The 71923-nt window shown below is 41.3% G+C and overlaps 5 protein-coding genes, 1 non-coding gene and 1 pseudogene across 7 annotated transcripts in view; 3 read left to right on the top strand and 4 right to left on the bottom strand.

Moving 5' to 3' along the window:
* The window catches only part of SOCS5 (suppressor of cytokine signaling 5), an 18110-nt gene extending 11038 nt beyond the window's left edge, over positions 1-7072 (bottom strand). The window contains exons 1-2 of one of the 2 annotated variants that reach the window (XM_053458953.1): positions 6814-7072; positions 1569-1726 (exon numbers count right to left, since the gene is read on the bottom strand). The gene's annotated coding sequence lies outside the window, so the exon portion shown is untranslated. Of the gene's footprint in view, positions 1-1568; positions 1727-4781; positions 4889-6813 lie in introns of those variants that run through there. The other variant, XM_053458954.1, reaches the window with a different exon arrangement.
* Positions 7073-29431: 22359 nt separating this feature from the next.
* LOC128482901 (GTP cyclohydrolase 1-like) lies at positions 29432-33117 on the top strand. Its single transcript, XM_053458881.1, has 6 exons — positions 29432-29775; positions 31175-31284; positions 31842-31897; positions 32069-32100; positions 32282-32366; positions 32848-33117. The coding sequence occupies exons 1-6, from the start codon at positions 29499-29501 to the stop codon at positions 32972-32974; spliced, it is 687 nt and encodes a 228-aa protein (XP_053314856.1). The 5' UTR covers positions 29432-29498; the 3' UTR covers positions 32975-33117.
* A 760-nt stretch (positions 33118-33877) lies between these two features.
* On the bottom strand, positions 33878-37546 carry CRIPT (CXXC repeat containing interactor of PDZ3 domain). Its single transcript, XM_053458865.1, has 5 exons — positions 37429-37546; positions 36882-36947; positions 36422-36476; positions 35271-35374; positions 33878-34616 (listed from the first exon to the last, which is right to left on the bottom strand). Exons 1-5 carry the CDS (start codon positions 37442-37444, stop codon positions 34552-34554), a joined length of 306 nt encoding a protein of 101 aa, XP_053314840.1. The 5' UTR covers positions 37445-37546; the 3' UTR covers positions 33878-34551.
* On the bottom strand, positions 35941-36071 carry LOC128488303 (small Cajal body-specific RNA 14). Its single transcript, XR_008353724.1, has one exon. It is a non-coding gene; the product is annotated as a small Cajal body-specific RNA 14 (non-coding RNA).
* A 58-nt stretch (positions 37547-37604) lies between the features above and the next one.
* Positions 37605-45966, top strand: PIGF (phosphatidylinositol glycan anchor biosynthesis class F). The gene is made up of 7 exons (XM_053458862.1): positions 37605-37687; positions 38454-38519; positions 39416-39662; positions 40829-40920; positions 41361-41477; positions 42092-42200; positions 45600-45966. The coding sequence occupies exons 3-7, from the start codon at positions 39435-39437 to the stop codon at positions 45711-45713; spliced, it is 660 nt and encodes a 219-aa protein (XP_053314837.1). The 5' UTR covers positions 37605-37687; positions 38454-38519; positions 39416-39434; the 3' UTR covers positions 45714-45966.
* On the bottom strand, positions 45646-57617 carry RHOQ (ras homolog family member Q). Its single transcript, XM_053458863.1, has 5 exons — positions 57146-57617; positions 55498-55556; positions 50246-50410; positions 47565-47660; positions 45646-46193 (listed from the first exon to the last, which is right to left on the bottom strand). Exons 1-5 carry the CDS (start codon positions 57285-57287, stop codon positions 46038-46040), a joined length of 618 nt encoding a protein of 205 aa, XP_053314838.1. The 5' UTR covers positions 57288-57617; the 3' UTR covers positions 45646-46037.
* Positions 57618-65307: 7690 nt separating this feature from the next.
* On the top strand, positions 65308-65487 carry LOC128487852 (uncharacterized; annotated as a pseudogene).
* Positions 65488-71923: the final 6436 nt, after the last annotated feature.

The following is a 71923-nucleotide window of genomic DNA, read 5'->3' as shown; positions in this document are numbered from 1 at the left end:
AAATGGCTGATCTTACAGCAAGTAGCTATAGAGACGAAGCAGAATTTGGCGTTGGAAAAGACGACTTTCAATATTATATAGTATGTATAAAAAAGACACTATTCTTACAAAGATCATTACAGATCAAAATCACTAGCCCTTAATTATGGCGTTTGCTCACTAAAGCAGGAGGCTTTCAGGAGAGCTGCAGTTTCATGAATTTAGCATTATGATGGGCCTGGATAACACATTGCTTAAAATGGAGCATGATTTTATACACTGTACAAAGCCAAGCCAACCTCTTCATACAGCAGCACATTGCAGGGGGTGGTCATTCATAATTTACAGCAATGTTGGGGGAACTAAAAATCACAACTCCCTGGTGGACTCCAACAAGAATCCCTTTCCCATTGTGGATCTCTCTGGTCTGTTTAAGAATCACCTTCCCGCCTTTTTATTAGACTCTCAGCCAATGCTCAGAGCTTCAAACGCTCTTGGAAAACCGTAAGTAATCTCTGGAGACAAGCATCCCAATATACCTTGGCTTCTTTCATGCAAAACTCATCAGCAACAGGCAGACTTGTTTCAGCTGCAATACACGGCTCAGGGACGGGGATCTCCGCTTGTCTGCCATGCATGTAGTGGATTTAAGGACTATGCAGATTGTAGCACTATTGTGCAAAATTCTGTTTTTGCATGAATGGATATTTTCTCTTTGGCTTATTGTATTAGTGTATATTTATATCTGCTGGGCACAAGGTCTGAGTGTAGCACCATTCGGTCCCTTTTCATATATCTCTACAAGAGAACGGTTTATCAGGCCTCAGATGGAGCCGACGGCCCCCCCAATAGCAGAGCTGATCCACCTGTCCTCCACTGAAGAGAATGTCTTGAATGGTTAAAGATTTACTCCTATTCCAACATGCACTCAAGCCGGTCTATGCAACCCCTCTAGTTTAAGAAAAAGCATCTAAGGCAGCTGAATGTAGCAGTAAATTGGAGAAACAACCTGTGTCAGTCTCATATTATATAATACACACACACACACACAATGAAAAACCCCACATACTGATATCATAGGAGGTATGATAGTTTGAAATGAAGGCGGTATTTCTGATTGAAGTTAAGAGTCAGGCTTTCTGCTATAAATCAAAAGCGAATAAAAACCATTAATAAACATTCATATCTAAACCTTTTTAAATGTGATCCAGGCACACGGATCACTTTATTAGGAACCTGTATTACGATGGGCTCAGCAACAGTTTTCCAGGAGCTGGGCACAATGTATCCTACTACAGGCAAGAGTTACTGCGACAGGGTGAAGTCTGTCACCGATTGTCGACATGTTTACATGGTAACCATCACACAGCTGGTACACCCATATAACACGCATGCATTCATATTTCTATACTATTCACAGGGGACGGTAACATTCAGGCTACGATGTGCCGAAACATCAATAAAACGAGGGGGGGGGGGAAATAGACATTACATAACGGTTCACCACTTGCTACATATCCACAAATTACATTTTACAGAAGTTGCAAAATGTAACAATGAAAGGAATAAAATAGAAAAATGCCCGTTACCTTAATTATTTCTCGATGACATCATTATCTGAAGAAATGCAGATATTAAAATGTGTGTGCGATCTTCTTCCCTTGTAGAGTACAAGTCTGAACCGCAAGCGATGCAAGCCTCCAGTGCAAATGCGGCCCCTGCACAGACAGCCACAATCAACTACGACCTATAAGGGGGGAAAAAAATGAGCCCAATGAGGAATAGACGTGGTCAGGTCTGAAGACCTTGCTAAACAAACAGGCCTGATTGAGGCCAGCTCTGCCCTTGCCATCAGTTTGAAGTTGGCACACAGTCCAAAAGGGGGATTTACAATCTATACGTTTACCACACACGGTAATATACTGTCCTGTCTCAGCTCATGGATCAGACACCGGAGAGACGGACTCAAGGCAGCATAGTCTCCCAAAAAGCACACGAACGCTTATTAAGAGATCAGATGTGAAGAACCTCATACCAACAGTCAAGCCCGATGGTGGCAATGTTAAAGCATGGTGACAATGGATAGGCATAAAGCTATCCTGAATTTAAGACAAGGACTGATTATGGTTTGAGTCTTTAAAGCAGGACGAAGCTGGCAGAAGTTGGGCTGAATGATTCTTATTTGCCTTCAAATTCTATGTTTCTAAATTATTTCAAAGTTAGTTTTTGGCCAGAAGATCCAATAATTACCTTCGGAGCCAAGAAATGCAGAAAATCACATAAGAGGACAATACTTTTTTTTTCCATAACACTGTACCTGCATATTATAAGAACCATTCAAACAGTAGCATCACTTGTAAATCTGTAGAGCAGCAGATATATAGTGCAGGATTACAATGCATTTTGGGAATTTTAGCTCTCTAAACCTCAGACACAGCTTTCAAGCTGACTGCTTCCCAAATAAGCTCTGGAACCACCTCTAGTTGACCCGAAGCGCAATGCCCCTTCCCTAAGCCAGGCAGCTTGTTTTACGCGTACGTGAATTTTTTTACGCGTCTCTTGTAGTTATAGAGGAAAGTGTTGCAATCGCTGCCATTCACACATTCCTTTAACAAGAAACTCAAACGCAGATTCGGAATGATTAGACTACATAGAACAGAGAATAAAGGAGTCATTGGAAAGCTCAGTCTAAATATTTGGATGACTGGATACTTTCAAGGTGAAAAGATATAGAATATCCTAAAACATAGAAGTCTGTAGAACGCAAGTCCAGAAGACAGTAACAATGTTGTGCCAGAACCCACCCAGCCTGTAGCAAGACATGACAAGCAGGCGATCTAGTAAAACGGACAGCAAGTCAGATTTTTTTTGGATGTTAGGTGGCACAAAATGGAACAAGTCCATCCATTCCCCTTTTCGAAACATGTAAAAATTTTGTGAAGCTTATGTCTCATTAAGGAGCGTTTAGTAGCCCACCACCTGAAAATACCCCACAAAAGTATATTTTGGAAGAGGAGACATCCCAGGGCATTTCACTAGGAGAATTTGGACACTTTTCAGGCAGCCATCTCTGGCAAAAGGAGCCGTAGAATTAATTTTCGTTGCACCCCCACCACCACCAACCTTTACAAGTTTGTTAGGATTGTTTGCACAGATTACTGTATTTGCTCAATTATAAGATGCACCCCCCCCAAAAAAAATTTGAATAAAGCCTGAATATAAGACTACCCTATAGGAAAGCCGTTTTAATACTAAATATTAATTTAACAAAAACTATTTGCCCCCCCGATATGCCACTCTGCAGCCCCCCCCAGACTTGCCACCCATGCTCCAGACTCTCGTGTCTAGCCAGGGCTTCTATAACAGAGCGCCAGAAGGTCATGTAAGCCCTCGTGGAAGTGCTGGGCAGCAGCAGAGGTTCTCTGAGTGCATCGCACCGGACGCTCACCGGCTGCCGGAGAGGGGGATCCAGGTCTCGTGCAGCACTGAGGGGGATCTGGATCCAAGTCTTATAATCATACCTCTATTTGAGGTCGGATAATTAAATTACCTCGAATATAAGACGAGGGGTATTATTTTTCAGCAAATACGTTATATGGAGCCGCAGACAAACCAACCAAAATGTTTTCAGCGGCACCTCAAGAATACAGAGGTATCCCACATGCATTGGGTTTTGTATAGTTTATGTAAATCTGCAGGACATGCTACATAACATGTCCATTTCACTGAGCAGGGGGCAAACACAGCCCAAATAAAAAATGGCATGGTAGTCATAGTACCCGCTCCATTAAATGATCATTACCTTTAGCACAGGGGGTCGACAAATCTGGTTTGGATCAAGGAGCCAGTCAAAAACACTGACTCTAGCACTACACACACTACAGTATACACATACATACACTGGCCCTCCCTCACTTTTCAGAGCTGCCACGCTGTTGCCTATGTTATCCCATTGTGAAGCTCTATGCTTTCCTACCGGGGTGCGGCGACACAAGAAACCCGCCGGGGTCATTTAGTGTCCATTGCACCCCCTGCAGGAAAGTATAGGGTGCCGGATTCGCAATGGTAGCCCTGACCAGTTTGTATCACCTCGTCTCCCAAAACTCTGGTGCCGGGGTTTTCTCGAACCCTACTTAGCAGACTTTTTTTAGCTTGCTGATCACTCTGACTGATCAGCAGCACTCATTACCTGTGAAGGTAGCACCACATTCATTGTAAACATGGAAGTCATCGTGTGAAGCTTCCGTCATGGGGAGGGGTGAAGGATCGTCACCTGCACCAGGAGCTGTCGGGTAGCAGCACAAATCACAGCATTCCATGCCGTCACAATAGGTTTTCTGATACATTTTTTCGAGACAGCCGCAAACGTCATGAATGTTTCAACAGGTTACTGCATGGTTAAGACTGGTAATTTGTATCAGTCATGAAACCGAGTACTTGCCGGAACCACAGATGCGTTTTACTATTTTTGAGACAATATGTCCGATGCCCTTTGCAGCCTCAATTTTTGCACTAGCTTCTCAAGTGAGAGTCACCGGTAAGCAAACACTCAAGTAAGAGCAGATGTTATAAAGCTACCATGTGAGAAATATTACTTATACCATCTTTCCAACTATAGCACAATAACAAAAGGACACAGTCAACTTTTTGGTGTAGCGCTTTCTTATTAGGATTTAATAATTATTACAACAGATATAGCAGCAGAGGGGACAAACCGGAAACAGTGGTGGAACACAAGTTAATGGTTTGAAAGGACCAGAGTTCTAGGCAGAAGTAGTAGAACACAGAGAATATTCAATCACCTGCAGAGTCACATCTGGACATGCCTGTTCTCCGTCTTTGCTGGCCCTGTAACTCATCCCTCTATTCCAGTTTCACAAGACAGCAGATTTACCGCCGATCAAGAACCAGTGATCTTTAAAAGCACTTCTGCCTCCGTACAGCATGTTCCCATACACAAGGAACGCATCCACGCCGAGGCCGCCACTGTTCAGTTACAGAAAAAGTTATTAAGGACTCCATAACCGGGCAGAGTTGTTTTCGGAAGTTACATCAACTCCAAAACATTACACTAGAGCCAAAAATGTTATGGTTCCTGGTAATTGTTCAGTTCTGTCTATATAATATAAATACCCATGCCAGGTTCAATCAGTAATTTCTTCATCTTCAAGGTTTGTGCTGTTTAAGGTTAAATATCGTAAGGTTTGCTTTGTAATAGAATGTTTAAGAGGACATTCCGGCAGGGCAAATCCAACCGGCCACCCCCCAAAGTGCCAGAGCTGACCGGAGGTAAATAACACATGCAAGAAGGGTATGTTCATTAAAACACATAAAGAGGGAATCCTGCAGAAAATCCTGTGCGTTTACACAAAGTGACAACACGAACACGCAAAGTGCATTCGATGTCCCTTTAAAAACTTGGCGCATGCAAAGCACACAGGTTCATGGAAAAGCGCATTTGTGACATTTTTATCTGACAATAACTGCAACAAAGCAGAGATTTCACTGGCAAAGCAGATCATGCATTCCACAGACACACAACGCATGAATATTACATTAAGAAATCTATCAATAGTGGCAGAAAATTATCACAAAATAACTTATTTTACCTAAGAGGAGAGAACTTTGTCCTTTCCCCGCACAGACGTCATATACTATCATAAAACGCTGCTTCATGAGACACACACACATATATAGATATATATGACACGTTTGGCACGCCTACCTTGCTTATTAAAATAACTACACAAAAGCTGTATTTTAATACATAATATATCACATCCACCGAGATCACTGCACACGAATCCAGATCCGTAACCCTACACAAAACTGGTTTGAAACAATGCTACAGATAACAATAGTTACCAAATTAAAATTTCAAACAATCCGTCTGAGAACATACTGTTTAAAATAATATCTCATTTGCGTATCGTGAAGGATCATATAGCCGGGTCGTACGGGTGACAATGCTTTGGCCTGGAAAGCTCTGCATTGTCAGGAGGCTGCTGGAAATCGCACCGGCAGGTAACCTCGGTGATGTCATCGGCGAACGGGGAACAAAGAGAACCCAGAAATCGCTCTACAATACTAGTTTATGCATCGCTTTCTCATATCAGAAAAACAGGCTTCCCCGAGATGCATTCCTAATGCCAAATACCTTCAGAGGGCAGGAAGATTTATTTCCATTACCCCCCATCATATGATTGCAGGATAACAATGAATGCCCAAAAAAAGATGCAACATTCCTAAACCTGAACTCTAACAGGGGATCCTGAAGAAATCAGGATTTCATTTCTCAGAAATAATAAAAAAAAGGACACAAAGCAGACAGAAAACCACGGGGCTTATTCACTAAACGGAGAGTTCACACAAGAGTTGCTTCTAACACCTTCTATTCACTATTCATTAAAGGGCCACCGCTATTACATTTCTCCAGAGGAAGGGGAGATTTATTAAGGTGTAATCCAACATGTGAGCCTGAAGAAGCCTCACCAAAAGAAAATACAGCATTAACTCACCAGGGCTGCCCCTGCATGATGTATAATAAAGTGAACTCTGCAAACTCTCTCTTTAGTGAACAGATCCAGTGACAGCCAAAAGGCTAATTTACATGCAAAATGCGTAACTTTACTACACAGTTACATTACATGGGTGTGTGACATATATATATATTATATATATATATACACACACATACATAAATAAATATGTATGTATGTATGTATGTATATGAGATAGATATATAGGGAATACGTGGCTGCAGGTTTAGTGAAGCCTCTGAGGGCCAGAACCCGAATAGTTAGAGCCCGCGCTGGACACGTTACTCTTACGTACCGTGGATGTGCTGAGCTCTGTGTCTGCCCACCTCCTGGTCCTGAAGCACTGGGCGGCCTGGACACTCCGGCCTTCACCGCCCTCAAGGGTTTAACCGGTCAGATTCCGGAATGCCGCTTAACAAAGGCGTCTGACAAGCCCCGAGCGGCTCCCATAGCCTTCCAATGTCCGACAAGCGCCGGCCGTCAGCTCTAGGAAGCAGCTCTGGCTGTTGCGGTTCCTCCGCAGACACTATGGAGGATGCACAGCATCCCCCAACCTGACCGCGACGGAAAATAACGAAGGGGACTAGACAGCTACGACTGACAGCGCCTAGCAGCCAATCACAAGTAAGAAGAAAAACTTTCTCCAATAAGAATCCGTGAAACCCAAGACAGCGTGGCTCGGGTTGCTCCGAACAGCCAATGGGCGGGCTGTTGGCTGCCAACCATGCTCAGGGTGGGCGGGAACTATACTAAGCTCGGTGGAGAAGGGGGAGGGGGCCCTGCTGTAACCCGGTAGCATTAATCCCAGGGCTGGCAGACGGTTCATGTCTGTGTAACGGCAGAAAGGCCGCTGTAACCCGCCAATTACACAGCCCGGTTATGCATTGGCTGCTGGTGAATTTTTACACCCTGGATTTTGGATTAAAAAAATAATACATTCTGTGTAATTGGTGGAGCGTATTAAGTGTCACTGTCGGGGCAATGTGCATAAAGCACAGCAACGCGGCCTTCTACGCTGCCCCTCAGTGCAGCCGCCACAACAGATTGTGTCATGGCAGTTACATTCGGGTCTGGGTTGGGATAACACCATGTTGCACACAGCCAGGGCGGATGGGGTTGATGTGGTGATTCTGTCACTTTAAGGCCAGCTGCACGTTGGGAATATCCAGACGGCCTAAAAGTGCCAGGACTGCCTCATCAACCCCATTCCAGCCCGGTGCGCCAGATTGTCAGTCAGTGGCCTCTTAGTGGCCTTTTTTGTGTAAATAATATTAGTTTTCCAATATTTTTAAGGGCAGCCATTGGGTTTAGCAGGTTGGAGCACGAGACAACACAGTAAACCCCGCACCAAATCTTATTAAAATCCAATTAAAAAACCTGAGGCATTGAGACCCCCAAAGAAACCTCCATATATCCCGACTGTTGGAATAGGCAGTAGGTGTCATTACAGCGAGTTCGGCCGGTGAAAAGAATTACAAACAAGTTTATCTGTTGTTGGCGTTAAGTAAAATACATACCAATTTATTACAAACTATAGCTGCATTGCCTCCTCATATGAAAAAGCACATTCCTTTCCCAACATGACCAAAGTGGGACAGTTGGCAGATATGGCACAGCTTAAATTCACCACTAAACATGCCTTTTGTGTCATTCATGGTGCTTTGGAGAGCTCCAAACTACATCCTACATCAAAGGTCTATTTCAAGTCAGCATTAGACACACAGCATGTTATTATTTTTATTATTATTTTTAGACTTAGGCGTGTTCGTCTTCGTGTTTGTCTCCGTAGGGGAAAAAATCTTCTTATTCCATGAAGAGTCTTCGTGTTGTGTGTCTTTGTCTTCGTGTACGTTTTGCCGCTGGCATGTTCGTTTCGTCGGTATTCTGGCTGAACAACGAAAACGCACCCTTCGTGTTCGTTTTCATGTTCGCCCGAATACAAATGCACAAGTCTAGTTATTTATATTATTTGTATAATAATTGGTACGTTTGATATGGAGAGATAGTGATATGGGTCTGGAGTGCTTTTTGTATAAAAAAGAAGACAAATGGAAGTTCAGTTAGGTGTGTAGAAGTCATGAAACTTGACCGTGCATTAACCGCTATAACCGGACCTTCACGTTAAGCAACACCCAGCGTGACGGACAATTCCCAAGTAGCATGGCTTTTACATAGCGCGGTATCGGGGTTATATTGCATACAGTGTTATCACTGTATATGGTTTGTCCTGAGTAAAAAGGAGGGAACCAAATGGCTAACTAGGATGAGAAAGAACTAGGTACAGCCGCATATTCTGACCTAAGCTGCCTAGGTCCAGGGGCAGTCAGGCTCCCTGTAACACCGCTACTCAATGCGCTGGTCCTGCGACAGCAGGCTCGAAAATCAGGACTGTCCCATGAAAACCTGGGACTGCTGGGAGTATGATATTCTTTTTTGACACAATAAAGCAGTGCACTTTATAGGTTAGTGTCTTTGGAAAATGGATTGTAAGTAAACTCTAGTGACATATGAAGGATTTACTATGCAGGAGGACCATTCCAAAATCTACATGTTGGTGACGCCTTCAGTAGCTGTAACACAAGTAGGAAGTTTGCTATAAAAGGAATGTTAGGGTTAATTCACCTAAATATGAGTTTTTGGAAAAAAATCAAACATTCCTTATCACTGACTCTGCAATGCCTCATGAAGAACCAATGTGTAAATATAAATATTAAATAGATTTAATATATTCAATAAATTTTGCTTTCTAAAATGCCAAGGATCATTGAGAAATAAAATCTAGATACTAGCGGCACTTTGTTCTTGCGAGCTACTAAGAAGATGATCTCTTGATTTTTGGATACCTGTAACACTACACTGAGTACGTTCTTAGAAAGGCAGTGGTACGAGTACACGCTGTGACCCGTGTCTACAGGCATGCAGACCGAATGGAAGTGAGAGCTTATACAGACACTTCCTACCGCTGCTTTCATTCCTGCAGCTTGGTTTAATATCCTCTTTAATGCTAATCACATTACTGAGACATATACAAGGGGTATCAGAATTTCATATGTCAGTCTGGCATATTTCACAGCATCACCAAGAGCAGCCTCTGTGCTGTTATTTATTGATTTATGTAGCGCCATCATATTTCACAGCACTGTACAAAGTGCTGTGCTACTGCCAAGCTCAACCTTTGGTTGGCAACTTTTAGTAATCACATTCTATGGTTAGATGGGCAACGATATAACAAAATCTGCCTCTCGCTTAATCATTAGCCCGCCCCATATCCATCCTGTTGTCTGGCCCATCGCTGCTGTCGTACGATCTTCCCATAAGCACACCTTATGCTTCTGTTGCCAATGACAGGGCTGGAACAGAGGATATATGGCCTTTTCAGCCAATTAGGGACCCGTGAGAGAGGAAGGGCACTGGGTTAGGCCGGTACACCAGTATTGGTTGTACGCACCTGATGGAAGCCCTGCACATAATGATAGCCCTTGGCATCCAAAGCCTGCGGTGACCCCAAACACAAAATGTGGAAGTGCTCATGAACACAATTAATGGTCATACCTTCTTTCATTCCTATTCCATTTTTATTACTTTCTAAATGTAACAGAATACCAGTGAAACTGCGCATGTTCCTGTCAATGGACAAAAGTTCACACCTTACAAGATCTCACCTGATCTGGAACCTGGCACTCGTTGGCCAGAAGGAGAGATGTGTAACTGGGTTTTAGGTTACTGTGTATATGTACACATGTGAAATCTTTCCATATTGAGTCAGTTGTGTTTAAAATCAAACTTCATATCATATATTTGAGGCTTATAGAGAATGCCTGGAATGTAAACTTTCAAGTACTGGAGCTTGTGGTGTTATCTAATCGGCAACCGTAAACAAGTTTGGTATACAAAGTCTGAGGGGCTGCATTGAAACGCTAATCGGTTTTCATGGTGACAGCTTTGCTTGACAACAGTTCCATGGGTTCCAGGCAATATATTGGATTTTGGGTATAAGGTTTATGGTCCTAAATAAACTCCAGCTGTCTAATATAAGATAGTTTGATTCGTTTACTATCTCTGATGTCACGATAACTGCACTACTCTGATTTTTCATTGTTATTTTAATCGTTGTGACTATTTAACTTGTTGTATAAAAGAGATGGCTACAACATGTTTGCAACAACGTAGCCCCTTCTGTTATTGAACTCTAATCTGTACTTTTAATTACGGCTTCATTTCTTAACCCCCATCACCATACCTGTGAACTCTCTGGCTTCGGCTACCTGAAGCCCCCCTTGTGGGATGCGAGTAGAGGTCCTGCTGACATTTTGTTTTGTCCTGTCCACCCATTGTACAGCGCTACAGAATTTGATGGCGCTATATAAAACAATAAATAATAATAATCAGCGGGTGATCTTGTTGATGTCGCAAGACCAGGGGTAGAGACCAGGGTGTGGGGCATGCTTCAACCATGCTCCCACAACGCGGAGTTTCCCCATGATGACCAGGAGACCCAGAGAAATGACGCTTCACTTGGAGTCTCTGGGCGAAACCCAGACAGGCCATCGGGCAAACCAGGCAACTGCAATGGGGGCTTATGGTGGCCACACTTACAGGTGCTTTAGCATGCAGCCACTGGCTGGATACACACGTGTAAGAGCACGTATATCATTTAGCGGCCTCTAACCTTAAAGTGGCCGGGATACTTTTCTACCCCAGTCCGGTACTGACCGGTGGTATTTTACAACATAGACTGGAATTTGCAATTTTGACCGTATGTTTGTTTAACAATTATAACCTTAACCTTTTTGTACTTAGTGTAAACACAATTATATATTGCTTTTATAAGAACAAGTGGGGCTTTCTAAGCAATATTTGTATAGATGTACAACATAACCTAACACAATATATATTACCACTTATATTTAAAACATGGATGAAATTCAGAAAAAAAAGTCAGTTTAGTAATTTGGTTTAAAAATTTTTAACCCAGAATACATATGTGACAGAAGAATTTTTGTTCAGCAACACCCCTTCGTATAGTACTGCTATATATATATATATATATATATATATATATATATATATATATATATATATATATATATATGCCAGTTTAGCACATAAAAAAGGCTGGCTGAGAATTGTAGTTGTAGGTAAACAGTGCACAGAGAGCACCCTGTCTGGCTGAACCTGTTCTCTGAGAAGAGCCACGTGTCTGTTTGATGATAAAACAATATGTAACAAAAAGGAACACACCTTTTTGTTTGCCCCAACATAATGGAATAGGGTGCACTGAGCATTAGGGTATTTAGGGTAAAGGCATAACATGAATATACTGACTATCTAGGGATTAGGGAGAAGCGGAGGAGACATCACATTTTTTCAAGGGAAATATTATATTGCCAAAAAAGGTTGTCCCTAATTGGTGATTATGTGTATATAGATAGATGGATGGATGGATGGCTCTGGAGCTGGATGAGCTGGCATGGGCTTGAGGCAAACTCCTAGTTTTATCTGACTCGTGAAGCAGAGTATCTGGAACTGATCTGGTTCAAACTCCCCCTCTGGCTCTTCTATACTGCGTGCAAATCTGGTTTAACATGTGAGCCCTGGGTCTTGTCTGCCATGCTCTGCATTAATTACGCGCTGGGATATGATGTCATTCTGCATTATCACAACTTAACCTTGGTGGTCCCTGTAGACAGCAGCTTGGCCGGCTCCCAAAACAAAGAAGGCCTGCTGGGGGTCATTCAAACTCTAGAAAGGGTGATATCTGCCTTTTGAACTTTATATACTACAAAAAGGAGATGGAAATAACTGTATAATATTCTACAAAATTACACATGCTAGCTGGAAATGATTTGCCGCCTTGCCCTTCCTAGAACTAGACTTTTGAGGTCCATTTGTAAAATTCATAAAAACAAAGATACCAGTGGTGGTTTTACTTTAAGAGGTAAGTATAGGCGATCACTATATACATTGACTGTACATTTCTGGTACAAAGTAGTAAAAGAGATTCCATAAGCAGAAGTATTAGTACACTCCATGCAAATATGCCAATATAATAAAAACATATATATATATATATATATATATATATATAGTAGTGGCCCTTGAGAACTGTAGTTCAACACCCATGATGTAAGACATAATCATGTGCAAATTAGCCCCAATAAGAAATTTAAGCCTCTTAAAATGACTGTGTTTAAACAAAAAAGGGTCATAAATAAAATAAGAATTCTTTAACAAATTGGTCGCATTATTCCGTTTTACAAGCAGTGTATGTGAAGCTGGTTTTATGAGACGCAAGTTGTTTTTCACTAGTTACAAAATGAACTGTTTATGTCAGGTAAGGAGTGAAAGCTAACTGAACCCTATCATCTCTGTGTGTCACCTCTGTCTCATTTCATAAGGGCCTTTCAACTAATTGCTGGTTGTCATTAAAAGGGTATTGTCTTTTGTCGTTGTAAACACCCTGTGATGCTTATTATTTCTGTCCTGGTGACAAACAGCTTTGTTTGCTGTGTCTTTCCCCGTGACTAGTAACAAATACTGAAGATCTCTGTGGTCAAATACGACATTTCAGTTTATTTAACAGTGAAGACAATGGACACATTGCTTAGGGCTTTTGTGAAAAAGAAGCTGGTGGGTTCTATTATTGCATCAGTCAGAGAGAACACTAGTAATATTTTTTTAGTAAGAGTCTTATTGGTATAAGTGCATCTTTTTTAAGTAAGGACTGATTTTTAGGTACCCCAAGCACAATTTTATAGACATTCAGGTGCCAAATTGGCATGGATACATACACAATGGATAAATAATACCATTAACTGAACCCAAAAGGAACTTATCAGGAACCATGTCTAGTTGAATTAAATCCTACTAATAAATGCTCCGAATGGCTGTTGATATGTAGGTTCTTTCTTGTACAGCCGCCAAGCTCCCATCAAAGCTACAGAGGGACTCAACTAGAATGGCCATGGCCATGTTGTCACCAGTGCACAAATGCCCATAGCCAAATCCACTTATGTTTCGTTCACAACGCCAGTGCCATGTACTTTACCCACCTGGTTTATGGAATAGTGAGCCTCACCTTTCTTACTACCATTACTGCTGGTGTGGCCATCTTCATAGGTGCCCATGGAAAATATTTGACGGTGTATATCAGGATTGTCTAAGAATTGTATTCTTGTAACCCAAAACAAGACAATCTCAAACAATTTCTCTCACTTCCCATAGACACCCTTTAAAACCATCAAGGTTCATTTTTTCTATCAGCTCATGGAAACAAAATTAGCAGAGGCTCAAATCCAAACGAGATACACAAAATGTCAAATTTTCCTTAAAAGAATGTAAAAGCACAATAATTACGAAGTCTACCCTTATAATTTCTAGACTTCATTTAATTTTCCTATCTTCATTGAAATTTATTTTCTGCCTTCTTCATTTATTGCAACATCTGAAGTTGTGGGAGGCCATAATTACAGTCGCTGCTTCACTGGACAATTGGTGAGCTCCAGCCAAGAAAAGCAAACAAAGTGGACACTGGGTAAGACAACTAGCCCCCAAATTCCCTCAACTGACCCTGTCCTCTGACTAGTTATGTTTCCAAGAAATGAAAATGACCAGCATGGGAAGGAGCTGATATGAGACACACAAGCTAAACCAAAACAAACAAGTCTTTATACTTGACACTGAATTGGAAGTCTGATAACCGTATCCGTGCACTCTGGTTACTTTTTAGTAGCTTTCAGAACAATGTCTTTCTTTCAAAATATATTTGAGTTAGATATTCTGTGGATTTCTGTTATTTTCCATCTCCGACCCCCACCAAAGGCGTTAGTAGCCAGACCATTTCCTCCAAATTACCTATCACTTCCCATAAGACACCAGTGAGGTTTTTCATTGAAATCCTACCATCGGGCCAAGTAGCCTGAAATTTGACTATTCTCCTCAAAAGGCTGCTGATAATGTAAACAATAGGAAAAAATGCTAAGGAAATATTTTGTTTGATGACACGTTTGATATTCTTTCAACAAAACCTTGAAGCAAAAATAAATTTCTTATGTTTCATGAGAACCAACAAACCTTATGGATCTACACATATACCTGGGATATTTAATAAGCTGTCCATGGGCCTGATAAAAACAATTATCATTAAAATCCAATCAAAAAGGTAAGAACCCCATTATCTGTGTAATTGATTGAGTCACCCGATAGCTGCTCATTACGGGTAAGTGGAGTAGTCAGTGTTTGGCTCTTTCTCTGAACTGACTTCTTTATAGTCCACTCTGATTTAAAGAGGAACCCCTACCAACCTGCCCTTTTGTAATAATATACGCATATGTGTTTTTTAGGGAGAACTCTCCCTGTAGTACAAACATTCGCACCTCTGATTGGCTGCCTTAAACATTTGCAAGGGGGACACCACATAAAGGGACCCCTCAGCCATCGGATGCTGTAAAGCGCATTTTAATTACCTGTAGCTATAACCAGGGTAGTCACCTACTCATGATCCTCTGGCTCTTCATTCAAGACCTGGAAGACTCCTGGTACGCGTAACACTACAGTTACGATGTTACATAGCATAGTACATCATGTTTTGCGTCATTCAAGGGGTTTCTGACATAAGAGGTCTTTGGTTCGGCCAGGTAAGGGGACGCTGGATCGCTGTAAAGACCGAGGGAACCTAACACTTGGAACGCACAACACTAGGTACTTTATTGACTACACAACCACACCACCAAGAGAAAAAACTGTAGGAGCCCCTTTAATGATGCTTGGGCATAGTAATGATTTCTCATTGATATAGCACACCTGAAATCCCTGCTTGAATGCAGGTCCGTGGCTTTATGTGTGTACATCAATGAAGTTCTTAGCCTTTGGCAAATTGAATTCGGTTGTCTGTTGACTTTTTTTAAAAAAAAATCTAGTTAAAGATCAGACTTAGTTTTATGTGCAATGCAAAGTAAACATTACAGCCCAAAACCAGAGCGTTTTTAGCTTAGACGAAGTCTTTTTGGTTGGTATTATTCGAAACTACAAAAAAATGCAACAACATTTATTTTGGCCCATTCTTCTGGTTAGAAGAACTCGCTAATAATTACATCAGGTCTATTTTTAAATTCACTGGGAATGGCTACTTTTTTCAGTAAAAGGTCATTTCTGACCTAATGGAACCCCCTCTTATTTCCCATTATATTATCATAGAAACACATTTCCAGTTTTGTCGCTTTGTTTAGATTTACACAATCCTGCAAAAAAAAAAAGACAAATTTTCAAGGAAACGGCACAGTACTTACCTGTTACTTGTAAGTATAAATAATCGGAATAGCCACATCAAATCCAGTGAAATGTTATTTAAAGATAAATTGCACCAAACACATGATGTCACTACCCATGTGCGCACGTAATTAAGGGTCATAAATATTCCTAATCAACAGTAGACTTCATATGTCATTACAGCATTTGATCAACACTGATTGCATAAAATCAAACCACAAATATCAGCGTTCACCTTTACGCTGTGTTGATATATTAGACACGTGAAAACAAGAGGAGCAAACTTTCCATGACATAGATCATATTAAAAGAGCAATTATGCGGTTTTCTTTTCTGGGGCAAGAGCATTGCCAGTATTTATTCCTCAAAATTCTAACCTTACCTGCCAGCCCGATAGAGATATTATGCAATGCTTTTAGAACCCCTCTATAGTAGTTTCTATGAAGAATGAGCCAAACTCCATGATGTAGAAAATAGAATATCACACACGGAGTTATCTTCTTCTTCAAAAATATATATAAAAAATATATATATAATAGAGGCTTACCTGGGGTATGCAGAAGCCCCAATTTGTAGGAGACATTATCTGGATCGAGACACCTTTGCCTCTGAAAGCCACGTTAAGCGTAAGGGAAAGTATATTACACAGTTATCTTTTTTCAGGGGCATTGATGAGTCCAAAAAAAAATCTGCGGCGTAAGCCAACTAGGAGCTACGACTTTCTATCTACCCTTTTCTGCAAATCCTTTTTTATATTAATGTGTACATATTATTTATATTCATTTTTAAAATCGTATTAATATGTAAAATGTAAAAATGAAAGCATAAGGAATGTTTCCCAAACCCTATGTACCTTTACCCGCTTACTTGTGTCCTCCTGGTATCAGAGCGGTGCCATGTGTATCACGGGCAGCCTACAGGAGTACCCAGGTGTCCCTGTCCCTGTCCGGCGCAACTGGAAGGAGGGCAGCAAAATATGCCCCCCCCACATATTGGTGCCCTTAAAAAGCTCTTATAATTAGCTCTCTTAATTGTATATGCCTTCTACTATTTACGTAGATAATATCAACACAAATTTTATTTTAGATCGTTATGTGATGTACTGCTACTATAGCCATTATACACCGCTCTGGAATATGATGGTGCTATATGCATCAATAAATAATAATTCTGAAGAGGTGGAAAATGTCTGAAATAATTTTATCTTGGTCTAGACAAGTAGGGTCTGCTTTCTTGTTTCCAGAAGTCTTTTTAGTGAATAAATGGTAGAATTAAACATAGAACTTTTCTCTGCAGCTGGTTTTGGGTTGTGAACATGACCCTTGGAGGTTATTACATGTGTGGGCTCGTGATATTGTTATTCTTTCAACTGTACAATTCAGATGTTGACAGCTTTCTTGTTAAGATTGTATTTTGTGCGGCTTAACAATGCCAGACACACATCAATTGTCTCTCGCTCATCGCGGGCAAAGGTGAAATGATGTATCATTGTCCTCCGTGTCAGCGTTTCTTTTTTACATTTGTCAATATTTTTGCGTTTGTTTTTCCACGGTCTGTTTCCCGGTTTTGTGTTTCCATTTTTAATATGTCATTAACCAGCCTTCCTTCACTTGTGAATAAGAGCTTCAGTTATTGGATTGTTAATAAATTAAAGGGATGCTTCATCCATCACATGCACTTTAATGCATATGATAGGTGCATGGTCGCTTTAAATCTTCGTGTTGTGTGTTTTGCAAATTGATGGGGGGATTTTGCCCCCCCCAGCTTAATGCCCTGCAGGAGGTGCATTCGGCCGAATGCATCTCCCTGCACACGATACACTCACCTCCAGTGAGCTCCAGCGCTGGCTCTGTTGAACGCTACGTGCCGGGGTGTGTTTAGATCCCAGTGAACACGTGTAAAGTCTCCCCATTGATTGCACTTTCCTGATAATGATTGACAGCTTCAATCAGCCAATCAGTGGCAAGAATTGTCGACTCGTGGAGGAGGAAAAAGAAGGTTTCGCAGTAGGGGTGTCAGGGAGATTAGACTGTGCCTTTAAGGTTTTATGCCTGTGATTTTAACTGAGTTATGGAAATATAAGGCTCTAACAAGATTATTTTTAATTAGCAGAATTGATGTTCACAAAATATTTCCAATGCAACTAGACTTTGAGGACGCAGCGAATGCTCAGCATCTCCAGAGTCTAAGTTACAGTTTCCTGTTTGATTTGCAATTGGGAGGTAAAATAGCAGAATAAACCAGATCGAGAGTAAGACTCCACAGAGCCCCAGGCAAGATACACCCCACACACACCAGTATCGCTGGCCAGTGATCCCAGCTGTTGCTGGCCCACTCCTGTTGGGTTAGGACACTGGTTTAAGCAGGGCCCTCCTCACCCTTTGTTTCTGTAAATCCAAATTGTTATGTTATATATTACAGCGCTGGGAAATATGGTGGCGCTATATATGTAATAATTTCATGGGAGGTGGGTGAAGCCTGTGCCAGAATGTACTGAACAGGGGATAATACTTTAGGAGCGGTGCCTGGGATTAGTGGGGTGCTTGCAGCTTTGAGGGTGTGTAGAGGGTGCACCCCAATCCCAGACAAAGGTTACAATAAGCAGAAGCCGCAGAACACGATTCCACCAGACACGATTCTCCCCCATCTCTACTGCTCCCCGTGTCCTGGAAAACCACGGACTGACACTTTCCTGCGACAGGGGTATGGAGAGGCTCATGGGCACAACATCGCCATTGACCACAAGGGACACGGGCAGTATTCGGGCTACCGGTCCCACAGACTGAAGATCGCCCATACCTGGCCCAGCAGGAACACCTACCTGGACTACTGGAGGATAGGTGTGTAAATTTAGAAATGAAATACATGAACAAGGATAGTTCTTCAGTTTCTGTGCATGCATTATTTTCTATCATTAAAAATGCACAGATTTTCTGAAGAGGACCACTTGAAGGTGCCATGGACCGATGGTGGCTTGCAGCTAGCCAAGACTCATAGTCAGCCTTGCAAATATATACATAGAAGCCTCATATGTTTTGGGTATATTCAGGAGCTTTTAATTACTCTGGTTGAAAAACAAACACGGAACGGTAATTATATGTTCAAATCCAATCTGTTATAAAACACTTTAATTATAAAGCCTCCCTGTCAATACGTAGCCTAAATAAAGATCGCATCAAATAATACGCTTTCTGACTTTTAACCTTCTGAGCGCTGGAGAGTTTCATAAAACTTTGTGAGCATTACCCATTATAAAATATCTGTTTTTGGGGCGTGTTACAAGAGGCAGGGGAGGAGCCGGTGCTGGAAGTAGGCGGGGATACTGTCAGAAGGGGGTTCTCTTAAAGAGGGGGTCACCTGCCCACTAAGAGGTGGGCGCTAAAATAGACCTCTTTTGATTATATAGCTCCCTAGGCCAGTCCATGATCGCCGCTGCCTCGAACAGTGGTACAGGACCGAAAAATCAGGACTGTCCACACAAAAACCAGGGCTGTTGGGAGGCGCTCTTCTAAGCTGTTTTATATACCGAGTAAAAATTTTTTTTTTTAATTAAAAAGTTCGAAATAAAGACAATTAGTACATGTCATAGTTACCTTTTGTCCTAGTTTAGCAGGGGCAGCTCCAAGATTAGGATTTGCATTTTGCTAGCTACTTGCTCCAACTGAAAGGCTCTGGTTTATGCCTCTGCGCATGCACAGTTGCCATTTTAAGTCCCAAGAGTGTTGTAGATAAGTGCAGCCTTCCAGCAACATTGATACAGATTAACATTTAACCATTTAAGGATGAATTTTTGAAGAAGGAAATAATAGGCAGGTTAGATTGTTAGATCTATGGTTCTGTGTTTCATTGACTGTTATTAGGGTGACATGCGACACAATGTTAGGTATTGATTAAGTCACACGTGCAGACAATGACATTCCATTTGGCTTTGTTTTACTGTCATTATTGATGCCTTCAGGCTGGTTAATAGTAACAGTATTGGTGGTAATGGCCACAGGGACGGGCTAATCCAGAAGGGATTATACATTCTTCCTGGATTCTTACAGAAACACTCAGAGACACGAGGAGACAATCAGCATCTCTCTTACCCTCAAATTCCAACTATATTAGCGAGTTATTCCTGCCTCAGGCTATAGCTTATCTGCCATGGGATCTCATCATTTCAGATGATAGCATGGCTATTATTAAATACAGCAACACATCCAGGTAACCACATCAAGTAGAATCCAGAAAATAACGGCATTCCCTGGGGAAACCCTAGAAGCCCCCAACTCCTATTCTCAGGTTTCTGCTTCCCTTGGGCGGAAAAAGAGGTGGCACAGACAGGCTGCTAAAGGGGCAGAGGTGGCACAGGCAGGCTGCAAAAGGCCAGGGTGGCACAGGCAGGCTGCTAAAGGGGCAGAGGTGGTACAGGCAGGCTGCTAAAAGGCCGGGGTGGCACAGGCAGGCTGCTAAAGGGGCAGAGGTGGCACAGGCAGGCTGCTAAAGGGGCAGCGGTGGCACAGGCAGGCCTACTATGTGAATGTCTGACTTAGTGTATAGTGATAGGGGTTGTGCTGCACTACCGTCAATGTCTGGCTCAGTTTTTTCCAGTTGACATACAGTTTACAAAAGTGGGAAATAAATATTCTTGCCAATATTAAATTGTTTGTGTGTGGGGTGCCACATACGGGATCCACCCCTGGGTGCCAAATACTCAAGGCACGTCCCGTGCTCCACTAACAGCTACTGCTGTCTAAACCCATGAGTTTCAGTCACAGTGATGCATACCAGCCGATCCACATCAGCAAGCACATAAATTCTGGGTAAAAATCAGCAACATGTATATATGACATGAAATCATTTTTAAAACTCAGGCAATAATTATTGGGGATTCCGTGACACTCTGTCCATATATTGCTTAGCCTGCCACTACGTCAAAGTAACCCTGTTCTGGGAAGTCTTATCTAATTCTAACTTGGAATAACCAACATGTGCACACAACAAAAAAAAGGAAATCAGTAACACGGTCTGGACATGGAGTCCACTGACTACTAGGATGTTGGGATTAGATAGAACCATACCTGGGAACTTTCTCCGGAGACTCCCGATGAAGTGCCACTTCTTCGGGTCACTACGGGGAAACTCCCTGCCCACTTCCCCTCCAACAATGGCGTGTGACACTGGAAAAGGTTGGACGATGAGGCAAACATTTAATTGTAACTGGAGATAAGTTTTTCAACAGATTTGAAGGTAATTCCCAGTATATTGTACTGAACGGTACAGCTGGGGTTAAGCCATTCTGAACTTATATATAGCTGCTGTCGGTACCGAGGTTCATGGCATTGCAGGCTTTGTAGTATATAGAATTACCTAGTACATCTGTTAGAATAGCTGCCATACTGAATGAATTACTTGAAATTGTTGGCCATGTTCAAAAAGTTGGCAAGTTAACTCTTTGTTAATTCAGCAAACTATTTTGAGTCATTACATTTGAATGGACACACTAGTGCAGCCTCGCTTTCTTTTATGTTTCTGATTATACTGACATCTAGTGACCTATTTGTGTATTGCACTTTTTACGATGGGTACAATGGGTAAACAGGACATAACAAATATATAACATAACAATTCGACTTATAGATCAACAGGTGAGGGGGACACGGGTCTAACAAGCTTACATATCTTATGGGCCTGTTAGGTATACTTGAAACATCTCAGTTTCAGAACACCTACGTTTCAAAAGATAAAATAAAAAATGCTTTCAAATTATCAACCATTGCCTATGGTTTGGAAGCTCAATTGGAAGCTAGATTGTAAGCTTGCGGGGCCCTCTTCTCCTTTTGTACCAGTTTGTTATTGTGCGTGATTTTAAATTATCCCACTGATTGTAACAGGGCTACGGAATCTGCTGGCGCTATATAAATAAATGTAATGTAATATGGAGGTACAGTGCAGATCTTGATTAGTTATTAGTATTAGTTATTTTACATTTCCAACACTAGGTGGCAGTAGAAATTCATAAAATCAGTGGCGTATTAATCTTCAGCGCAGCTCTAGGCCAAAACCAGGGCAGCACCTCCAGCCATCCCCACCGCGCCACAATCCTTTTTCTGAGTGCCGGGATATGATTATATCCTGGCCCTCCTCCTTTTAAGAAGTCAACTATGGAGGCTGCGTAGACTTTGTGTTAAAGGGCCAGTTGATGAGATCAATTGTCTTGCTTTAAACCTGGCCACTACGCAGTGGCCCAACAGGGAGCCTGATCACCCAATAGGGAGTTTGGTTCCCTGCTATGCAGCAAAGGAGCTATGGCCCCTCTGGGCCTAGGCTTAGTCAGTCTAAGACAGAATACGCCGCTGTCAAAAATAAACCAGCATTGCACTTGTATTGCTTATCATCTATTATCAGCAAACACACCGTTTATGCATAAGCTGGTGTAGTTACTAAAATGTAATTCGACCATATCTGTATTTTATGAATCCCCGCAGTCTCACTTAATGTGCAATTTGCAAGCTTGTTTTGTTTTATCTGAAAATGCGTAGTCTTTCATTTATCTGTGTTGAATCTTATTTGCCGCTTACTCACCCTATCAAAAGAAGTCATAGAAGTTTTTGTCTTATCCCAAATAGCAAACATAACATAGAGTGGTAAATGTTGCTTTAAAATTTCTTTATGCGTGAGCAAGTCTCTTCTAACCTGAGTAATCACACTTATTATCTCCTTAGTGTTGCTTAAATGAAGTGATCTTAAGCATTTCATGTATCGCATCATTTACAGCTGCACCCATTCTCAGTGGTCTTTCTGCACATTTGCATCCTACTTAATTGGCTCTAAACATGCCCTTAGTGACCCTTATACAATGTTACAAGAAGGATATTTACGAACAACACACTAATGAACATTTTCAGATCACTTGCTTGAAATCCCATGATTTATACTGCCTAGTTGACTTTATTTGCATCACTTTTTAATATTTATTTCTAATAGAACGACTTTAACCAAAAAATACCCCAGATCTACCCAGATCCCTTTCCAACAGACTGTTCTGCCATTGGTGTTTGAGGTTATGGCATAAAACACAGAAGCTGCAACTAGCCATCAAGCCCTCTTCTGCTCTCCTCTATGAGATACTAGAAAGAGTTGGTTGGGAAGAAATGTAGCGTAGGAGATGACAACGTGCATCCATGACTGGTCGCTTTGGTAGATTTTATTCTAAGAACTTCTTTCTAAATTGTTAACTTCCTAGCAAACCATCATAATTATTTTAATAGAACATTCTCATTATGTCTTTAATAGTTTAAAATATATATATATCAACAGAAGGGTGCAGAAGGGTGGCCTGATACAGAATAAACCTAATGGCTTTTTAGTGTTGCTATGCCAGATTCTTTATACAAATGTAGGCTTTATAGCACCGTGGAAATGCCGATTGACACATCCATTCCAGTTTATTGATAATTGAAGCTCCATGTGATAGGTGCATGTGCTTCCTGTAATGCACACTTTGGACTTGTGCCTTAATTTTTTTTTACAACTTTCAGAAATTCTTTGATTAGTTCTACAAATATTGGCTGGATGTTCTAAGTAAACGGACGTTCCTGCGCTTAATCAGTTGTTGAGCTTTTTTTTTACTGAACTGAATGCTAGAATTGTCAAGACACATTATATAAGAGCCCGACATGAAAGGTGAATAAATAACTCAAAATTTGGAAGCTGCGATTTGCCAAGTGGTGGGGCCAATACGATTCAGTTTGTAAGTTGTGGTTTACTTTGAGTAAGTGAGTTTTGCGTTGATGACGTAGGGCCTGTTGGGGAAGACATTCAAGGTCTTGACTCCCCACACTTTTTGGGGTGATTTATCATTGGAAGTGCCTGGGTCAGACTTTCATCTATATAAGATAAAACTGGACAGTGAATTGTCCGGTAGATAATCGGGAGATCAGGATTTTAAAAGTCTGCACGAGCGACTCCATTGGCCTCCAGCAGGGGGCTCATCTGACATCAACCAAGGAAGAGCAGCTGCACTTCATTGGTTGATGGCAGAGGAGCTACCTGCCAGCGACCAATAGAGTCGCTCGTACGGACCTTTGACTCCTGACGGCGGAACTTGGCCTGGGGGCCGCTCCAAGAGTTAAAGGTCCGTACGAGCGACTCTATTGGTTGCTTGTACGGAACTTTCGCTCCTGGAGGAGGGAGACCAATACAAAGATTTTTTTCCCCATGAAGGCGAACACGAAGAGTTGGCCGATGCCCAAGTCTAGTAGAAATGCTTTGTGTGAATTTACCAAGGCATAAATTGTCACATTCTATGCTGCAAATGTATGGTTGCTATCCTACCTACTCCACAAAGTAAACCATGTATACTGTATACATATATATATGTAACTGAGTAAAGTATTTTGCTGTTTCATCCTTTTCTGTTTGAGCTTCCAACTTGGCTTTATGAGGAATTCTATAAATAAGCATTTTATTAATATGTTCACCCAGATACATTTAAACCCAGGGCCATCACTATGGAGGCAAGGATTCCATGCAGTCAAGCAGTGACACAACTAAATGTGTGCGGCTCAATCATTTTCAGGAACTGGCCTCACGAATGGATATCTACCCCAGTGCTCTCTGAGCATTGATGAAGTGTCTGCATGCAACAGCAATGCACGGAAGCAATCAGATCATCCCCGTAGCTGGAAAGGGTGTAGTTCTACCCCTTCCCCAGTATGTGGAGCTTGTTTCTACACTCCTCAACAAAACTGAGTGATTTGCACAAGCGTTAGTGAGTACTTGAGATAAATACGCCTTGAAATGCAGGGGATATGCTTCTCATGCTACAAGTGCTTAAAGGCACAGTTTACAAATGGGGACACCATGGAAATTAAAAAGGAACCCTGTGGCATTATATGCATTAAAGTGAATATGATGGCTGGAGTGTCATTTTACTTATAGATGTAGGTCATAACCATATTGATAGAGCAGAAGAAGAGATCCTCATGTTCGTCAACACCATCAGAACCAGGGCTTTTTTGGAGTGAAACGCTCTTTCATTACAGCTGTTACTTGGCTGCCATTGGGATGGAATGTGGCAATGATGTCATGAGTCACACATTACCCACTTTATCTTAAGTCACCACCGTGACTCTGGGTCCATCCACAGTGCACACGTGCTTAGCATGTTCGCCCTGATAAGGACATTGTGCATGCACAGCAGCGGACTTTCTGTACACTACAATAAGTGCTAAGTGCTTTTACTATTGCTGTACTCAGTTCAATATTCGCTTATTGCCATAACCCATTGCACACCAGAGAAATGTGTAACAACAACCTTGAAAGGGTTAAAAGAAAAATCTGGTATTCAACCTTTTGTACAACAATTAAAAAAAATGTTTCATTTCACATTGCGGATGGCAAAGCGGGATATATGATTAAGGGACTGGCGCAGAGAAAATTGAATGAGCATTTGGACTGAGATTCCACGAGACAACTCGTTTGCAAATGTCACAAGGTATGCAATTAAGCGGCTTTTGATACACAATCATAGTTTAATTACACCCAGCACTTACAATTTAAATGGCAACGCAAAGCCCTGTAGCTTTAATTGTAGGTTTTGACCACGGTTGCTGACGCGCTTTTACCTACCAGCTCTGAGTCATAACTCGTTTTTTTTCGAATCACTTGTAGACATGGCGTTCATCGCGTACACTCAGGGTCTGCGCATTATTGCATTATTACTTTACAGATACAATCTGCTGATCTCTCTGTTCCCGAAAGCAGTGTAAGTAATTATGAGATAAATGGTCTTGGTAGAACCAGGCATGGCGATAACAACATTCATCTCATGTATTTTATATTTAATGAAATCTATTTACTAGTTTAAGATCCAGTATATTTATCCAGAGACTTCTGGAAGAGTGATTCAAGATGGCTGCGTGCTTCACTTGCACTTGGCAGAATCCATCAACATGCATGTGTTCTTACACAACATTCTACTTACTGTTTATTGCATGTAATTGTAATGTCGACTTACCACTGCGAAGCTTGCACAGTGTGCAAGGAAACTCTTGCGGTAAGCTGTGAGCCCGTGTTAGACAGCTGTCGGATCGCATAGAGGACTCCGCGGCACCAGGGATGCACCGTCCCCGGACCCATGAAAAATGCAAGAAAGGTAGGTGGATGCGGGAGAATGAATGAGTGAATGAACGGGTGAATGAATAAGTGTTTAGGGGCAGAAATGGGACAGGCAGGCTGTTCCTGGGGCAGAGGTGGCACAGGCAGGCTATTTCAGGGGGTGAGGTGGCCCAGGCATGCTAGTTCAGGAACAGAGGTGGCACAGGTAGGCGATTTCAGGGGCAGAGTTGGCACAGGCAGGCTGTTTTACGGGCAGAGACCTACCACATCAATGTCTGTCTTTGTGTATAATGATAGGGGTTATGCAGCAATACCATCAATGTCTGGCTCCGTATATAGTAATAGGAGTTATGCTGTATCATATCTGTACATGTTATTTATTTCAACGTATTTAATTAATTTATAAGTCAATAATTTATTGAGGTTTCTAGTTTTTTCCAGTTGACATACAGTTTACAAATTTGTGAAATTAAAAATTCTTGCGAACATTGTTTTTTTGTGTATGTGGTGGTGGTGGGGGGGGGGAGGCTGCCACATACAGGCTCTGCCCCAGGTGCCAAATCCTCTACGTACGCCCCTGTTGTCTTCTCCTTAGCTTCGTTTCCAACCAACCAACTCTTTCTAGTATCTCATAGAGGAGAGCAGAAGGCTTGTTGGCTTTTTGCAGCTTCTGTGTTTTATGCCATAACCTCAAACATTGATGACAGAACAGCTGTTGGAAACAGATCTGGGTAGATGTGGGGTAGTTTTGGGTTAAAGTAGAGTAGTTCTAGGTATGCCCCTGGTTGAACATACCCTTCATGTAGCAATTGAAGGGTTAATGAGATCTACTCCATCTCCTCACACTATAATCCGCTACGTGAATTGCTTTTCAGCATGGTAAACCAATTCTATCCAAGTAGACAGCATTGTAAAACTGACGGATGGTGTTCATGTGATGCTAAGGTGAATTATCCTTCCTGAACATGTGATTTCTACATTCAGCCAAAGACTTCTCAAAAAGCAAAGTGAAATGATTATTTAAAAACATTTTTTAAAATAAAGGCTTTGCTTTAGTATCCTGAGAGGTTAAGATGAATTTATGCAAATATTTAATTAGATACTAAATACATCTCCAATGAATAAAGTGTGTGTGGCCGAGCTTGGTGTAAAGGGAGCCGGGCAGTTAGGTAGATATCAATTTTGGAAAGTTTTATTGAGTTTTCTAAATAAAGGACTTAGACTGATTAGCAGAGGAAAAAATAAAAAATAACTGTATGTGTTTTATGCTTGATACTTAATAACAGCTAGACAAAGCAGTCTGTAAAATGGAGCTACACTGTATGGACAAAAGTATTGGGACACCTGACCATTACACCAACAGGCAGGGGAATAACTAGAAAACCACCAGGCCTTGGTGGCCCTCCAACTTCAACAGCTAGGCTGTGCAATCATTGCCCCCACAAAACTGGTCTGTGCCTTATTTGCCCCCCTTCCAACATACAACATATTTAACCACACTTACACAAATTACACACATACATTCTCTCACACATAAGTACACATGCATGCACACACACACACACAAGTACACACGCATGCTCTATTCAAGACTATGGAAGACACATTATAAACAATATTAAGTATAAATTATCCTGCTAGATGAAAGCACCCCTTGTCCTATCGTGACACCAGCAATGACCCATTCATGCTATTCAATAGCAGCAAGCACCGTGTTCATTATTTATTGTTACACACTGTGAATTATGATCAATCATTGTGTCTGCCACAAACATGTCTCTGCTCCAAGTAACATGCCTTCTCCGTAGCCCATAATTACACAGAAAGTGACACAGTGCAGGATTTATGAAGGTGAAAGTTCACTCGGAAGATACATTTACACTAGACACGCTGCACAGTGTAGGCTGCTCAGTTCATATGCATTATAATGTCATATTGAGCACTGCGCTCCATTCTCATCCAAATGTCATTGGTTTGCCCTCCTCCCTTCTGGACATTACACATCACACATTAATACATTACCCGATATTTTAACGCATTGGTCACCGTATTACCTCATTTAGCGGAGACAGCCCCCTTTTCAGTTCCCGTTTACACTGTTTGTGTAAAAAAACCACTAGAGTTCATGTAAAACATCTAGTCGGCTTCTTTACACAGAAGGGCAAAGATATTGATGCAGACCTCAATGACAACAATCGCAAAGCCTTTCGCCACCAGTGGGATATATTCATAGCTGGTAACTCTCTGGGTTTGATTCGGGGTCTCTGGGTAACCACTGCTTTCCCAGCTCTCCGGGTCACCATCCTTTGTCTCCAGGCAGGGGAATGGCATTTAGCCACACCCAATGCCCGTCCAATTCCCCTCCCACTCCCAGTTAATGCTATGTGGGGATAGCCCCACCCTAATCCATGGCAGGTTGGTTAGCTCCTCATGCAGATAACTATGTCTCTCTCTTGTGGATATCCCTGCCTCAGGAGAGCCAAGGTTAGCCTGCCCTGGGAAGTTCCCAGGGGTACATATACTCACTATGCATTGGGTATGGCCTACTGCTGTGAGCTACTCCTAAACAACAAGGCTAAGCAGTCCCTGCACAATGCATAATCAATGCTGGGGGGTTTGTCTGGCATTGTTAAGTGCATTATGCAGAGCCAGCTTGGTCCTTCTTGCAGGAGAAAGTAGATGGGGTGAGTCAGTGGGTTAATGAAATGTTAATTTATCCTTTACATTCTTTCATGAGTATATGATACTAAACCTGGAGCTGCTACACTGTCCACCAATGCACAATATAAAAAATAAAGGTGCTGTTCCACTTGCAAACAACATCAACTAGGCCTTCTAGCATGTCAAGCAATTGACACTCCAACTCCAGCATGCGCGCATATTCACCAGCTGCCAGCGTCAGTGCTGACTCGCACACGAGTACCAGGGGTCTAATGAGACCCCGCAAAGATGCACAGAAAGCACTCTTGTGATTTAATTGAGAGCTTTTCCAGCAGGGATTGGCTGCTTCAAGCAGCAAACCCTGCCGTTCCAATGCAGACAGCTGAGGGTGCGTTCCTTACCATGTCTAAAGCTTTTTGCGAAGGTACAAGCGTACTTGGCTGATGGGCCTGTATGGGACATTACACTGCCCTTTTAATGTTCTGCTTTATTTTACACTGGAAGCGTGACTTATAGCCAGCCGGCACAATCCTGCGGTACAGTGAGACACATTAGAACGGGTAATGGTGCCTCTTTCTGGTAAATTTAGATGGCAAGCACGTTAATCAGACAATCAGCACCAGACAGCATGAATGAAAGAGCATATGGTTTGTCAGGCTCTCCTGGAAACAGGGCATTGCTAACCCATTTATCTAAAGTCCTCCTCTTTTCCATTGATGTGTATCAATGGTGTGTCAGCTGCACCATAGCCTTAGGGAAAGAGGCCATGGTCTTACTAAATACCTAAGCGTAACACTTTTGACAGTGACAGCGTCACCACTTGCCATTACAGATTGGACTTCGAGATATGGATCAGCATAAATAGTAAGACCCCAGCCAGTAACTGGACACTTGAAGCTGTTTGACAGATCCTAGTCTTCACTCTCCATTCACTGTCCTTAGCAATCAATGGAAAGCATTAACAGCCATGCGAATGGGGAAGTCAACGGCAATTATATCGGCAGCTACAATAACGTGGCGGCAGACGTAAAGAAGGTTTTAAAGCTGAGCCATTGCAAGAAGGAAGAGTGTGAGCAGGACAAGCTACCAGCTCTGGAGAAGGCATACAGCACAATCCTCCAAGAGCTGGGAGAAGACCCTGGCAGGGAAGGACTTCTTAAGACTCCCAGCAGAGCTGCCAAAGCCATGCAGTTCCTTACCAAGGGATACAAGGAATCAATCCACGGTGAGTCTGCGCATTCATTCCTATAACAGTTCCATACAAATACAGCAATGTACATTTCTGTTGTATGACCCTAATGGCCGCTAATATCTGGTGGCTACAATATATGTATACAGTATAAGGTATTGTATACATATATTGTATACAATACCTTATACTTTGCCAGACAATGTGAAGTTTGTACTTAACTCTACGACAGGTGGACTGACCCAGGTTGTCATGTTTATTCCCATTGAATTGAAACTGCCTTGAGCATCCTGTGTCCCTCCAAGTGTTGCTTGGCTATAATTCCTATTTCTCCGATCTACCTACAACCCAGTTTACGTGGTTGCTCCAGAGGCTCTCCAGCTAGTTTTTAATTACAGGTCCCATGCTGCTTTGCAGAGTCGATTTTAAGCAGAGTTATGACATATCTGTTTTTGCTAGCAACCTGCCAAAGGTTGCAGTTGTAGGATCTCTATGTCATTCGGTGCAACCAGGCTGTAGGTTCTTGTATGTTCATCAGCAGCTATCATACTTTAGAGCATTAATGAGCAAGCAAGGAACCTCTGCATAGCCAATGCTGAATTCAGCTCCGTGCTTCACCTATTGCTCATCGTGCATCTTGGTATGGTGGTACCAACAAGCAGCATTCCAGCTGCTCTGGAACTACTACTCCCATGATGCTCAACAATCAATCTGACAGTAGTGAATGGCTTGTTAAGTGTCATGGGAGTTTTAGTTGCACATGAGCTGTAAAGCTTCTTGTTGCTACCCTCTAAATTTACTAGACATTGGACAATAATATAACTGGAAAGATATCTTTCAATCAATGTATCAAATATTATTCACAGCCTTCTTTTTCACAATGTTTGTGCTTCTTGTGGCATATAAAAGATTTTGTGCAGGCAGAATTATGGGAACAGACATTGGAGCCAGCTTACCTGTAATGACAAATTCCGCTCTTCCCCTGTTTTTTTAAGCCCTTCTCCAAACTTGCTAAAAAAAAGGATTAATAACAGCATCCAATGCTGGTAGATTCACAGGCAATCGAGGGGGTAGAAGACACATTCAAAAAACAGACACACGTTTCACTGGCGCTAATGCCACCCATCTGGTAACATTAATATGTTGGTTACATGTTTTAAAGTGCTGTTCTTGCTAGAGGCACTCAACGTGTTAAATGTAGCCAGAACACTAGTGTAATCCACTATTGACTATCCACCGAGATCTAAAATAACTATAGGACTCAGCCTGTATCCTAAAAATATGTCTATGGCTGACAAAACAGAATCTAGGTTGTATAGGAAAAAGGCATTAATGTGATGAATTTTGTGGTCCGGCGTAACAGATGTAAATTGGCGCGCACGTCGCAGAATAAAAGCCAATCCAGTGTTATTGACCAATGTGTGTGTTTCTATAGATGTGCTGAATAATGCAATATTTAACGAAGACCACGATGAGATAGTAATCGTCAAGGACATTGAAATTTTCTCACTCTGTGAACACCATCTTGTACCATTTTTTGGCAAGGTATGTAAAATAGAAATATTAGAGTAGAATGATTTTAGAGCTTTTGGCCAAATATCAGCATCTTAAGGGGAAAAAAAAGCATGGGTCTGAGACATGTTCCACACTTTGTTGTAGGAAGAATATGGCTCTCTATAGTATAGAACTGTGTAGGGCTCCTAATACCTAAACTAAACCCAATAGTTCGAATCAGTTATGTCCCAATATGTTGAAGCTCACGACAGAAGTAATCCATATTGAGCTACAGTGTTAGTCACAAACACAACGGGATGGGGGGGTCAGGCAAAAAAGTGATTCTGGAACAATCAGCAGGACCATTCTAGAACAGATCCAAAAATAGAGACGACTACATTCTTTCCATGTTGGTACAAGGAAAGGTATCCCTTTCTCTAAAGAGACCCCCATCTCTTGGACCAGTATGGCTATATCCATTTTCCCTATATCTATTTTCCCTTTTTTGCAAAGAAAAAGTAGAATATGGGACAAAGACACCGCACTCTGCATATTTGTTTAAAACTAAAAGATGTTAAGGTATTCAACTGTAATGATTTATATTTTAGGTACACATTGGATACTTACCAAACAAAAAAGTTGTTGGACTGAGCAAATTGGCAAGGTAAGGAGAAGAGAATGTTATAGGATAAAGAAATGCTTTGAAGAAGAAAAAAAAAGTTTTGTGAAAATCTACAAACCTCAAAAGGGGGTCTGGATATTCCCTTTACACCGTCTTTTAATGATGATCTGCATTTTTGTTTTGAATTTATTCCATGTTTTTGTTTTTTAATAGGATTGTTGAGATCTTCAGCCGTAGACTACAAGGTAAATCCAGAACTGATATATAAAATGCACGCTGTAGCAGATTTAATGCAAAATCTGTGATTTCACTCAAGCCCATACCCTTGCATGCACACCGGAAGAAAGAAAAATGTCTGTTCCTCTGCTTATTCACAGTGAAGTTATTAAGTGCCGCAAACACTGATACCATGCTATGTATTTGCAGTTCAAGAGCGACTCACAAAGCAAATTGCATTAGCGATTAACGAGGCGCTGCAGCCCATCGGGGTGGCCGTGGTCATGGAAGCTTCGTAAGTATAAAAAAAGAATCCTTAAGTTTATAGCAAACTTGTTTTTTTTTCTTCATCATTGGAGTCATGCATGAAAAAACTCTGAAATTTACAGATATTGATTTATAGATTAAATGCACAAATGTGAGCGATACAGATAAGGAGGTCATTTACATATTTATTGTTTGGGGGAAATCTCATTTGCTTTAGATTTATTTAACTTCTTTGAAGTTTGTAAATTTCTCCATAAAATCCAAAGAGTATTATAGGAAACGGGATCATTTCTTCTCGCTAGCCAGTAAGCTCTTTGCTTTTTAGATACAGCCGATTTGCTGCTTATAAAAGCGTATATTTTACAGTTTAGTACCCAAATTTGACCTCCGCATTATGGTATATATTTTTAAAGATGCAAATTTCATCCAGTAGCAATCTATGAGTTAATTTGTTCCACGTCGGTTATGTTCCTCGTCCCCCTTTTGACCCCGCGAACCTCTTTCCCCAGACACATGTGCATGGTTATGAGAGGAGTGCAGAAGATGAACAGTCGGACAGTCACAAGCACAATGCACGGGGCCTTCAGAGACGACCCCAAGACCAGGGATGAATTCCTTTCACTGATACACAATTAACACATCGCAATGAAAGCCAAGACTGCAAGTTTGTTTACTGAACAACTCAACTGTCATTTTAATAATGTAAAAAGCACTGGTGCTAACACTTACACAAGTTTTATTGTAAAACAGACAAACGAAATACAAATGTTTAAAAACAACGCTGCATTGTCTCAGTCGTATGCTGTAGATAAAGGACATTGTGGATTTGTACCGGGGGCCATTATATAACACTGTATTCGCCTGTAAAGTGGTGCCACAATTCCATTTTTACAATAAATACAGAATAACGAATAAAGCACATTAAAAAATGTCCAGAACTACCGGGTCATAGTCTGATTGCCGGATATGTGATTAAGCATTAACTCACTGAGAGGGTACTAGATGCAAGAGAAATTGAACAGCCTTTCAGCAGATATGGTAGAGGTTAATAACGGTAAAGGAATTTAAACATGATGTCATAGATGGAAACATATCACAAGGCTGATGACCAAATAAAGCTTAATGTTTTTATAGCAAGTAGAAAAATGGTTAAATAGTACTTTTCTTCCTGCAGAACATCAAGGTTTAAAATATATACTATATATATATACACACACACACACACAGTATATAGACACTGAAGTAGCCTAGAGCAGTTTACATGTTTTATTGCTCTTATTGTCCATCTCTTAATAGGAAAGGTATAATTAAAATCTGTATCACAATTTGGGTCGCTAAAAAACCTTTACCATAATCTGCACCAACACTGATCTTCACCAGATACAATAGCTGTATCTCAAGATGACATGATTTGAAAACCTTTGTGTACACGTTTCTCAGTGCAGCAAAACAATATATTTCCCGCTGGATAACAATCTGGATGTTATCTATACACTTAAACGGAAATAAATCTTGTTTTTACTTAAAAAAAAAAATATATAGAACGGTTTATTAAATGTTTAATGGCACACAAATACAGAAAAAAGTGGAAACCAGTAAATACAGTCGCTAGATCCATAAGCAGTTCTGTCATTGAGTGCTAAGATCAAACACCAGCAAGAAGGGCAGACGTGGCCCTATATAATGCATAATTCAAGACTGGACTAATCTCACCTGGCTAAATTCAGAGTGACCTTAGTCTGGACTAGTCCAGGAGACTGGACTAATCTCATCTGATTAAACTATACATTATACAGGGCCGGGCATGCTCTTCTTGCAGCAGAAAAGCTTGCCAGGGTTGGGCCTTCATGATGTATAAATGTATCCACTGTACACGTTTGTCCTGGTGGTTTATTTGAGGGAGAGACACTATATTATCCATCATTGTTTGGGTCACAGGGTCAAAACCTAAATAAATAATGAAAACTAATGAATATTGGTATGAAACACCAGTTATAACAGATAAATTAAAATTCTAGAAGCCATTATACCCGCCTTGACGTGATGTTCATTATTTTCACACAAATTTAATAGTCCTTAAAAAATATCCAAAAGATATAAAGCGAGTGCATTGAGTTAATAAGAAGAGAAACAGAAGCCAACAAAGAGCAATTAAATCCTGGTCTATTTACATTTTCAGACAGTCATAAAGTCATAATCCCCAGGATTAGAATTTAAACAGAGGTCTGCTTGTAGTTCTTAGTGTCCAGAACCTTGGTCCCACACATTGCACAGATACCTAGAAGACAGAAAGAAATCAGAGTGGATTACCATGAAAAGGTCCACCATCTTCTTAGGAGAGCCCTCATCATTTTGCTAAGGAATACATAAATCTTAACATCCAGATATCTATTCCCTCTCAAAAGATACTGCTGGCACCTACTGTTGGCAGACAGATTCCCATATCCCTGATTATGAGTGTTTGTTGAGAATTACATTCTTCCATAGCATTAAATATCACCATAATGCATGTTTATAAACTAAATTGCGTAACTACAATACATTTTTCTTATTGTAAAACGCTGTGTTTTAACCCCTTAAGAACCAATAGCTGTTCTTAACCCCATTAAAATGAATGCATTCTGAGAACGTACATGTACGGGCTTTGTCATGAAGGGGTTAAATAAAGAAATCACCATCAAGTGAAGTCTCAGTGCAGCCCGCTCTAACAAAAGTATCCCTTTCTGGCAATCTTAGGGTATTTAAGATGTAAATATTCACATGGTGTGTGAATTGGTAACCAGCCGCCATTAAATCCACATGGCTCCCTTTAGCTGGGTTGAGCGATCGTCTTAGTTACTGGTCCCCCTATGAGCTGTGTATAACACTCTGTTCATACGACAGGAGTTTTGTTTCCAGAGGTGGAGTATGTTGATAAGTAAACGTTCCTTACCCTTCTTATAGGCACATGCCTGGCAGTAGTGTGACCCTGCCTGGTGAACTGAACTTTTACAGATGCGACAAACTGCAAAGCGATTTTTTCCATAGGGATCAAACCTGACGGAGCAAAAAAGTATACAACATCACACAACCGTCTATTGAGTGTGGGGAACCAGGACAGTTAGTGTATCTTCCAGTATACTGTATAAATTAATAAGAAATACAATTTGGATAATTGTTTACATGGCAAGGCATTGCTCGTCGTAACCATAACTTTTTTTGCAAAGACATTTTCTGCTGAAAAGACGCCAAACCCACTTTGTAGATTGTTAGAACATAAAAATTCACAGCAAACTGGGTGGGCAGAATGGATCCTGTCTCCTAATGTAAAGACTCGGCCTGTAATCAGTCCTTGGCCTTAGATTCAGGAGCCATGTGACTTCTCCACACGTGTTTAAATTCCTCCACTGTGTTAGCACCTACAACTTACAGGAGGCTGTTCTACTCACCTACTATACCTTATATTAACTCAAATGCTCTGACCCTCTAGTGGTAGGTTATGACTTCTTGTTCTTATATTTCTCCTCTTTTGAAATAAATTTCCCTCCTGTAAACGTTAAATCATTTTATGTATTCAAATATGTCTATCACTGGCTAGACAAGGCTTGGACATGTAGAAAATATCTGTCTGGTACCATCGCACAGGAAGCCCGATGTCTGGACAGGCCCTGTCGGCAGAAACCATTTCTTTATGTTTGTGACAGCCTTATAGCCGCATTAAATTGCTCATTAATGCAACCCATGTATGCCACACAAGGGGAATCGAACACGCGGCCCCATGCACCACTGCTCAGGCCACCTACCCGGTCAGCCACACAAGCAGTGATGCTTTCACATGCGGATTGCCCAACTTCTCTTAAGAAAGCATTAAAGCAAAATGCCTGCTTCACTCTACATCTCCCCACAAGTAACACCATCAAAGGCAGAGATCATCAACTGCCATTTTTTTTTTTTATGGACCCAAAAACTTTAATTTTTTTATTTGGATCTAAAATTATTCATTGAAAGGAATGCTATTTTTCTACCACGTTACCCTTCACATAACGGTTAAACCCCTTCTGACAATGTGTAACATTACAATAGGAAGCAGGTCTCAGCACTTACCGTGATTTCTTTGAGGTCAGTGCCTTATTTTCATTTAATTTGCGACCTCCGCTCTCTATGAAAGAAGTTAAAAGAAACTTTATTGGTACATTTACAAAATAAATCACTGGTGAAAGAAGGGTTTTGCAACAACGGAGCAAAATGTCAATGAGAAATATCACCCTGTTAGTCATTTTCCTGCAGCTTCTATTAAGACACCCAGTTACAAAAACGTATGCAATATTTAACTGGGAAATACTTGTCATTTATTGTTAAAGAGTTTTCCCTCGACACTAGATCGCTCTGCACTGGAAGTATGCAAAATGGGACGTGAAACGTGAAATTGATGTAAGAGTCGCTGATCCCAGAGTCCAATACTACATACTAGAATTCCACAAAGATTAATGGGTCCGATCATGTGATCGCTAATTACTCCTAAATAACTCAGAAATCAGTTAACGCAATTATTTGGACCCCATACCTGTTGTATTCCTTGCACCGGATTTCCATGTATCTGGCGTGATAACCGTCCCCAGTTTCTTCTCACCTGTCGTTAAAAGGAAAGACAGTTTTTTTTTTACATAAAAACATCATTGATCATTAACTGACATTTTTTTGCACTAAAGGGTTAATCACAGTACCGTCCCAAAGCCACTATATACTAAGACTGCACGGTAAGGGGATCTACTTTCCAAATCTATTACTATGTATGGGTTTATATAGCGCCATCATATTCTGTAGCGCTGTACACTACATATCTTATCTCACTCACGGGGTCTATATGCGTGTTACATGGCTTCACTTTATTGTATCTCCTCACTGTTATACAATAGAGCGCTAAGACAGACAGACAGACAGACAGACAGAGGTTTTGGTTGGGGTTAACCCAGCAGCAGTATACGGGCCCAGCTGTCAGCGCTATAAACCACAGGCCTTATATACACTGCAGCCGCCTGTCCCCACACACGGCTATTACACACAGTGAAGTCCCCGCTCTGGCCCGCTGCGCACCGGGACCGCTCACTCACATTTGTCGCACACCATGTTCACCCACGAAACCCACTCGCGGCCGCTGCCGTGATTGTAAACAAACGGCCTTCCTTCTAGCGTCACTTCCTGATTCCGACCAACCAATGCCAGAATCCAGGAAGAGAACGTGGCGGCTAGCTTTAAAGAAGCCTGTCGCTGATTGGCTAAGAGAAAAGTCGTTCACGCGTTACTGTTTACCTGCCCTTGGAAGCGAGTAAAGGAGGAAGGGCTGCCATTGGTTTGTGAGTGACTGCTCAGGTGAGTTACCTGGGTGACTATTTATATCAATTAGCGATTTAGCAGCGTCATGGTATAAATAGGGGGTACAGGATGAGCTGTGCTGACAGGAGAGGGTTAAACAGGGGACTTCTGCCTCGCAGGGTCACTTCACTGCGACCCCTAGCCTGTTCTGCTTGATCACGGGTGGTAGCATGGAGCCGCTGTGCATGACTTCAGGAGTTGCATGCACTCACAGAGTAGGGTGACCGCATCTCTCCACTTACTGTGACATGAATGGGAACTGTGTGCTGACCTCATAAGTGAGCAGGATGCACCTTTGCACAAGGTATATTGTGTAACTGGAGACATGCAAGTGGGACTGCAGATGATCCTGAAGCCTTACAGTAGTAAAGCCCTTTAATAAAGTTATATGTATGGGAACAAGTGAGAAATGCATTTAAATGGAAGTTCGTGCAGAGGATAGCCGTGGCGGTTATTTGAATGCCTCTCCTGTGGGGTAATGCACGGCTGCTGCTGCTGTGTATGCGACGAGGCCCTTGGATTGGAATGATGAGGTGCCTGTAATGTTATAAACCCGGGCATATGGTTTGGCTGTTGTATGGATCTAATAGATACACAATGCGTGTTTGTTTATTCCATTTATAAAAGCACATTCTCGCAGGCAGGCGTCGTCATTAGCGATGGGAGCGTTAGAATTCTGCAGGTTGGATGCGTTGAATAACAATAGATTGCATTATTGCTGTTGTTAAAGTTTTTGTTAGAAATGTTTTTTTTCTTCATTCAGATGCAAACCAAAATAAAGGACATCTGACGTAGTTGGCTATTCGGTTATAAGCCTTATTAGTCTGCGGTAAGTACGTGTGAACATCCTATGCAAAGGGACATTTTCCTTAGCTGATAGCTGAAGCAATAATGGAACCGCAATAATTAAAAGCAAAACAGACAATTCAAGAAGGTACAGGAGGGATTCATTTTAATGGAGGAAAAATGTTATAATCTAAATTGTAATGTAAGGAGATGGTAGTGGATAAGTGGAGCAGCCTCCCAGCAAAAGTGGTAAAGGCCAATACAATGAGGGTATTTAAACATACATGGGATAGGCATATGGCTCTTGAATCTAAGATGAAACCAAGGACTGATTAAGGTCTGGGTCTTTACAGGAGCAATGGGCAGACGAGCTGGGCCATCAAATTCTATGTTTCTATCACCGTTCTCCGTATGCATTCCATGTTATCTGTAGGCATATGCTGTATCGTGTGTCATAAATTGGGTTAATCTTCATTGATTAAAAGCCGCTGTGAATGATCAGGTCCTGGCCGTTTTCTACATGTATGTTGTTATATTACTATGACAGCTGGGGCACAATGTGTCCGGGAACGTCTTAGAGGTACACATGGGATGTTAACCCCTTACGGAGCAGGCTGTTTTTTTTGTGTGTACCCACACAAGTTATATATTGTTTTATCAGAACATAGAAGGTACCAATATTAGACCACTCTCTAAGCTTATTTAATGCCATGACATGCCAGACACGTCATTGGTCATTGAATGACTGTTTTTCTGTGATGTGCCTGGCATGCCATTGGTCGTTAAGGAGTTAAAGGCAGATGCGTTGAAACCTCTTCTTTCCCTGGGTTATAGGCGCCGACCGCCTGCCTGTTATCCAGTGGATCTCTGTATTGATTATGAAAGAACATTTCACCAGAAGGCTTGATGAGTTTCGAGTAACTTTGTTTATTCTTCTAGGATCCTGTAAAGTAACGTTATGGATGAAACAGAGTTAAGGAGGCTGTCGGTCGGCCATGTATTGGGTGTGCTCGCCGTTATTTCTTCTCTATCCATTCCTCCTCTGTTTCTTGATAACTTTTCAATTTTGAAGACGCACACGGCATGGCTGTGTATCTGCTCGGTTTTTGTCATCGCTGTCAACGTGGTATTACTTTTAACACTGAAACCAAACCCTTCACCCAAAAGAATTTCATTTGGAAACAAGGTAAGATCTCCTTCCTTAGAATAAATGTGAGTTTGCGAGCAGGGCTCTCGCCACCTAATGAATCGGTTTGTTGTCGATTCTCGTCTTGTTGGACCCCCTGAATATATGTATTGCATTAAGCGCTGCGTAAATTGTTGGCGCTATATATAAATGAAGAAAAATAATAATAATAAATGACATCATGTTCTTGACTGTACCTGTGTAATCGCAAGATCATATGTGGCAAGATCATGACTACACACACTGCTTTACTTGGTATTTTCATTTATCATCGAGGGACCTCCGATGCTCTCTGAAAGGCAGCTATTGTAACATAAAGACCCGGACTCGAGCTGCGAGGTGGAGTCCCTGTTTGCTTGTGCGGACAGAAACTTGCACAAGATATGTTTATCAAATTGTGGGTTCAATGAGCATTCCCTCTTCCAGCACCTATTGTTGTTAAGAGTTCTTATGTTTAGTAGATCTGGGATTTGAATAGACCTCAGATTTTTCATTAGCAACAAGAGGGAGCCCATGTACCGTGGTAAGGAATCAAAGTGTCCCCCATTTGGATTTTTTGCACCTCCTTTGTTAACTGAATAATATCATAGAAGACAAATTGTACAAACTTCATGCAAGTTTGGAGACTGAAAATGCTCAGGGATCACGTTTGTCAATTCTGCTTTCAGATGGACCCCAGATGCTCATTTGAGCAGGGTCCTCTTCCACCTCTAAGTCCAAATCGTTAGGTGCTGCAGTACGTAGGTCTTATTTCACCACTGTACAGTACTCTGGCATATGATGGTGCTATATGTGTTAAGTTATGGTGAGTAAAGGTGATGGGAAAACCCTTCCCCTTAAAATTAGGGTAGTAGAAGTATTAAACATTCATCTACAGACACCAGACAAGCCAGAAGGCTTGTTTTTCCCTCAAAAATCTCATGGCGCTGCCACAAGGCATTCTGGGTAGGCGCATGCAAATAAGGTCAACAATAATCGCCTTTTGCGTGGTATTAGTTTTATTTCACCTACTCACACACTTTGCTTTCACATCAACACCGTGGACTTCGTTCAAAGGACAAACTGCACTTTGCAAAAGGAAATTCTATCATTATTAAAGTAATTATAGATTGTTTACCAAAAATCATTTGTTGGAATGTGTCTCATTCTGCCTTTTTCTTTTGTAGGTAAATAAATTTTCCCGGTCCTGTCTGTACTTTTTTATTTCCTGCTTGCTGTTTCATGCGATTATAGTTCTGTACGGTGCCCCGTTATTAGAGTAAGTAGTAATGCTGCTATTATAATTTGGGGAAATAATATTTTACATGCTGCATTGATTCTGGTCTGTATCAATTCCGTTTAAAATTTCTTGCGTCACAAAAAATACACCAGTTTCATAAAAAAAAAAAGTTAAATTATACCTGTTGGCATCGGTATTCCTAGCGTCCATGTCCTTGAAAACAACCCTTCCACTTATCACCAGCTTATTCTTAATATTTAGGTTTTAGATATTATATTATCTATTTAATGTATTAAAACATTTTTTAAAAAACAAATCTTCTAAACCAGAAAACTTTACACAAAGTGTAAACACTGTGACGGATAAATGATGTGATATAACAAAAAAAAAATCAGTTTATTCTATTTGAAAGTAAAAATCAGATAAAAAAAAAATATATATATATATGAAAAAATGTAACATGAATATTTGTCTTTCAGGTCAGTGGCGGAGACTTTCCTGTTTGCCGTTCTTTTGTCTTCGTTTACGACGTCTCGCTGTTTGTGTATTCTGGGGCCAAACTTCCACGCTTGGATTCGGGTATTCAGTAGAGATGGGTATGTTAGTGGCAGCGGATTAGTACTTTCTTGTTCTTGTATAAAGGTTTTTCACTGCAGTTTTCTGTATGTAGTCAAACAGTCTGCGATTTTTATATCTTCCGGCTCCTTAAGCCAAACTGTAATTATCCTTTCTAAATATTTAATTATGTACTACTCTTGTATATGCGCGACATAAGTGTTAAGGTTTTAAAATATGCTATTTTCTGCAGTTCTTCTTCAAACGCTTTTAATAGAGACTCTTCTTTTTTTTTTTTTTTATGCGCTTTTTAAGTGACAGAGAGCACTGAGAAATATAAAGTGGCATTTATAAATAATGCAACTCATTTTTTGTTAAAATTTACCACCTTTACAACCCTTTTGAATTCAAACGGCTTTACACAGTGCATTAATGCCTGTATTTTGATGACCTTATTGAGGGGTTTCCAGCTTTTGTCATTCTCTTAGGATGTTTGTTCAGAGAGGATTTATGAAGATTTATCAGCACTAGTTGCAGTTTTAAGAACAAAACCCTTGGCCCTTACTGCTGGATTCCCCCATGTCTGTGGCCACTGTAAGATACCATGCAAGATAATCATGCTTAAAAATGAGTTCTGTAATTTCTTATTTTGCAGGGCGATGTCTGCCTGGGATCACAGTCTCCAAATCACTACAGTATGCAGTGTGATCGGTGCCTGGCTGGGAGCGTTCCCTATACCCTTGGACTGGGATAGACCTTGGCAGGTTAGTGCCTCTATTACAGCTAAATGTATCCCAACACATGAATACCTATATTATAGAAATTATATTATATATCTCTAATCTCTATCTATCCCTTCCTTGGAAATGGTATTTCAGATTAATGATGTTGATAGTTGGCTTAGGGTAGGGTAAATATAAAATATAGTAAGAAGAGTAACCAGAATGAGCATAACATAAATTTAGGGATTAGAAGGCAAAAAAAGGTTTCCCTCATACAGAGTTTGTGTAAAGTGTCTCTGCGCGTCCAGCAGAGCGGTAAGTACCGGATCCTTAATGGACGCAACAACGGTAAAGACCACGGTATGGACCCTACTTACACCTAGGAGTACAAGTAGTGTCATTTATTTGCACAGAAAGCAGCTGTATCTGCTAAGTATTTATGACAAATGTAAATATAGTAAATGACACAATCCTTAATTTGCTTGTATGGTGTGAAATAGATATATCTATCTTTAATTTCCCTACTTTAACGAGTAGAATAAAGAACGCTAAACAAATATGAAAAGCAGTCTGTTGTAGGAAGAATTTACTAAAAATGTATTAAACCTGTAAAATTAGCTTGTTCCTGTAGCCCTAGACTTAAAATGAGACCCAAAGATGAAAAGTGAAACACACCATTTTATCTGGTTTGCTGTTATTGATTTGTTCTTTTGTTTTCACATCTCTACTGGCCAAAAAAAGTACATCACACATTGAAATATATGTATATTATTAAAGTAGACACAGATTAAGGCAAACGTATTACAGAACGGCCAACAAAATAAGTGCGTGTTTTAGCTGAGATACAATTAACCTTGATTCAAAAAAGACAAGTATCTGAATTTAACTTCCAACATCATCTTAAAGCTTTCACATCGGGGTGTCGACAAAACCATGAACCTTCAGTCATTTTGGAGAAAGTAACCTTTTCAACAAATGGACATTTCATGATTGGCAAAAAAAAAATGCCCTCACTTTCTATTCTAGTAAAATTATAATTTGATTTATTATTATTATTAATGTTCTTGTGCCTTCAAGATAATCAGATGAGGAGTAATATATCCAGACATGGAAGTATCCTCTGTATACCATCCTCACACGGGAGTTTTAGGCACATTGGTAGGAGATCTATAGTATAAGGAGTCTAAAAGGGTATTACATCCCTGGATAGAAGAAGAAACACAGTACTGGAATCTATTTCTAAACAAAGTTTGAAAACAGGTCTTATTACCATAGCAGCCACTGGAATGATCTTGCTGGTTTGACCTCTCTGCTGTTGCTATGGTGATTAGACATTTAAACCTTGTTTTTTAATTAAAATAAATCCTGCTCTTTTATATGTGGCATATAAAATGTATTTTGGTTTTTAGACAGATATCTTCTGAGTAATGGAGCTTTTATAATGCTCACCAGGTGTTTCACATGACCCCCGTCTGATAACTATGTATTGAATAGTACATAGGCTCAGGTCAATATTCTCGAGCAAGAAAATTAGACATACTCACAAAAGTGAGCAAGATGAGTCGGTGATGTTTTAGGACTGCAGTAGCCAAAGGGTAGGATGGAATTAAAGCTCCCATCATCCTCAGCCGGCTTTTGTTCAGGTTGACTGAAGGCCATGATATTTGTAGTTGAGGAGCACCTGAAAAGCATTGTTGGTCATCTTAGATCCTCCTGTAGACTTTCCTGTGCACTTAATTGGGATATTATTACTTTGACCAGGATCTAGTTTGCCATATATTTCAATTTAAAAAAAAAAACCAAAGCACTCTGCTACTCAAAAGCGCAGCTACGCACACAAATGCGGCAACACAAACAGCATCATGGAAGAAGATCAGGAATATCTGTAAGAAATGCCATTCATCCCTCAAAATTCCTGCAGCCTGATGTAAACCATCTGCATCTGGGGATGTTCTTTAGGGTCTCCAACGCTCCGCCGTTTGAGTCACCAGAGCGTGTGTGTCGGGGCTACTGGTAACTTCTGAAGTAGCCTTCCGCAGGGCGTAACACATAATTACAGCCAAAGTCTTCGATCATTAAGCTTTCCAGCCCCACTATATATGAGTATAATGAAATATCATACACCTATGCAACATATAGGGTAAAAGAATGCCTTTTCTATTCTAGAAACGCCCAAACTGTCTCATAAGTGCACTACAGCAAATCTGGCATTTTCATTGCAAAAGCATCTATAGTCCAATGTTATGGGGTTTGTTTATAACAATATGTTTAAAGGACTTTTGAGGTCCTCTCCATCAGAAAAGTTTCCCTTTGTTGGACACATAGCATTACAAAAACTCACTCTAATCCCAGAAAAAACATTAAAAAAAAATAAAACCTCCCATAAACCTGGCATATTTGCTGTAGAATACCAACAGGTCTGCTTATCCAAAGATTTTTCTTTTATGTTAAAAGTGTCCCAAATGATTTCTGGTGTAACTTTTACAAAACCTTGATCAATAAATTCTTTGATCATCCCCTCCCCCAACACTTTATATTTGCATTGCATAAAAGGCATCTGTGTTTCTGCTAGGGGGTAGACTGTTAGAAAATAATATGCACCCCAAGGATTAATAAAAGAACCAGTGTTGTTTTAGATCTATTGGGTCTCTATAAACCCAACAGTGTGTCATTGTGAGCCATTACTGACCCAGCAACTGCCTTCTGATGTCATCAGCGGCCCTGCCAGGGAAGTATCACCAACCAAGTATAGGGTATCGAAATGGTGTGCTTTACTATAGAAGGGTTGTCTTCCTATATTTTGGGTTTAAATTTTTTTTTTATTTTTATCTGTGCGTTAAATCAAATTATGGAGAGGATAAAATTGTTTATTAAGGGGTGTACCTAAAATCAGGTTCTTACCATAAGATTAATTAGTTGTAAATCCTTATATAATTAAGGATTTTTGGCAAGTTAATTGTTTAGAGGGATTGCGGGAGATGCTGGCATGTTTTACACGCACACTGTGTTCATAAACAAAGCGAAAAAAGAAGTCTCTACCTTTGGCACGAGTGCATGAGCGTTTCTCAGCCTTTACGAGGCTAAATTGATTTGAATAATACGGGTAAATCATCAGAATTCGAAAGCAAACATAAGTAAACTGATTAACAAACGTATGTATCGCTTTAAACCAGGCATTTAAGAACGCTGAGATCAGCATTTGTGGTTAGGAGGACTTCACAAGCTTCATTAAGAGGAAGTGTCCAAAAAAAGCACCCCCCAAATACTTCCTCTTTAATCTGATGGAAACTTGGATTTAAGAGCTCCAACTCCCTCTTATTGGTGTGCTTTTAAAGTGTTACACAGTCATGTACCATTAACCTTGTTCCTACCCTTCTGATCTTCAAAATAACGCCGTATTCGCTCTGAATGGTTGTGCTGAGCGGTTTCTTTTCGTTGCAGGTCTGGCCAATTTCCTGCTCGCTCGGTGCAACTTTTGGGTACGCGGTTGGTCTTCACGCGGCACCGGTATGGATTTATTGGAACAGGAAGAAGGTGACATACAAGAGCCGATAGCAATCACAAGCAGGAATATACCGCGTGCCAATCGCACCGGGCAAAAGGACTTGAGCGTGGATGACCAATGGTCTAGGTCAAGAACGTTGATAGATGTGTCCGTATTCCATGACCTCAACACACTTCTACTTTGTTTAAGTTATAACCCTGAGAAAACCTAGTTTTAAAAGGTGTGTACCAGACGGTAATTTTTTTTATGTTTTCACTTTGGAAAGCATGGTGTTGCAGCTTAATAAATAATTTATGCAGCCGTGGTACAAGATTTATGTGCGACGTCAGAGCGAATGCTTTCGCACAGCAGACCAGGTCAAAGGTGCCCATGTTTCACGTGATCAGACAGCAGTTAATACATCTCGATCCTATCCTTTTCTTCATAGGGTTTTTCTTTGGAGTTAAAATAGCTATAATAGACTCATCAAAAACAGCCTTTAGTCCTTTTTGGGTCAGGGCAGAGCACTCAACGTAGCAGCACGCTCCAATCTGCAAAAAAAACCAAAAAACACGTAACCAAAATTGTTCAGCTTCAATTATATTCCACATTTTTACTAAGGTATGGCGTCTGTAATAAGGAAGGTCAGCTCACACGAGCTGTACAGGACTACATACTGTATAAATACTAGGCAGAGCTGTGGTTGATCCTCAGTGAAAGCATTAACACGTGCAATGGAAAACACTGATGAAAAGCAACGTCATGTATGCGATGTAAAAAATAAGGAGAGTATCTTAATGATCATAGAAGAGCGTAACAATCCAGCAAAAAAAAAAAAAAAGGTAATTTGTCTGGAAAAAGACTTTGTCCTTGAAATAGGTCTTGTTCCTCGTCCGGGAATTTATCTTACTGGGAATCATCAAGGGAAAACTGTTGGCTTTCTGAATTTCGTCTTATCGGTAAAATAATCCAAAAGCAGAGTGAAGAATTATACCTATTTGATGTTGGTAACGTTAAAATTGCAAAAAAGTAAAAAAATTGAATATTTGTCACCTATGCAAGTAAGACAATGTGTCTCACAACAGGCAGCTCTTGGACTTATTACTCATGTAGAATACCATAAAAATGTGAAAATTTATTTTAGTGTCTTACTAAAACAAAATGTCACCCGAGAAATATCTAGTTTATTTAATTTGTGAAAGCTTCCTTCTGCTTTAGTCCTGGATACGCAATACTAAATCATAACGTTGCTTTGATTTATGGAGATGGATACATTCAAAGCATAATATAAATAGTGGCAATATACTGCCTTCCGCTGCTACGTAAAAGTGCCCCATGTGCTCGGGGTGCCCGCCGATTCCTTACTTTGTTTTATGTACAAATAACGTTTGAGGAGCACCCCCAAAACCTGTTTTTATACGCTTGGTAGGGTTTGTATGTAATTTTTGAGCGCAAGAGATGTCACCAAGGGATAAGGAGACCTTCGTTTTTTAACATTGGATGAACGGACTCACCGCAGGGGGTCCATCAGCAGGCAAGCTACTGAACGGCCAGTGGATATGGAGCTTTTTGTTTCACTTCGCTTTCTAATATGTAGGTCGTTAAAACACAAGAAATGGTAACACAACCGCGAAGCAACAGAAACATGACACACGACCCGACGTTTTATTCTTTTAATCTGAGCACACAGCGGCTCTGTTTCTGTGATTCTTTATAAACGGGGCTTTAGTCGTTCGGTTGCGGTGATTTATTAATACGCTAAGGAGTGAACGGGAAGCTGTATCGCTTCCTGAACCCCCGTTTTCTCTAACATAATGAAAACGCACATTAAAAACGCATGATTCTACCAGAATAATGCATTCTAACGACAGACAGCGGATGCCTCCACACATCCTAAAGAATAAAACATTAGACGTCTTTACCTCTTTTGCCAACTTCTGCCCGTTTTCCATAGTAATGGGTTTTTCCTTTACATCGTTTAGTTTTGCTAGAGTCTTGGGATCATCTCTTAGGTCGATCTGCAAGCAAAAAGGTTTTTTTTTTTTTCCTTTAACTTTCTTACTAAAAGATGAAAATAGAGAATAGAACATTTTGGCCTCAATAGATAATAGAAGGAGGCCAAGGTTGTGCATATACTCAAACAATAAGATGGATAATTCAAAGACGGACAAAGCACTCGATCAGCAGACGGGATCCGCTTTAAACATTGTGTTCTCTCTGATAATGCATACCATCGTGTCAAAAAGTTTTTACTAAAGCAAAATAGTGGATCCTACTTGGAAATATATACCGTATTGGCTCGAATATAGGCCGCACTTTTTTCCCCCACTTTAAGTTTTTAAAGTGGGGGTGCGGCCTATATTCGGGGTCTAGCGCCCGACGCCCGGGACATGCAGTCCCGGGCGCCGGGCAGGCAGCGGGGTTAGGATACAGATCCCCCGCAGCGGTGCAGGGGACCCGTATCCTACTGTCTGATACGCTGAGACAGCCTCCCCTGCCAGCACTTCCCACGGGGGGGGGGGGGCCGGCACGGGAGGTTGTCTAAGCGCTTTACCTCTGCCCACCCCCGACTTACCGGAGCAGACTCCCGGGTGTCTTGCGGGGCCGGCGAGGGACATCTACGCAATACGCGTATGCAACTTCCGGTACCGGGGGGGGGGGGGGGAGGAGGACAGTGGTAGCATATCGGGGGGGGGGACAGTGGTAGCATATCGGGGGGGGGAGGACAGTGGTAGCATATCGGGGGGGGGGACAGTGGTAGCATATCGGGGGGGGAGGAGGACAGTGGTAGCATATCGGGGGGGGGGAGGAGGACAGTGGTAGCATATCTCGGGGGGGGGACAGAGTGGCAGCATGTTTTTTTGGTGCTTTTTTAAAGAAAAAAAACTTTTTCTTTAAAAACACACCAAACTTTTAGGGTGCGGCCTATATACGGCGGCGGCCTATATCCGAGCCAATACGGTATATATTTTAGGACGCAAATCTTTAATTGATAGCAAAACCCAAACAGACTTCCCGTCAGTGTTCAGCGAGTCACATTTTCTTTAATTATGATACCATGTCTCGGTCTCCAATACGGGGTTTTTTTATGTGAAGCGCTATGCAGGGTCAGTCCCATTGTGCTTTGCTCAGCCCTGGATGATGCGTGGTTATATCAGCCCAACTTCTTGGACTCTTACGAGGGTTGGCACTTTATAACGTATAATGAAGTTGGTGAATTAAACACTGTAGATCCTCAGCAAACGCATTTAGCGAATAAACCCCTCTCTATCCCTCTCCCAGTTAATCACTGTTATTCTACTAAAGAGTATATGGGGGTCAGGTATAAAGAATGGTTTTAGGAATAACCCCCATTGTGTTTCCACTAAGCTGTCTGTATGTACATTCTAAATGACAGCGTCCAGCAGATGCCGTGATGTCATCAAGATGCATGGAGCGGGACGGTGTTGAGGGAATTGCATACATCAGCAAACACATCTGTCCTGCAAAACTAAACAGATTTCCAGGAAAACAGAATTTGTATTTGTTGCTTTAAGCATTCACCCAAAGGGGTATAAGGCTGGTGCTGAGCATTGTAAACGCAGTAGTCGCTCTATAAAATAAACCCATCTAATTTCAGCTACGTTTAGCCATATGATGCGTAAAAAGACCATTTTCAGCCCGACGAGCTTTCCCAAAACTCGCAGCACTGAGCCCTACCGCACATGTGGCACATACAAAAAATCTAGCCTGTCAAGACCAGCTGCTTGGCCTCCATCAGTTAAACCTGAGTAGCCGCTGTGTGAGGCTAGATGGAGCGAGGCATTTAAAGGGCCAGATAGTCATAAAAACAGAATTTGATGGCAGATAAAAGCCATTCAGCTCATCCAATCCTATTTTTCCTGCTGTTAAGACTCAGACTTTAATCAGTCTTTGGAATAGCAGCAACTATTCAACTTCATTCGGTTAGGGTTGGTTTGGTTTGGTTTGGTATACACCTGGCCTATAATACAGACAGTACAATGAAATGTCTACATAATCCTCCTCCAATTTGGCTTTGTGTGTTATTGCTTGCATCAGAAATTGGGTTTGCTTGCACGGGACAATTCTTACTATCAGCTGTCAAGAACAATGTGTCAGACCTAGAAATAAGGCTGTTATACGGCTCATACCAAAGAAGACGAGCTAATTTTCAGTTAAATGATTTTAAAAATTCTTAAAGAACCATTGGAGAAACGTTACAATCTGGTTTTAGGGAAAGGAACGGCCAAGAGTGCGCTATACTCTTAAGACAGCAATGCTCTTGTCCTCCAGTGTAAAAGTTCTTCTTTCTCCGACAGATGGGTGACATGATCTCTTTTTGAAAATGAAACTCTGCTTAATGATCTCTAATGCCCTATGGCATCAGCACATGGGTTGTGGACCTGGTAATGGAGTCAGCTCCTCTATGCCCAGTGTCACAGGGAAATCGGCAAACTTTAACCACCGATCTCTAGCACTACAGGCTTACGGCTATGCCAAGCAATAGAAGCACCTTCAATGTAATGGTATCCCCAAAAGGTAAGGAGGATCAGGACCTCAAATGATTCAAACAGGAGCGTGAAGTTAGACCGGTGGGGCTTACCTGTGTTCCGACTAATAAGAAAGGTACATTCGGTGCATATTCTTTTAGTTCTGGTACCCATTCCTCCTTTACATTCTGAAAGGACGCTGGATTAACCACAGAGAAACAGATCAGAAAAACATCGGTCATGGGATAAGACAGCGGTCTCAGCCGATCGTAATCTTCCTGGAAAAAGAAAGCATGATCAAAACTCATATAAAAAAAAACTAGTAAATTTAAAAAAAAAAAAACAAAAAAAAAAAAAACGCAGATTCAAGATATTGGATTTGTGAAAAACTATGAAACGGAATGTATGGGGGATCGAAGGGACAGATATACCCATCTACCAAGGGCTAAAGACGTGTGCATGCTTCTCTGGCACGGCAGGGGTTAAAGGCATTTGAAGCTGATGATCTATCTCAAAGGAGATCTTTTTTTTCTGAATTTCCTGTAAATGACATTCTGCCAGATAAAAAAAAACTTACATTAAAAATGACTCATCTGACGATCGAGGGGCAGAGGCTGAACATGGAGCGTACCCAGGACAGGCAGCGATAATACAGCTAAACATTTCCCAAACGGTGTTAAATATTAATACATTCCTTAATACCGACATGTCAGGAAAAAAACAAAATGTCTGCTGTTATACTTTGAGAACGGCCCCCCAAACGAATATATGTTAATAAGTCTCTTAATTGGAAAATATCCCACATGTGTGTGTGTGTGTGTGTATATATATATATATATATATATACATATATATATATATATATATATATATATGCATACATACATACATACATACATATTTTTGGAAGTTAAGGGGCACATAACGGAACATGCCCGTTTTATTTTGTAAGGCCTACGTCTCATTTTGGACTGTTTAGCAGCCTACCACCTCAAAATACCCCACAAAAGTATATATTTTTGGAGAGAAGAGCATTTTGCTAGGACAATTTGTACACTTATGTAAATATTTGGTCGAAAAGGAGCCATAACATTTGTCGTCAGAACAAAATAGACATGTGAATAGGTTTACTTAAGCAAAACATCAACTGACTGAACAAAAGAAAAGTCTAAATCAAGTCAGTATTTGGTGTGACCGCCCCAAACCGCATCATTTCCTCTGTGTTCACTCGCACAAGCTAGTTTAAGGTACTTGGCAGGCAGGACGTGCTGGCCTAGCAGTAAGCCTGGGAGGTGAGGGGTTTGGTGGAGCTGGTGTTGGGGCCTAGGTCACGCCATTGTTTTGACTGCCTACCGGTGCTAGCCGCTTCCATTACCGGTTGCGTCATCGCCGTGCACCTCCAGCACCCACCTTAGCACAGGGGGCACGGCCCATGAGTACCAGATGTACCCCACTGTGTGGATAGGGCCTTAGTACATTATTTTAGCACATGATAAGAATCCCGAACATTTTGGTGGGCAGAGAGTAGTTTTTGCAGTCCATATGGAGCAAATCTAATGAAAAATACTCCATGATATGCCTTAGAAGTACATGGCAGACAATTCAGTGCGATTCATTACAAAACAAACCACTGCGGTGGCTCAATAGAACAGCAAGCCTATACATTTCTGCCAAGTATAGAGCTGTCACTGCAGCAGCAGCATGGCATCAGTTCAAATTACGCTATAGAGGATCTCTCCAGAAAGAGTAAGAGGACTTTATTAAATAATTCCCCCCCAAGCTTCCCTCCTTAAGAAAGACAGCCCAACTTAGGAGGCCAAAACCTCCGGTCCCTCTATTCTCCCCTGCCCCCCAATGTGCAGTTGAAGACCAGCAGGCTCGTGTCCCCCACCGTGTGGGAGATTATCGGATCCGCGGAAGGTCCCTCACAGCTGTATCTCATAACATCATAAATAATAGGACATCCACATAGCATCTTGGTAGCGAGCTCTCTCTTCCTCCTCAAGTCTATTAAAAGGTAACAGTAGGAAAAAGGTTGGTGTATCTCGTAACAACCCCCCCAAAAAAGGCACAGTATATCCGGCTGCATCCCTTTTGTTAGCAAAGAACGTTGAATATTTACAATCCGCTGTTTCTGTTCATCTTGTAACACGTATCGAACAATAGAAGTATGAGAAAAGGGTTTAATTAAAACGTAGCGATAATTCAGAGGAACGGACGTACCGGATAGGAGCGTCTGATTCCGCTTTATAAAAAGGTTAGACTTGTTATTTCACGCAGCTGCGCCGGACACCTGGCGCTCTACACCCCGGCACACAACAACAGCCTCCAGACCGTGACTCCCCTTTTCATCCCACAAGTGATCTTTAAAATTCTGTTTTTCTATCCGTAAAAGTTTATTCTCAAAATGTCACAGCCTAAAATATCACGAATACCAGCTGTTCAGCAGCACAGCAACGTTTTAAAGCTCTGCTCCAACTACGAGCCGCGCGGCTCCCACTTTGGGAATCAAGATATTTTTTTCTCCTCAAACATAACCTTTACTGGTCAGAGCGTTCGGCTGGGTGATTAAAGCTGAGCCATTCTAACGTTTACCACAAGCCGTATGATAATGAGTCAGGGTGTTTGTATAGTAGATTGGGCTAAGATAACAGAACATGAAAGCATTACACAAAAATAAAGCCACACAGCACAATATATTATTTTTATATGCGTTATCTGCTTTGTGGTTCCCTGACTGGCCCAGTCACAGATGGTTTAGTTGTGGTTCTTCCACTCCACATATTTGAAGTTTATTTTCTACATTCAAATCAATTTTATTTGTACTGCAGACTTTCCCCCCCACAAACCGTACAAAAAAACAATTTTGTTGAGTAAAAAGAAATCCCATCAGTAGGTACAGGAAACGGGTTGAGCTTGATGGACGCAAGTCTTTTCTCAACCTAAACTACTAACCGAAACACATCCCAGCACCCAGCGTAATCACACTGAACCGACATCGTTATGGAATCACAAACTAAACCGAACCGGTTAGCGTTGGAGAAAAATGTATTCCAAAATCTCTAGGACAGCATCACCAAATCCAACATGCTCGCTGATCACAGAGTACCCGGAGCTGGGGCCGTACACCGTGACGTCAATATGAAGTTCAATTACAAATTGGCAACGCTTCCTTTTGTGATCTTTATACCAGCGACCATCTGCTGCGTCTGGGGTATAGAAGAGAAATCCTAGTCTAACTTCTCCCGAGTGATAGAATCCAGAGCAGCCAAAAATAAATGCTGGGCTCGAGTCCAACGTTTAACCATGAAAGAGCATTACGACCGCGGCTTCAACACGAGGACTACGTGGAATACTTACAGACACATGCCAAGATCTCAAGGAACTGCCACCACCTCAAAGCACCACCAGCATCTCTTGTGAGGACATCCATACATTTAATCCAGATATTTATGGCATTCATACATAAAGTAGGTCACCTACTGGAGATGTTCTTTAGCAATCCCACCAGAGAGGACAAAAATCAGCCTGGAGCCCCAAGAAGACTTAAGTATTAACACCGATTATTATAAATAAATAAAAATCCCGCCATTTTTTTTGTGTTGTCCTGGAAACAAAAAGTCATCAAGAACTTGGCCCCCTTTGCCTTGGAGGCTACAACAAAGCAGAAGAACCTCACGATTGCACCTGTTTTCACAAAAGATTAAGAAGCCTCAGCAGTGAAAGCCAGGACTCTTTATCAGAACACTGAATAACCCAGGAAACCCTGGGGTTAATTTATATTCTTCAAAACGGGGTCGCTGAAACTGCATCTCTCCTGCAACACCTCTCACTTTAGTGAATAAACCCTTGGCAGTTATTGTAGGAAGAGACAGAAAAGACACAACGTTGCGATAGTAATATTCAGAACACACACCGGAATCTGGACTATATTCGACAATAGATGCCGCCGACAGGAGGGGATTTGGCCAAGATGCACAACGTTTCTTCATGCGGTGAATGTTTCTTTAAGAAAAGATTTTGCTGCAGCAGTAAAAACATTTCAAAAATAAGAAATAGCTAAACCCGAAGACAGTTAAATTACAGACCGCAGAAAACTCCAACTATATGATAGACAGGAAACAAACTACAGCTGTCAAGACCTTGGAAAAATGATAGATATTGGGCTTCAGCGGGAAATAAAAAAGAATTTAAGAAAAAAAAAAAAAAAAAATATATATATATATATATATATATATATATATATATATATATATATATATATATATTATACACACATATATATTTTTATTATTTTTATTTTTTTTTATATTTCATATCTCCCGACAAGTACAACTCTGACTCTAGTAACTACTGTTTTTTTTTTTTTTATTGTTTTCAGCCAAAAATACAATTCATTTTGGTTGCTGTGCAGAGGCAACGCTCTTTATCTTACAAATAAGTTTTTGAAGCAGAAAATCGCCGATGGAATATTTACTGCCAGACTGCTTTACACGCTTATTATTCAGGGCTACGAAAGGTTGTTTTTGTATTTTACAATAATTCAACTATTCATCTGGTTATTGTTATTTCTCTAACTGTATTTATTAATATTTCACATTTTCCCACACTTTCTTAATTAGAATTAACCAGACGGGTAAAAATAATACTTACCAGATGACAGTCTCAAAATCACTATTATATATATATATTATAATATAAGATAATATAAGAAACTACACGCAAAGAGAAATGCAATTACATTTTTTATTAAAGGAATTCTCTTTTTAGGTATACTTGACATTAGTTTGACATCTTCATGTGGAAGTACAAAATGCGCAGACCTTGCTGCATGGGGTGTTTGTAGACCCCTCACGAAGTATATATTCTGTTTTGGCACTAAATGACTAATTATAGTGAAAAAAATGAAAAATGCCAGTTTTGAACTAATCTGTCAGTGGTGCGTTAACTAAGAACTTATTATAGGAGTCAGAAACATTAGATGTTAATACACCGTAGTGGGCCCCTAAGACCTGGATGCTGCTGCAGCCCAGGGTGGGATCCCTTAATATCCCAAAAGCCACGCACCCTTCCAGCAGGTGTTCTTTGAGCTCACCCAAGAACCATTCTGGGGATGGGGTCTCTAGATCCTGAGGGGGGGGGTTCTCCGCGGTCATCTGAATCCGGAATGACCGTGTCCCGCTACATGTAAAGCTGAAGGCACATAGCGGTCAGTCTTGGTTATCGCTGTCCACCAGGAGCAGAGACCTCCATGGTCGGTTTCAGAAGAAGCATTCGGGGAATGGTGACTACGTGGGCCATCAGATTAACCCTTAAAGCAATTAGCTCATCACATTTGCAGTTGGGTACCAAACATTGGACTCACCTGTCCTGCAGTGTCATAAAGCCCAAGCAGGTACTGCCGTCCACCAACGGTAACACTGACTGAAGAAAAGACATCAAAGTTAGTGATTCTGTTCTCCTGATGCATCCGGTTGAGACCAGCAACGACCCGTAAACGGAGCGCAACCCGGTGTCCTCTGCAGAGTCCTTCATTTATGAAAAGGCGAGCCTGGTACCACCTACCGCCAGTACCGGATCACAGCTCGGGACATTTGGCACTCTAACTTCATTTAGCGTCCTAATCAGGCTCAACGGATCACATTTTGAAGCAGGGCCACCTAACACCAGTCGCCAAGGGCCACAAACACAACTCATGATTATGATTGACACCATCTGTGACAGAAGCTTGTTAAATATTATATATATATATATATTAATCACATCTTACAATGACCCTGGAATTTTGGCGTCCGTGGCCTTTGGGAACATGTTGATGAAAGGATATATATAAAAATGTCATTGGAATATTTAATAAAGCAAGAAAACTTTTTCATATTGAACCCGTTTACGTGGTCGAGTTTTACTTTGTCTTTTATCGTTTGGGGTAATTTAGTAAAATTTGGATGCCAAGAGTTCCGCATCCGCACAGAAAGTAACGCGCGGCTTATTTACGGCAGATAAACTCTTTTTAGAACTCAGCCGGCACATTTTTTCGTTTGATGTCCTCGATCCCCTAATCATATTTTCTTTATTTGCAAATATATTTACAGTTATAAAGATAAAACACCAAATTTAATTTAAACAGCTATAATTACAGACAGCAGAGCCCCGCTAGTAAACCTCGCAGCCGCGCGTCTACTGCGTAAATAAACAAACTCCTGGGCTCGTCTTAGATTCAGGAGCCATACGCTTATCCCATACATGGTTACATTCCCCTACTGCATTAACCTCTACCACTTCTGCTCGGCTGCTGTTCCACTTATCAACCACCCCCCCAGTAAAGTTTTTTTTTGTATATCATCTGATATTTTGCGTAATAAACTTTGGTGAAGGCTGGGAGGGGGTGACAATTTATGCTTCTACAACAGTAAATAACTATGTTGTGCCAAGATCTTTCCAACCCAAAGATCTTACAGCTACCCCGGCATCTGGATAGCATAACAACTGGCTGGAGGCAATGAGGTTCCATATTGATCAAGTAGAATCAGGTTCTGCCACGGGCTGCCTGTGAATGATTCGGGTGTCAGGTGCTTTCCAGGAACAGGGAGATGTCTCCATAGTGTACAGCGCCACGGAATCTGACGGCGCTACATAAAATACATAATAGCCTTAACGGGAAGCAAGGTGGCCATCATACCCACCATCATGTCATCTTTATATTTAGCCAGCCTCGGGAGGTCACAGGGGAGGAAGAAGAGCACATGGCAGCTGGAGAAGGGCTTAACCCTTTGCTTGCCAGCGGCTGAAGCATGCATTGTTTTTAAACCCCGCTGTTTGCCAAAAATGATTGACAACTAAAACTTCCTAAGATGCTCTGCAGCTGCCGGAGATTGTTTTGGTTTCCATCCCGCAGCACATTGTAAAAAGAATCTGAAGTTTGACATAGTAACTCGTTTCTTATCATCCCCCCTCCCCCCACAGGACAAAGTGTCTACCACCCCTCCGGGGCAGATCATCAGACAGCGGCTTACCTGCATAGTGATCGAACACGGTCGGTACGTACTCCTCGGGGAAAGCATCGTTGGCGTAGCTCATCAGCAGACAAGTTTTGCCCACAGCCCCATCTCCTACCACCACGCATTTTAACATACTATTCCCGGTCCCGTTCGCCATGATTCCGAGCCGATCGTCATGTTACCGACGGGCCCCGTCTCGCTTGCTCATGTCAGACCGGTGGCTGGGGCAGATCACACATCAGCCCCGGCACCCACCCTCTTCCCGAAGTGTGCGAGTCCTGCTGCCTCCCCTGCCCCACAGATCATACGATGTATCATGAGACTGGAAAGAGGAACTTTGCTCAGCCTCGGCGTCTCCGCAGGGAAGCTGAACCGCTCTGCAGATCCAACCGATTTCCTCCTTAAAGTAATATTTGCCCCCTGAAAATGAAAAAGTGTGTAGTTTTGTCCCCCTCCCCCGAGTTCTCAGGGCACTGCACTTTCCGGCTTTGCAGCCTCAGCCTAGCTTGGATTGGGGGGTAGGGATAAGGCTGGCTGCTAATGTACAGCGTAAGGGACCGTCTCCAAAGCTTTGCAGCCGCCGATCAGTGTGATTCCTGCGCAGCTGTGCCACCTGTCGCTGCTTTACACGATGCTCGCTGGCGATACAGTGAGGTCACCCCCTCCCCTATGCATAGCTGCCAACTCACCTGGATCCTCAGCAACCCTAAAGCATCCTGCTTTTCTGTAGCTTTCACTCATTGGATGGGTAAAAGGGAAATGGTCCCCTGGACTACTCTGATTGGAAGAAACTGTCTCATCCTAGGACATTACTTTAGGCAGCATATACATTTACTATGGGGTCTATAGCGTAATAGGGGCCGCATGTAATTATGGTGTTGCAGATTTTGGTGAATAATGGCGAAGGCTAGCGGTGCTCCAATTGGACTCTCGTCGACATCTAAGAGATTTTGTTGTGTTTGTAGCCCAATGGCTGTAGGGGAGTCTGGGGGAGGACATACTGGCTACTGACATGTAAGCATACTTGGGAACTCTCTGGTTTGACTCTTAGGCTCCGGGTTCTCGCTCCAATCTCAGGGTCTCAGGATGAAGAAGCAGATTCTCTGGGTCACGCAGTCTGGACCCAACTCTCAATGTTCATGACCCTCACATCACCGAGCGTTTTGTTAGGCTTGTCCTTTTCCTGTTACAGTGAATGGGGTTCACCGTGCTAATCCATGTATGTATTGAGTATGCCCAAGGAAGCCTCCAAAGCCCCCAGCTTCAGGCATCAAAGGTCATCTTATCCATGTTAGAATATCTATATCATGAAAAAAAGGTTTATGCCTGAATCTCCATGTACTGCCATCCAATTAATGGAAAATACTTCACAATCCTGAGATAAAATGCCATTTCCACATTATTGTTTTTGTGGGGCAATTATGTCCAAGGGGTATGGATGCTGGCATTATAACGAAATTATGTTACGAAAGGAGGTCTCCAGGTCTGCCACACGAATACAGGAGTTTTCACTCCTTTGGGGCCACCAACTGCTTTGTGTCCTTGTCTCCTTTCCTGCAGCTCTGCTTCCTCCCTTGCCTCTTATTGTTCTTCTGCCTTTTTTCTTGGTCCACTCCTCCCTGCATCTTCTTCATGAACCTGACCTCCTGGATCCTATGTTTTGGTAGCCCCTTGTGCCCCGAGTAGCTTACACACAAACTGGCACACATTTGTACACACATACACTCTCACATTTGCACAGACCTACAGCACACACATGCACATACTCACACTTACACCCTACACACTCATGTTTACATATAGTCCCTCACTCACCCCTTACCTCAACCACAGCTTTCCTTCCAGCTGTGAGCAGCATCACATTTAACCGCAGGTCCATGTAACCTCATGTTACGTGACCCAGCTATGTTCCTGCCTCCATGACACCCCCCCCGGAGGATGCCGGTTTCTGAGTACACCTTCACCTCAGGAGGGGCTCTCCCACTAGCACACACACCCAAGGGGATACCTTTAAATTTACATGGTGTCCCCGCTTGGAAACGCATGGGGGGATTTTCCATGTCAAGCAACCAATATACTCACCGCTTGTCGGCTCCAGTGCTGGCTAGGCGAATGCTGCAGGCAGGGTTCTGTGCGTATGAGCGGAAAGCACTCCCATTGATTTCAATGAGAGCACTTTCCTGCTACAGGGGGAGGGAAGCTGCAGCTTCCGTAACGTAAGTGCATTCCCCCCCCCCTGTAAATGATGCATATAATTGTACTTACAAAGTAGTTTTATATGATTTTTTATGGAATATAACTTTGTTTATAAGGTAATACTCCTTGAATTTGAATTTGAAATTTGAATTTTTCATCGGTAATTTACATTTATCTTTATCTCACTTTATCTTTAGTCAAGACAAATGGAAATTGCATGGAAGGAAAGACCCATAATGTAAATTGACAAACACAATGTAACAGTTTACAGGGCAGTGATTTAATTAGCCATGGCGGAGGAGAACACTGAATAATGCATTGTAAGGTTTAATGATGGGTGTTATCTATGAGACACCAGTCATTTACTTGGAAGTGTAAATAAAAGGATGCAGGTCTTGATAAATAAATTGTGATGCGCTCGCAGTTGTACGCAGTGGTGTTTTTTTTGGTCATTAGTTTGATACCTGAAAACGTATGGCCCTTCAGATTATGTGTTGTTAACTTGACACGGCACAGACATTGTTAATCTTTGCAATTAGTGTCATTGTTCTCCTTTTCCTTACTCTGTACTTTGGGACACAGAGCTGACATTTTCTCCCTGCTGTCTACCCTGTAAGTATGTTCCAATCAAGCCTGTATAAAGTGTATTTTTTAGTCCATCTTCCCTGATTTGCCTATAAAAGTAAATATGTAACACAAAATGCTGCCCTCCTGCCTCTATGTATGTTTTGGATCTAAACACATAGCCCCATACCTTGAAGTTCTCGGAATTTGACCTGGAGTCTTCGGGTGAAGAGCTGCTTTCCTGGGTCTCCTGGTCATTCTTCTCTATCTCCTGTGCAGGGGCGTGGTGTTTAGCCACACCCACTCCCCACCAATTTCCACTCCCAAGCCATGTACTGCTCTCTGTTGCTAGCCCTGCCCCTTACACATCTAACCACACCATTGTGTTGCTAGCCCTGCCCCTTACACATCTAGCTAGCCCCACCCTCACACATCTAGCTAGCCCCACCCTCTTGCACAGCCGCTCATCCTGGAAAGTTCCTAATTATGTATGTCGCCCAAGATTTCAGTTGCCAAAAATGAGACACTTTTGTTGGAGGGGGATGGAAGGGGTTTACAAGGGTGGCTAGAGGCAGGGGGCATCTTGGGACACATTGAAGCAGAATGTTGGGATGTGGCCATGCCTGGGAACTCTCCGGGAGTCTCTGGGTCTCTAAGGAGAGCACCCCACTCCCCAGCCACTTCCCCAATGAAAATAGCGTGTGACACTTTGCCCAAAACACTAGGACCCTCCTAAGTGTTAGCTGTTAACACCTCTTGGGCGATCAGGATTTCTGTGGCATGTGGGCCAGTTAAAAGGGAGAAATCAGTGATCTCACCAGCCGGGCCACTAACACCACGGAGGAGCATGCTGAGTCGTCACACCCACAGCTCACGTCCGCCTGACGCCACTCATCCTTAAAAGCTGGGAGCTGCATAATCTGGCTTGAACAGTGTCTGCCGTGAGATATTTTTCTTTTAGAATGATTAAAACATCTAGAACTCAACCATCTGTTTTACAAAATGTATCTGAAATTCAGGGTTTGAAAAACGACGTGAATGAGAAAAGCAAACGTTTATGAACAAGTCCACTTATCTCCTGTTTTCATTTCCAAGGGCAGCATTTCACCTCCCTGTGTTTACTAGAGCCGGGCTTCAGCAGACAGGCCACAGAATGGGCCGCTAATATGTACACAACCTAATAACCTTGAAATCTAAAAAAAATCCTGGCTGCACCACATTGGAGTATATTAGGAGCTTTAAGTATTAAAATGTTAAATAACTCTGTATATTTACAATGCAGATCTCCGTGGAGCGGCTCAAGCAGAGTTTGTAATTTCACGGTCTTTTAAGCATAACCTCACTTTGTATGCAGAATAATTGGGATTTGGTCTACGGAACCTTTTCATCTATATTTATGCTGTAAGTATTTTGATTAAAATAGGGGTTTAACGCGGCAACACAAGACCATTTACCTTCATGAACCTCTAGCACATGACATCACTGTGCACTGTTGGTCATATAACACTTAATTTTTTTAAGTTTTTTTCCCCCATAATTTCTCCCTCATCGCTACATCTCACCCCTGTTGGATGTTCCCAGGTTTGGAACACAGGAGTGAATAGTTTTGGGCTTATGCCTATACTCCATCAGCCACCGTTAAGATTAGATGAAACATTGCAAACCACACTTAGTTGGTCAATAAACTATTTTTGTTGAGTTTTTTATTGCAAGTAAGGGTTGCAGAATTGTTTCTTTGAGAATATAGAAGGAAAATAAATAGTTGACTCACCTGCTAGCTCTCCACTGTGTAAGTGCGGAGCCGGGCATGTCTTTTGGGCACAGCTGTCTTCTGCACGGTTGGTTTGTGCCGTAAAGACCAGAGACAAGACAGCAGGTAGAAGCGAACACCAGCATTTACATGGAAAATGATCATTATAAGGAAATGATGCTGCAAACATTAATTTTAATAGAAGTAAGGGTAGCAAGTTATAAGAATGCATCACTGTATCTTCTATTATTTGTATTTATATCCGTGATATTTCATCAGCAATTTCACAATGTATTCTGCAAGGACAACACCTTCCTCCTTTCAGGAGACACATCCAACGCTAAATAATAACCGTGCCCGGGAACTCTCAGGGTCTCCGAGTGAAGGGGCAGAAACCCAGGTTTATGTAGCCTGGAGCTGACTCCTTCCTATTCTGTGATCCTATATATACTTTTGTTACCAGTATGTTATGGTTGATATCCCTGCTTGAATGCTGGTGACTCGAGTATATCTTTAAATATTGACAATTAAGTTAAGCTTTCCATCAGGACTGATATAAGAGCCACTTGGGTAACACATTTGGTAAGTCACAAAGGGCTATTAAATAGTTAATATTTCAAGATTCTCAGGGTCAGCTTATTTAAAAAGTCAGTGAGATGAAAATGTTTAGTGAGTAAATCATTATTCTGTAGTTCTCTGGAGCTTCAGTGAATTTATCCTAACACGGAAGAGGCCACTTTTCTTGGCGTGTGATTCTGCATGTAACCTAATACATGCATAACCCACATTAATGTACACAATGTGGTCCACAGCATGTATGTAAAACGAAAATGTACTTACAGTAAATCAATGCATGTACCGCAGAATATTATGCTGATATTTTTTCAAATTCCGGGAGCCGTGGAGGATTTTGGAAACTTTGTTGTTACTTCATTACTTCTCTAATTAAAAAATATAATGATAATAAAAATAATTTTCTATAGAAATAATGATTTTTTTCAAACTTTTGGTACTGTAGAATCTCTTCTTTGTGCAAATTGAATGCATCAAGTGTTAAACTGTTTATCACTGAACACTTCAGACACAGAAACTGTGGAACGCAGCTCTGCCACTTTGCGTTGGCTCACGCTGGATAAAGATGTTTTAAGATGATCCCTTAGCTGCAAGCGAACTAGCTCACCAAAGAAGGAGACGCTGCGCTTAGCAAGTTTGAATGTCATAAAATGCACTGTTATGTTTTAGTAATTGTATCACAGTTGACAGATGCTGCAGCAGTCATGTGATCAATATATGACCTCATAGGTCTCCCTTTCGTGATGCGTAAACTCCTGCTATCTGCCTTCTAAACTTATTTTCAACCTTAAACTCCATATGCCCCACTGTTTATTGTAATACTTTCTTTTTTTATACTTTTTTTTATTGAAGTACTACTTGTTGGGTATAATGTTCACACAGTAGTAGACATTCAAAGTACAAGTTAGTTGCATAGTTATAAGTACCTAAGTCCATCTGGGCCCTCCAGAGCCACCACAGCATTGCACCGAATCCTGGAAACGTCTCCGCTGGGCGAATGCTGTTTGATATATTTTAGAAGGTTATCTAGCCTTCCTGCAATTTTCAATAAAAAAAAATATTGAAATGCATCATTAGTTTAAGGATCAAAATCTACAAGATATTTCTAAAATAACTCAACTTTCACTGGTCTGCATGTTCAAAGTCAAAAAAGGAGAAGGTTGGAGTTTAAAAAAACTCAAAATTATTTTTGGAAAAAAAACACTTTTTGTTGAGGTTTGTGGTTAGCAGGATGTGGCTGCATGTATAGTAAAGACGTTGAAGAAAGAGAGGCAAGTGTGAATAATACGTGAAAACCACCACAGCTGTGAATAATATGTTTTTATGTTTTCTCTCAGCCCCCACCACAAGTTCTATACTTTCATGTACTTTCTGTCCATCCATTTCTTACAGTACATATATCAACAGATTCCAGAGATGGCCATGTTCTCTTAATATTCACATTTGAACATATTGTGTGTCCTAAACCTTGCCCAACCATTTGTTTATTGACGACACTCTTGTAGTAGGACTTGCAGCTAAACATTTTTCTATGCATCCAAATTGAAGAAAGCCGACAACTTGCTTTATTTTTGTCCTTTCCATTAAAACCCCCCCAGAACTTCGGCTTTCTCGAAAGATGACATTATTCATTCTGGTTGACGTTCAATTCTTCCTAAATTCATTCATCATCACTAAGTGCTGTGACAGTTTCTCGACTGGAGACAGGACCTACTGTGGATGGGTTGCTTTCTTGCTGTGTCTGACTTTTGTTGGCTTGTACTCTCCTCCTGTCTTCTCCTGCTAGGAAGAACTATATCCTATGATGTGTAAAACATGCAAGACATATGTTCACATGCCGGTTCGTTTAAAAACACATTATAGCTCTTTGACATAGTAATAAATCTTTGTCACACTTGCGTACGTTGGTCTCCATGCACCACGGTAGTAGTATGCTTGCTTAAACTGACGATCGCATAGTGATGCCAACTGTTGTAAATTGACAATGTTGAAAGTGGTTGCTGTGGTGTGAAAAAAACAGGAAATGCAAAAAATGCAAGTTTTTTTTACTAACACTAACAAGAAACACTGAAAGTTATGTATAGTTGGTTTTCTTTTGCTCACTCTCTTTTCCTGGTGCGTTCACTTGGGTATGTACAGTACAGTACGTAGGGTGCAGTTCCAGAATTCAGTGTTCAATAAAAATATCATCACAGCTTGAAAACAAATCATGCGAGAGTCTAAAAACAGCTTAATGCATTCGGTGATTTGTAAAGCACAACGAGAGACTTTTCTGAAACTCATTGCTACATTTGCCACAGCTGTATCCATTCAGGCCTGTCAGGACTAAGGACTAAAATAACGAGGACTAAAATAACGTAATATTATTTTTTATTATTTCTCTTCCCAGCTGGCTAGAATCCTTAAGATGCATCTTTTAAAACCCACTAGGAGAACTGCTTTATTGATAACAGCTACAGGAACCCATGCACTACAGAGCAATGTTATCTACAAAATAATTAAGATGGTTTGAAATATTTATTTACTATTTTATACCATTACATAAGTTATGGTGAGTAAAGGTGATGGAAACCCTTCCACTTAAAATTAAAGGGGTAGTAGAAGTATTATTAAACACTTATCTACATACACCAGACAAGCCAAACGGCTTGTTTTTCCCTTAGAAATCTCATGGTGCTGCTACAAGCACTTTTTTACCTGGCGCCTAGATTCACAACAAATTTGTCAAGCCCTGGGCTACTGCACCTCTTCCCGAGTTTTGTCTAAAGGCTGTCTTGTACAGCAGGCAATTACTTTCAAGGTGATAATTTTAACCTTATTTGCATGTGCCTACCCAGAATCCCTTGTGGTTGTGGCAGCACCATGAGATTTCTGAGGGAAAAACAAGCCGCCTGGTGTCTGTAGATGAGTGTTTAATAATACTTCTGCTATTTTATATAAACACTCTGGGAGAAGCTGAGGTGCCCCGTATACTAATGCACCAATACATTTAGAAGGTGCTTGTGTCATACTAAAAGAGAACTGTGCACCCTTACACCCTTAACTACAACCACTTTATTATCAGTATCTGACAGGAAAATAAAGTTTCAAAATAATCGCTTCTCGGCCTTTTGGCTAAGATCAAGTGTAGTCTCTCTTGTGGTGGGGAGGGATGACACTGATCCTCTGGCCTTAGGGTTCGGGAAAGCAATGGAACCCGAGGTGAAATTGCCCTGGCAGAAATGCCGGAGTCACCGTGTGTGGTATTGCACGCCACTGCACACGGTGAGCGCACGTTTCCACTGGCGGCCTTCCAGCACTACTCGCCCCCATGTACCATCAGGTCTTGGGGATGAGATTTATTTTTGAATTTGGCAGGCCAGAAATGGCCTGTCCTTAAATTATTTTTCCTTATTTATTTAATCACATCGTTTATCACGAGTGCCTATTAATTTGCCCCCCTTTGAATTCACGGCTTTTGAAATTCACGGCTTGGCCATCACTATTCTTTGGCACACGATTTTGTCACTGCGTTTTTGGACACTGTTTTCTTTTTAAGAGGCAGTGAAGCCTGGACTTTGCTGGAGGAGGATTGGAGCCTTCTGGCCCTTTCCTCTCTTCAAGAAGGCCAGCAAGGAGTCTCACTCTTCGGGGTGAGACTCAAGATCCGACCCTCCCATGGGGGGGGTTGGAATTTGTCCGAGTTCTCCGTGAGGGAACTCAGTATCGTAGTCTGGCTTCTGCTGCCTTGTGCACAGAATGCGGCACCAAAGGAGCACGCACCTCGGGCTTCCAAAAAAAAAAAAAAAAAAAAAAAGAAAATAAAGTTTCAAAATAATTGTGCTGTCTTTATTTAAAAAAAAAACAAAACAGTTTTGCTATTTGCTTAATGTTTTTATACAGCTGCATAAAAATAACTTTGTTTTTTTAGCCCAATCTAGTAGATAAACTTACTCTCACTCTAATACCATATATTTATACACAAACACCCTCTCCCATGGACCAGTAACCTTAGGCTCACTCCCAACACTATATGATGACACAAATACACTAACGCCATACGCTCACACACATACGCCAACATGCTCACTCTAATACCATACATATACATGTACGCACACACACTCTCACTATTTCATCCTCTCCTCTCACCCTCTCCTCCTCTTACGTTCCCTCTCACACTCTCCTTTTCTCTCTCTCTCTCGCGGGATCTGATCGGTTTGCCTCTCCGTGGGACAGGTGACTGTACTTAAGTAGAAGAACAATCCATGGGACTTTCCCTTTAATTCACACTATACAGGGGACAGGTAAATATACTTTTCAAGAAGGGGCCCATAGCAGTTTCTCCCAGACTCATTGGGACCTTTAACAGAAGCCTAGGATACCTTATTGACTTGAGGTTTATTTACTGAACTATGAGTTGCGCCATTTTAACTCATCGCTTCAATATGCTTTCTGAAGGGCCAAATCCCAGTGGGTTTCTCCTACAAGATGGACTGAATTAGTGTACAATAATGCATGGTTATATTAGGTTCTATCAGGAAGTCTCCTCGTTTTAAATATGCATTATGCACATATTGCTTTTTTGGAAAGGCCGTTTCAAATATCCTGTTTCACCAAATTACAGAAAGGATATGAATGGCAGGCATTGACTGACGGCTTGTTTAATTACTTTATAATCCTGTTTCTACTCATTTGATGAAACAACATAGTATTCCTGGTCCCCTCGCTGAGGGAAAACATATAGATCCAAAGCCTTAGCAGCTATGTCTTATTCATGCATATGAGGAAATGCTTTCAAGAAATGAAAAAGTAATGAACTGTAATCAAAGGCTTGGCTTTAGAAAAATCTCCAAACTCGTGGTCTAGGCCCATTAGACTAATGAATAATTTATTTATGTGGATAACATAAGAATTGTGACATCGCCTTAAAGGGGTAGTCCTATAGAAAGAACATATTTCTCTTTCAGAAAAAAAAAACAAAACAAAAAAAACAAAAAACATTATTGTGTTTGATTTATTTTATTTTCTTCCAATAAACTTCCTTTGTCTTCAGACATATGACGTTCTGGGTGACCTTCCCTGCTGAAACACAACACTGAGCTGATTCTTTATGGCAATGTAAATAAAGTCCTGCTTTCCAACAAAACCCTTTCCACCTACAGACTTTCATGTCAGGGTGATTAAGACTGAGCCATTCTATTGTTTACAACTAGCTATGACAAGAAGTCGGAGTGTTTGTCTAGTAGACTGGGCTGCTAACAGAACTACAAATGGATAATATACAGCTGCCTGAAAACATTATATTATACAAAAACTTGAACTGTGTAAAAAAAAAAAAACACCACAATATTCATAAAAAACCCCCCATATTTTTTATTTGATATTAGAAGTTATAAGTATCGGTGGCAGTGATCCAGCAGCCAATAGGAGGTATTTCAGTGCATGTGATCGTTACTCCTGGAGCCAATCACATGTGCGTTGCCAAGGATACTGTGAGTAAGCAATGCCCTTGTCAGTGTTCCGCATGTCACTCTGATCATTTGGTAAACGGAGGATACAATCAGGAAGGAAACAATGACGGTACCTGGGGGTTACATAAAATTCATTAACCGCATCCTGAAACGGAGAGCAGAATGTTTGGTGCCGCCCTGATATTTTTCAAATAAATCTGTTAGATTTAAAGAACTGTTTCTGTAGCTTTGTATTTTTTATGGAATCTTTTTTCAATGAATCATTATATTGAATTTATCGCTGCTTAAATAAATTATTAATGTATTTCTGTTAAAAAGGTCAAAACAAATCAAACCTCTATCAAGTGTCAAAAAAATATTACTGATACTGATGGTTTCAAGTAGTGACCCTAAACATCAGTTAACATATTCTTGCCAAAGATGTTCATTTAACGTACTTTACTGCAACAATAATTAAATTGTTATTGAGCCATATATTTGTCAAAGTGAAAATTGCAGATGTAATGTACACTAAAAACGTGATTAAATTTAAATTATTGGCTCCCAATTCCATTTTAATTTGATGCAAGCGCCGTTTCAGCATTATCTACTTGCCAAAAGCAGGCCTATTGGGCCCTTGCGAATAACTGCAAAGAATATTCTTGGTTTAAGAACGATATTAATTCTGTCCTTTTACCCCCCACTTGCTGAAGTTAATCCCGATAATTTGTTACACTTTCATCAAAGCCCCATATAGAATGTATTTTAATTTTGACACTAGGTTAAAGTACCCCCGTGAAGTGGGTATGAAAGTAATGAATAATATGGAGCTGTATTACATGTTCTGCAAGCAGCGACTGCATATATATTCACAAACCACTTAATTAAATCTGTGTTTCATTCTGCGAGGTGGGCTAATGCCTTTATTATTGCCAAAAATCATTTTCATGATACAAGAATTGTTGTCTAAAATATGACTCACAGAACAAACCTTCCCGGAGTCAGTGTACATTTAGGGAATTATTATCGGAAGCAGCCTCAAAACATTTTTTTTTCCTTTAATTTAACATTTTATTGATTGTCACAGGATTTTCTACAAGAAAAAAAGAGCAAGAAGATATAAACCCATACCTCGCTGAGCAAACATGAAGGGGATGGGGATATTGTAGGCAATTTAATGTACCAGATCCCTGTAGTAACAGAGATCTCGTCCAAGGCCATCTAGGCCTAGGGGATAGGACTACAGGTCCAGGGTAGCGGCAGTCCCCCCGGGTAGAAAACAGCGGGGGCAGATCGCCCTCTTGGGTGATCAGGACCCCCCAGTGTCCTGCCAAACAATGGGATGGTTACAAGGGAGATGTTTGATCACCGCAACCAACCTTTTTACACTGTTTAGGCTCAACACAGCCTCTATAGACTTCATTAAAAGGAGCTGCTCATAGTAAAGATACGGTGCATTGGGATATGATGTCATAGCCCAGAGATCTGACCTCAGAGGTGGAGGCGACAGGGGGCTCTGCCCTAGATCAGGCTTAGGGAGCCTCCAAAGCTAAATATACCACTGCCCATTGGCCCAAGGTAGCCTCAACGTGACATCTGTCCATCTGCAGTCTGGTGAAGTATAATTCCTATGTATTGTCATTCCAAAAACCTCTGTGCAACCAAGCTGTGACAAAAGCTTTATGGTATCTGTGACGGAGACCTGTACTCTGACTCAGTAGTTCTGATGTAGAGATCAGGTGCTGAAAGCTCAGTTGCTCAAGGGATTAACTCTTTGCACCCTACACTAAGTCTCGATTAGTGCTTGAGTGTACACAAACAGAACTCAGTTTATTGGGAACAACACAGACATTTATACAACATAATTGGATCAGGAGTATAATCCCATGAACTACCAGACAGCCCAGGGCCTCCATACAGTTTTATGGTCAGCAATGCCCATCTGAAAAAGAGTCAGTATTTTGGGGTGATCCCAAGGAAGCAGCGTCAGTCCCTGGGTACCAATAGAGAGCTCAGGGTCCCAGGATGTTATGTTCCACAAAGCAATTTGTTCCAATGTCGGGACCCTGAGTGACAGCACTGGAAAAGTCCCCGGTAGCCGGGCCAGAGAAGCAGAGCCGCAGCTTGGTAAACCCCGGTCCAAAGATGGGTAATAAAACCAGGGTTCCCAAATGAGCTCCCTCTGCGTAACCACTTCCAAGTGTTGACCACCACGAGCATAGTGTAACCACAAAAGCGACGTGGTGAGACAGCGGATGTCCGTAGTAACGTAGTTCCAATTGTCGGCAGGCATCCATGAATTCGTGGCAAGGTGCTGTTCAGACGCCAAGCAGGGGGAGGGTAATCAGACCAGCACAAGGGAAACACAGGGTCCGTTTGGAATAAGAACCTTCTGCGAAACGGGCTAAGCATGTCTCTGGAACGGATTGGAATAGAGGGGAGGTTCTAGGTTTTTAAAGCCATCTTTATAATGCGTTCGATTAAAAGAATCATTTTGAATAAACCAAGGAACACATTACTTATGATCAAAATATGTTTTTAAATAAAATGTATGATATAATATAACTTAAAGAACATTATGTTTCTCATATATGTTTTCTGGGGGACCCTTTGACTGATGGACCCTGTGGAAGTTGAATTTTGCTGATTCTGGATGTCAGCACAATGATCTTTACCTCATTGCTTATTCTGCTGATAGCAGATAAGATAACACTACAATCACCTGTCTACCTCATTTCTTAGTTTACTTATGTCTTGTTTGTGTCTCGGAAGAATGTGTACATATGGTATGTTTTCGTATGTTTTCTTTGCTCTAAGTGCCTTGTTGCGAAAGAATCAGAGTCCGCCACGACAAAGGAGAAGTTGTCCCTTTCTTGACCTTCTGTAAGTAAAGATTGCACATGTCGGGGGGGGGGGCTATTTTTTCTTCACCTCTTTAAACCGTGTGTGTCAGCAAATCAAAGTAAATATACCAACAGATGGCTAGACAATATGCTAATAACTGTTTGCGCTTCTTTGCCTATATATTGTTAGAAAATTAAGGAGGGAGAGAGAAGTCTGCGAACTGGACTCTCCCCTGTGCGCACTTGAATAAAGAAGCTCTTGCTTACTCAACTCATTGAACTGGTGTCGTCAGATTTCTTGCCGACATTCACAACCCAAACACATCTGCTATTATGGTAGCGCCACCTATGGTGGAATATAAAGACATACATGAGTCCCGTAAGGCTATGCCATGTTACTGTAACGAAGACCGTCCTTTTGCAATGGCTCTAATGAATAATAGACACTAGATTGGGCTGTTTCGTTATGAAATATTAAAAAGGAAAACATGATACAACCATTTTATTGCAATAGAAAGGTCGCATTAATTGTTTGCTAAATCAATTAAACAAATATAACTGTGGAATCCTAGTGCAATTCTATCCCACTCAGGCAGCGCATGCATGCAGACGGAGGTCCCAATCTGCAGAAACAAATGAATAAAGAAAGCATATCAGTACACAGTGCTATATTTACCTTGGGCTCTGCCCTAGGCCTCACCCGAAGCATTCCCCCCTGGCCGGCCCATCTGCGGCTGCCGTGTTTACAGTTGAGCACCAGGACATGCACGGCATCCTCCATAGTGTAAATGGGCATGTTGGGCAGTTCATAGATCTCCCTTGTAACCAGCCCATTCAACAGCGGCACAGCCGGACCCTCTGGTGCTTGAATCCCCTTTGCCTGTCTTATTGTTGCAGGGTATTTTGTAGCCTGCAATAAACAAAGTTTAAAATCTAGATTGTTTCAAAAGTAGATTTTGACACCAGCATAATATAGGGAAATATAAATGAATCAGTGCCTCTTATAGTCTTTTTCATGTTTTTATTCGATACCTGACTTTAGCTTGTCTCTCACTAGGTGGCAGTCTCCTCTTGCTTATACAGTAAATCGTCGCTTCACATCGTTTCACCCTGCGTCATTTCGTTATGACGTTGATACCCACTCACTCATTCACTCGCTATCAATGCCAACGACTCCCTACATTCTCTGCTTCCGTGCCCCTGTCTCCTATCCTCCAGCTCTGCTTCTGATCTTCTGTCGATTTCCTTCCACCCTTGTCTGCTTTTCATAGGGTCACTAAAACAGTTTCTGGTTAATGATATCTGCGTCTACACTGTAAAAAAATGTCTGTGAAAATAACTGTAGAATGCTGTAAAATCATGACATCAAAATTGTGTAAATTGAAAAACAATAAAACTGTGTTAAATTTACAGGAATATTCCGAAAAAAAAACAA

The sequence above is a fragment of the Spea bombifrons genome, chromosome 3 (assembly GCF_027358695.1).
Source record: "Spea bombifrons isolate aSpeBom1 chromosome 3, aSpeBom1.2.pri, whole genome shotgun sequence".
NCBI classification, from domain to species: domain Eukaryota; kingdom Metazoa; phylum Chordata; class Amphibia; order Anura; family Pelobatidae; genus Spea; species Spea bombifrons.
Note: the sequence above shows the minus strand (reverse complement) of the source record. Positions and strands in the feature narration are given on the sequence as shown.

Coding starts and splice junctions, on each gene's coding strand:
- PIGF (XM_053458862.1), top strand. CDS start 39,435: ATGGATGAAACAGAGTTAAGGAGGCTGTCGGTCGGCCATGTATTGGGT. Junction 40,921..41,360: donor TACGGTGCCCCGTTATTAGA/GTAAGTAGTAAT, acceptor TTTGTCTTTCAG/GTCAGTGGCGGAGACTTTCC. Junction 41,478..42,091: donor CGGGTATTCAGTAGAGATGG/GTATGTTAGTGG, acceptor CTTATTTTGCAG/GGCGATGTCTGCCTGGGATC.
- RHOQ (XM_053458863.1), bottom strand. CDS start 57,287: ATGGCGAACGGGACCGGGAATAGTATGTTAAAATGCGTGGTGGTAGGA. Junction 55,557..57,145: donor CGTGTTCGATCACTATGCAG/GTAAGCCGCTGT, acceptor TCTTTTCTTCAG/TCAGTGTTACCGTTGGTGGA. Junction 50,411..55,497: donor TTTATGACACTGCAGGACAG/GTGAGTCCAATG, acceptor TTCTTTTTCCAG/GAAGATTACGATCGGCTGAG.
- CRIPT (XM_053458865.1), bottom strand. Junction 36,477..36,881: donor CGGTGCAAGGAATACAACAG/GTATGGGGTCCA, acceptor CTTCTTTCATAG/AGAGCGGAGGTCGCAAATTA. Junction 34,617..35,270: donor GGCATGTGCCTATAAGAAGG/GTAAGGAACGTT, acceptor TCTGTCTTCTAG/GTATCTGTGCAATGTGTGGG.
- LOC128482901 (XM_053458881.1), top strand. CDS start 29,499: ATGGAAAGCATTAACAGCCATGCGAATGGGGAAGTCAACGGCAATTAT. Junction 32,101..32,281: donor CTTCAGCCGTAGACTACAAG/GTAAATCCAGAA, acceptor ATGTATTTGCAG/TTCAAGAGCGACTCACAAAG. Junction 32,367..32,847: donor GCCGTGGTCATGGAAGCTTC/GTAAGTATAAAA, acceptor CTCTTTCCCCAG/ACACATGTGCATGGTTATGA.